Source organism: Delphinapterus leucas, chromosome 13 (genome assembly GCF_059928025.1).
Source record: "Delphinapterus leucas isolate spDelLeu-1000000601 "Yukka" chromosome 13, BTC_Dleu_Yukka2, whole genome shotgun sequence".
NCBI lineage: Eukaryota > Metazoa > Chordata > Mammalia > Artiodactyla > Monodontidae > Delphinapterus > Delphinapterus leucas.
The window spans coordinates 30,020,977-30,093,065 of NC_143141.1; the positions used below are offsets into that span (position 1 = coordinate 30,020,977).

General features: G+C 40.8%; 1 long non-coding RNA gene across 3 annotated transcripts; it reads left to right on the forward strand.

Annotated features, from left to right (window-relative positions):
* Positions 1 to 2,012: 2,012 nt before the first annotated feature.
* LOC149747720 (uncharacterized) lies at positions 2,013 to 45,798 on the forward strand. Of its 3 annotated transcripts, XR_016395398.1 has the most exons (7): positions 2,013 to 2,461; positions 4,166 to 4,229; positions 8,319 to 8,404; positions 24,009 to 24,135; positions 25,841 to 25,904; positions 29,994 to 30,079; positions 45,675 to 45,798. It is a non-coding gene; the product is annotated as an uncharacterized LOC149747720 (long non-coding RNA). The 3 variants fall into 3 exon arrangements; XR_016395397.1 differs by lacking the exon at positions 45,675 to 45,798 and having other exon boundaries at positions 29,994 to 30,596; XR_016395399.1 differs by lacking the exons at positions 29,994 to 30,079; positions 45,675 to 45,798 and adding an exon at positions 29,892 to 29,980.
* Positions 45,799 to 72,089: the final 26,291 nt, after the last annotated feature.

A 72,089-nucleotide genomic window follows, 5' to 3' on the forward strand; every position in this document is an offset into this window, starting at 1 on the left:
GGGAACACAAAGACTAGACCATAGCACTTACTATACATACATGGACCATGCATGATCTGGCTTCTACGCCCCTCTCCATTGTCTTCTTTTCCTACACGCCAGTGAGCATTTCTCTTTTTTTTTTTTTTCTTTCTTTTTGCGGTACGCGGGCCTCTCACTGTTGTGGCCTCTCCCGTTGCGGAGCACAGGCTCCGGACGCGCAGGCTCAGTGTCCATGGCTCACGGGGCCTAGCCGCTCCGCGGCATGTGGGATCTTCCCGGACCGGGACACGAACCCGTGTCCCCTGCATCGGCAGGCGGCCTCTCAACCACTGCGCCACGAGGGAAGCCCTAGTGAGCATTTCTTATACTGATTATGAATGGAACTCCTTTCTGGACTGATCCTTAACCATTCATTTTCTGGCAACTGTGAATTTATCTTCTCTTTTCCTCAAAACTTCACCCTTCCTTCATGTTACATATCCATTTCAATTGCCTTCTACAGGAAGCCCTACTGATATCGCCCATATACTACTGTCCACAGCATGAATTAAGGTCTTACTGTGTCTTCCTATAGCACTCTGTAATATCTTTTACGGTAACTATGGATTTTCTTACTTGAGTGTCACAATACATTGAATTCTAGGTGGCACTATAATGATTTTAATAACAGTAACACTGGTGCCTAGTTTATCCCATGACATACTTTAGGTGTTCAATAAATGTGTGTTGAATGAGTGAATGAATGAATGGTCAATTTGAAATCTTAATCATGTTACTTTTCAAAAATCTGTTACAAGATACCACAGTTTTCCAGAAGATTAGGGAGTTAGGACCTTAAACTTGATTTAACAGAGGAAATTTTTACTCATACATCATGCTTAAATACCTCAAAGTAAAACCATAAACCCAGGAATTTAAGGTTATCCATTTGGACTTTCAAGCCAATAATTAATATCTCCTGCCCCGACTGTATTAGATGGTTTCGATGCTCCACTCATATCTCCCCAGCACTCATCATTCCAGTATATGCTGATAGAATCATGCTGCCGCCTGCAATTATCCACCTTAGGGCAGGCCAGAAGTGTACAGGAGTTAATGTATCTGGGTGTAGCTTTCAACCAAGGACAGAGGGGACTGGAAGATAAGTACTTCAAGTTTCTCACCGATTCTTGGGATAACTCTGAGACATGTTCTGTAGAGTTTCACAGAACTCGCCTGAAGTACTGGCAGCAGTTCCCTGCAGGAGTAATTTATTCGGTAATACACCTCTGTTGGCTTCCTTCCATGCCTCCATTCTCAATTCCCACTCCACTTCTGAGTTTTCTGGAAGCACCTCCCAGATGAGCAGTTTGCACTCAAATTATCGCCTCAAGTTCTGCTTCTAGGGGAACTCAGTTGATAGCCTCCTAACAACCCAGTGCTCCTTACAGAGCCGTCACTGGTACAAGTACCAAGGCACGGCACATTACGTATCACTCCTCCTAAATCCTAATATTTTTAAACAGATAGGAAAGAGCATGACCTTGAAGAGAAAAAGAGTTCATATGAGGATGGCCAATGGATAAAGGGAAGGAGAGACAGTGCCATTTGTTTTCCATTAATGATAGTGTGAAATGTATGGGCAGATGGTCTAACAGGTGTGACTATAATTTGAGGAGCCTGCTCCCTTGGTTACAGAAGACTGCTATTGTTATTATTTTGGAACCACAACCTCATGACTTTATAGTTTCACTTGATGTAACCTTCTCCTTTACCTTTAAATCTTCGTACATCACTGAATTGCAGCCAATAGATTTATTTTCTCCCTATGGCTCCATCACAGAAAAAGACACACACGTGCACACACACACACACACACGCGCACACACACACACACAGAGTTTTGTGTATGCCAGTGCTAGAAAAGACAAGCTCATGGTGCATGTATGCAATGGATATTGTACATTACAGGTCTCTGTGAAATAGTCTTCTGCAGGTTCCTATGTTTATTTTATGAATAATTAACTTTAGTAAAGTTAATTTCCTGAAGATCTTGTTGAAGACTGAAGAAAGGAAGTAAATTGTAAAGAAAAAGACTTCGAAACTTGCCCTTTTCGCCCTCTCTTTGTGTCTTAATGAACAAAGGATAACTGGGCCTTTTTTGAAGCCTTTGCTTGAGTTGAAGACACAAAATGCAACCTGTACTCTTATCATAATATGCTCAGTTTATGAGTAACCAAACTTATAAACCGTGAATTTCCCTAAAGTTATTATACCATCTAGAAGATGTTTGCTTGGACGTTTACTTAAAACCAAACAATTGAGGTCTGTGTGTCCAAATAATTTCCTTCTCTCTTGTTGTCTCCATTTCAGTTTCCTGAGTTTCTGGGAAGGCCTGGTTTCCCCAAAGGAACGATTTCTGGTAGAAGTCTGAAGGTCTGACCGAAGAAAAAAAATCCAGTACAGCCAATGAATTGAGGACAAGAAGGTTTCCGATCAGGTAGGAACATTTAATCTCATACATTACGATCACCTTAAGTAAGGTGTGCTGATAGCTGGATATGATTTAACTGCTTGGAAAAAGATGCATATATATTATATAACCTACCCCACAAGGAAGCTGTTCTCAATTCTCTTAGAGGTTGTGGTGTGTATCAGAGAGCGCCTTGGGGGAATATGAATACAATAACAGTATGATGCTTTTTTTTTTTTTAGCTCATTGTTGCCAAGTACACTTGGTGATCTTGGTGCCTGTGGTTTAATCCCAGGAGGTTAGACATGTGGAACAGCACATTAACCCTCTTTAGTATTTTCTCCCAAGACAAATCATTTTTATAGGTTGTCTCCATGGTCTTCTAGTTGCTTATCAAAATTAAGCATCAAGTCTTCTAAGTGAGCAATAGCCCCAGTCAGTGTGAGGAAATCAGCTTGGTTCTTATTGGGTCACAGCTTCTTGTCCTTGGCACAAAGTGAGTTCACATAGGGAGTTAGAAGGAGGAGAACGGGACATGAGAAAGGGGAGTTCTGTGTTCTCATTTACCTATGCATGTTGAAACTCCACTAACAGCTTTATTTTCATTAGCAATTTGTGATAAAAACTTAGGGTAAAGGGAATAATGAAGCTGTCCCATTATATGGCAGGACAAAAGATAGTAGTGACATCAAAATCAGGGCCTGTCCATCTCGTTTGCAGCTATATACTGAGTGTTTAGCATAGCATTTGACCCCTCATCAGTATTCAATAAGAAGATGCGTGTTGAATGACTTAGGGATGAATTAATGAATGAAAAAAGTTAATATGGTAGAAAATGTGTTTTATCCTTGTATTTTCGTGTGTTGACTTCTGTATTTCAAGACCCAGCACTGTAACTGACACATAGAATATAAGCAATAAAATGTGTTGAAAGAATGAATGAGTCCCCACTATTCTAAGAATAATTTTAAGACCAACACGGACCCCATATCTGCCAGAGGTATCCAGAGGTGAAAGCCTGGATCTCAGCTAGTGGTAGAGCTGACAGAATTTATCTAGTTTTAATAATTTACAGCCCATCCCATTACATTTAGGCATAGTACCCACATGAGCCATACAATTAAATGTTGACTGGAAAACAATGCACAACCTAGAAGTTGAGAATTATGTTTTATGTGGAGGACATACTGAGGACTGAAGTCAGGAGACAGCCTCTCAGATAGCTCTGAGGGACTGTTCTGAAGAGGTAAGGGAGGGCACAGGGTATTTAGGGGTTCTTGCAAAAAAACAAACAGGTAGTTGGAACATCAAAAGATTACTGTTAATTAAAGAAACTAGACATCTTAAGTTAATAAATGTAGCACTTTTCTATATATGGTGAGATGCAAGAATCTGGTCTCCTGGGAATCATTCCCTTGATTTGCACTTTATTTATCTAGGGCCAGTATCCTGTTTTCTCCATCCTGAATCCCCTCAGGGTGCGGCTTTGGGTGTGGCTTCAGTGGCTGATGGCTTGATGGTTATAACATCCTGTGTTACCGATAAGGCTGGCTACATTCTTTGTCTACATAAATGACTTGAATATGGATAGTAAATCTGTGGATTTGCAAAACGTAATTCTTGGAGCATTTTTATAAGGACAAAGTTCAGGGCAATTTCAGAATCACTAGCGGCTAAAATTGCTATTTATACTTTGGTTTGGGAAATAAATTATTTTTATTGTCATTTCAGCCTTTCTTTAATTTTCGAGATTGTTAAAAGAGGGCAAAGAAAGAGGAGAAGACCCCTGAGTCAGGTAATCCTCCTTTTCCTGGCGACTCCCCTAGTTAAAAGCTCAGTTTACAATGGTGGTCAGTTTTTCAGTCCATTTGTGCTAATTTCTGTTACTAACAACATAGCATCTTATTTTCTATTTGAGGTTTTTGGATTTTTCCTAATTATGCTTTTGCTTTTTATTCTATCAAATGTCCATGAATTTGATAAAGTCCTCGGTATTAAAAGAAAACCAGTAAGATTCATAAAAATAAAAATAAGTTCTTGGATAAATTTATAAATTTCTACCTGCATTCAAAGTGGAGTAAGTTGGCAAGAAATTTATAAGGGGCAGATACTCTAAGGAGCACTCGCATTCAGAAACTCAAAATGGTTGCACGTGTTTATCCTGTAAGAGGTCTGTGATGAAACAGCAGGATGAAGGCTATATGTCCAAACTTAAATGCAATCTTTTAAATCACCTTTCATGTCAGGCCAGGTAAGAACTGGGCAATTCAATAAGTAAATTAGAACAATTCTTATTTTCAATAATTTCTTAGGTCAACAGAATAATGAAAAACTTATCTTTAACTCCAAGAAATCTGGACAGTTATTAAAGCAAATGTGTTGTCCTCCTGGCCTACACCTGGTTATAAACAGCAGTACGACTTCAGAAAACCCTGGACACTGAGTGGACTTTCTAAATATAGCTTTTTCTTTCTATAAAGGTGTTTTCCAAGAATGCTATCTTTTGTGAAAATGTGGCCTTTGTAAATGGTACGCAGACACTAAGGTCTGTGACTTTTCGACCTAGAAAAGATTTGAAATATTTTCTTAGCCTGGGAATCCACATTTTAGAGGCACAGAAAGAGAAACCCAATGAAATTAATTATTTTACCCACCATCAAACGGCAAACAAGTAATAACGACAGCATTGTCCTCAACACTACATTTCTTCTGTGCCTTATCCCTCTTCTTTTAAGAGGAATGACAACATTATCTGCAAACTTTATCTATAACTAATTTTTTTAAAATTTTGCTGTTTTGTAACTCATTTTTGAAAAATTCTGTTTCTATGTTGAAAATGTGTAAGGACATTTACCTTCTTTCTTGAAACACCTTTGCCTGCATTTATCACATTTTATTGTTGAACTATTGTGTAGCAATAAGTACAAAAGTGCGTCTAGTAGAGGAGATAATGTCAGAGGCAACAAGTTGTGTGTATGGGGGGGGCGGGGTTAGAGTTGACATACCTTAAGGGAGATGAGGAGAGAGGGAGGAGAATAGAAATTTTATTTATTTGAAAAAAATATGATTGCAAGTTAGACAATGTTTGGCTAAACTTAATACAGTATAGCTTTCCTTAACTTAAATTCTGGGTAAACTTGCACTGTTTACATTGCCACAGACTAGGGAATAAACAAAGCAAAAAGATTTTTGGTACCACCATTTTGTGTTAATTTCATAAAGATTTCTACAAGACATTTTAAAAATAAATTGAAAAACGAAAGACTTGTCTTTAGCTTATTTTCCCTGCTTGCTTGCACTTTAATAAGTTGATAAATGACATTTAAACTCAATAATTATGATTAATTCTGTCCCGCAATTTTTAAAAGCACTGGTGATTGTGTGCGCCTGCATGTGCGCACCTTTACAACCAGTAAAATAAAGTTCTTGATCAAAAAATTATTATCATTTAGACTATTGAATAAAATCAGATATGATAGAGGGGCCAGCTGTTGGTAGGTTTAAAAGTCACCCTAGGTGATTAATTCATGCAGCAGTGTTGCAGGTCTCTCTTTAGATGAAGCACTTAGAAGTATAACCAAGCATGGCTCTAATTTCATATCTGAGTTCATATTTAGAGTTCTTTAGCAAGTGCTTGCTCTATGTGTTTTTATAGTCTTTGGTTGTGCTCTAAAAATATCAAAATTATGAATTAACAGATATGCAAAAGTGAAATCCTAGAAGATAGGATAAACATGAAGTCCTCTAATTATCACTCAAATAAGTTTGGTTGACACAGAACTGGGAATCACATAAAGACATTAATAAGTCATAATGCTGAAATTAAAACCTTCTAGTTACAGTACAAAAGAAATCCTAATTTGTACCACAAGGTAATGAATTCAGTACTTTTCATTTGTTAAATATTTGCTTATTACCCTGCACCGTGCATATAACACTGTTCCAAAATTTGGAGGGCAAACAGGAAAAACAGAAACTCTCTACCCTCAAGTTGTTTATACTGCAGTCAGTGAAATTTCTCTACTTTGAGATCTTTTAATTCCTCAGTTCATTGTAACATCTTCTTCAGATGAATTGTGTTCTATTTGTTAAAACCAAGGTTTAGCACTTTACATAGTTTCTTCAGTGTTCCTGATAGTGAAATAGAGTCATAATGCTAATTTCCAGTACTAATTATAGAGTTGATAGGAGAAATGCTCAAGATCGATAGTAACGTGATTTCGATAATCTACAAAATGTCTTGAGGTTTCCCAGATAACAACTCGTCTCCCAGACAAAAATGCACTTATTATTTATATTCCAAGCTTATAAATTTTTTTGTATTTTAATCATATAGAGGTTTTACAACATCTTTTATTTTTTTATTATTATTATTTTCTATTTACTATTATTTTCTTTTGCGGTCCACGGGCCTCTCACTGTTGTGGCCTCTCCCGTTGCAGAGCACAGGCTCCGGACGCGCAGGCTCAGCGGCCATGGCTCACGGGCCCAGCCGCTCTGTGGCATGTGGGATCTTCCCGGACCGGGGCACGAACCCGTGTCCCCTGCATCGGCAGGCGGACTCTCAACCACTGTGCCACCAGGGAAGCCCTACAACATCTTTTAATTCACATTTTAAGATATTTTGTTCAGTGGATTATCTCATTTTGAAACTATTGATTTATATGTACATACTATGTAAATATTAGTATATATTTCTCAATGGCTAGGTTAGTGCTTTCTTAACTACTTAAGTTTGTTTAATTCATATTGTTGTTCTTCAGCATTTCTTTTACTCACTGGAGCCTATCCTACTGACTTCGAAAAGCCTGAAAAAGTCTGAAAATCCCATTTAAAGTAATTGTGTGGAAAATCTTTAAAATAACATTATAATAATAGTAGAGAAGAAGAGTATTTAACATTGTGCTGAAGATCATTCCATTAATAAAGAGATTAATCAATAATTCTAACATTCAGACATATAATAAAAATGAAAAACATTAATCATAATACTGAGCAGTGACACTTTCAGTAAAGGGAGATATTAAATATCGTATAGGAAACTAGTATCTGCAGAGCAGATAAGTTGGCAATGATTATACATATATTTAAAATATGTTGAAACAGTCATAGACAGTTTTTCTTTTTGGCTGAAAAGAGGCATATTGAAGTATTTAAGCACTACTTCAACTGGAATAGATATTTAGACGCTCTACAGAAAACACATGATTGCAGAAGAGCAGATATTAGCAGGTGTGTGAATGTGTATGTCTTTAATTAATGCATTTTCACTCATTCAAAAAGGAGAAGACTGCCAAATTTACTTTAAAGGTGGCATTGACTTTTGCTGCTGTTGCTGTTCCTTTAGTGTTCACCAAAGAGTACCGTCCTGTCATTTATCCAAGTTAGAAATCTAGAAGCAATCCTAGGATTCTCATTATAGGGTCCCCTACCTTCATGCTCCCCACTCAATAAGTAACAAATTCTTGGCTCTCCTGTGTAGGAAAGCTCTCTCCAATGTACGCCTGCTCTGTCACTCTCCGGGTCCAGCATCTCTGCCTCACCCTCCCATTGAAGTCACTTCTAGTTCATTCTGTGCAGGGCCATTTTTAAACCTTCCTCAGTCCTAGGCAGTTGCCCTTTTAGAAGCTTTACCCTCAATGTTATCAAATGCATTAAAATGTGCCCAAGTCACATATCCAATATAATTTATAGATAACTATATGAAAGCTGAGTAACATTGCTGTTGTAGTAATATTAGTTGAAAATATTAATTACACAAGTTTTTATCTCAATTTTGCAGATTTTTTTTCCTATTCTGGAGCCATGTTTTCCAGGTGTCAAACAATTTTCTAAGTCCTTCTCAAACTCCTAGTCCCTAGTGAGTGTGCTTTTACTGTCACAGGGTTGAACAGCCCAGACAGCAAGATGTCTGAAGATGAAGACCATCACATGGTTGAGTAGATCAGATACGTGAAGGAAATAAGTAAGGTAAGAAGGAAAAAGAATTGAAAGAGCTGAAAGATGTGTTACTTGGCTGTCAGGTGTTAGGAGAGTTTATTTGTGCTTTTTCTTAGTCTTCATAATGCTCTTGTCAGAATGGTGGTAACATACCCATTTTTTTAGATGAGCGACCTTTAACTATAGGTTGCACTTGATTGTCTGCCAGGTCTTCAAGTCTGTGATGGGGACAGTAACGTCAGAAATTTCAATCCCAGTCAGATCAAGACCCGGTAGAGACGCCATTACGGAAGTGCATGGTTTTGACCCAAATTTGACCACATTAAAATGTTGTTCTTTCTTCTCCAGGATGATAGTCTATATTTCAAGAAGAATTATAATTCTTGCCCCATAACAATTTCTCTGAGCTCTTTGTTCCAACTAAAGCCTTTGATTGATTTTCATATTAGCAAAGCCCTGGAATTATATGCAAAATGCTATGAATAGTTATCTACCTATCTAATTATTTTTAGCAAAAGGATGCAGAGCCGTTATCAGATTCTCAAAACTCAATCAGATTATCTAACAGTTTACATTAAATGAGGTAATGAGTGCCCTATCTGGATCCGAACATTATAATACTTTTAATCCTTACCGTGGTCCCTGAAATGTCTATTATCTCTAATTATCAGTAAGGGAACTGAGGCGTAGTAAAGTCTAAGTAAGTGAGAGGTCTGGAATTCAAATCCAGGTCAGTTTCAGGCTTGAACACCACTAATTCTAGAGCCTACACTGCATTCTATGCTCTCACTGTAGATAATCAATAAGTGTTCATTTATTTCCTTTACCCCAGTTGGGGACAAAGAACATGGGTGTGTGAAAGAAAGTACAGATTCGTTTTAATGTAAATGATATAATAATAATGCTAGTCAGCAGTTACGGAATATTCATATTGTGCTAGGAGTTGAGCATTAAGTACTTTACAGGCATTCTTTTATTTAAAATCTCATATATATACTACCTACCTTAGGAAGTAGGGAATATAAATGTGCCAAGGTGATTGAAATAACGTGGTCATGTACAAGGCAATGAAACCAGGACAGGGTTTTCTGGGCTGATGGTTGAATTTTGGCCAAGACGCTAAGGGGAGAAGGGATGAGCACTGGTGGGGAGACTGAAAACTTATTCATCGTGGGGAGAAAGCACTGGTGTAAGCATCGTACTGGTTGCTTCAGAACCGTTACCCTCGTAACCCGAAAACTGAGGTTTTGCTGAAAGCTGAAGGCAGATTGCTTGCAGTGTGAAAAAGAATTTACTGATATCTATTCATCTCTTCATGTTTGAACCTGACTGTTTTGCAGATTTGTTGAAATGACTCAAGTTGTCTTTCAGATCTGGACTAAATGTCTGTATCACAGCATTAGGGCCCATGGAGCAGCATTTGCAAGCCCATACTCACCTCCCCCCTTTTTAGTGTTTTGCACTCTGGAAAAGCAAACAACAGCAACAACAATATCTTATTTCCTTTTATCTATAGTTATTATTCATCTTGTCAAGAAACCCAATTTGATATATTTATGCTAAAATATAAATGAAATTTTTGCAGTTTTATTGAGATTTAATTGATATATAATATTGTATCTGTCCAAGGTGTACAATGTGATGATTGATATATATATATATAGTGTGCGAAATGATTACCACAATAAGTTTAGTTAACCCACATAATTACATATGTTATCTTTGTGATGAGAACGTTCAAGATCTACTCTCTTAGCAACTTTCAAACATAAAATACGGTATTGTTAACTGTAGTGACCGAGCTGTACATTACATCACCATTACTCACTTGTCTTATAACTAGAAGTTTTTACCTTTTGATCATCTTCCCTCATTTTCGTCACCTCCAACCCCCAGCTCTGGCAACCGTCATTCCATTCTTTCTATCATGAGTTCAGTATTTTAGATTTCACATATGAGATCATAAAGTATTTATCTTTCTCTGTCTGACATTTCATTTAGCATAATGCCCCCCAAACCCACCCATGTGGTCACAAATAGCCAGATTTCCTTCTTTATCATGGCTGAATAATAGTAGGTTGTATGCACCCCGTTTTCTTCATCCATTCATCCACAAGAAAACACTGAGGTTGTTTCCATGTCTTGGCTACTGTATTGGGTTGGCCAGAAAGTTCATACAGTTAATGAATACACTGTTCAATCAAACTTGGTGAAAATGAGTCTTTTATTTTTACTTAAAATAAATCTTTGACAAAGCCAGCTAGGCATCCCTTTGAGTAACGACTTATATCACATTGAAATATTTTAAACATATGAACAGTAATAGCTGAAATGACAAATGTTACTAATATTGACACAATTTATCAAGGAGAATATGTTAGAATATGTGAAAATGCAGATGGACAGTGAAAGAACAGCTATAACTTTTAACTAAATATTGTCTTGATATTTAGACCATTGGTTAAAATCATGATAACAGGTTTCATCCGTTTCAAGAAAGCAGAATATTTGCAGATCACTTAACATTTACTAGGTATGTTCTCAGCCTGGAAGGATATATTTCACTTACATGTGTCATTTAATTTAAGCACATCCCTCTGTAATAGATAGTGGTATCCCTATTTGCAGATAGGAGACAGGCTCAGAAAGATTAAGAATGTTACCTAATTCTAGTAAGTAGCCAAACCTAAACTGATCTAATTCCAGGGCAAAGCTCTTTCTGGCACATCAGTGTGGGTCTTTATCTCTTTGAGAATTGTTGAACATTAAAAGCCTTCTTCCAGGTAAATGCATAAAGAAACAACATGAGCAATGATATAACAATACAAGTCTCACTAAATAATTGGTGTGTTTGGCCTTGCTTTTGCTGATAGATCTTTTGCAAAATTGCTTTTCTCTGAGATATTTAAAGTGGACTTTAACTATTTTCTTGGAAGACTTTCCTAAATTATACCTATCAGAAAGCTGCTTTGCTTTAAGGCCGAAGAAAAATGAAAGCTTACTTAACTACACTTAGGTGCCAGGGTCATACTATGAGCTCTACACCTGCCAGGATTCACGCTAAGATAGATAGGGTGGCTCAGCAAACTGTCCATAGTCCTGTGATTTCTTTCTGATATTCTGAAGTAGAAATAATTTAATAACTGTTCACAAAAGAGAGAAACACTGTTTCTTGGTCCTCAATATCATACTGCTGTAGGCTAATTCTTTCTCTCTTCTGTTGCCCCTTAGTATAGAGAGTGTGTTTTGGGGACCCTCCTTCACGATCTTCTCCATTCCAAGAGCATCTTACATAAATCCAGGACTTCTCAAGCAGCCAGTTTTGCCAGATGGTCTTAGGGTTGGTTGTACCCATATATGTATAATCTGAACTTCTCAAGTAAGGTCCTTAGAGAGCATAATGGCTAAGAGAATTGGTGCTGATACCAGACCTGAGTCCAAATACTGCCTATGCCCCTAACTAGCTGTGTAACCTTGGAGAAGTAACTTAAGCCCCTTAAAGGGATTAGATTTCTCACCTGGAAAATGGTATAATAAATGCATCTACCTCCTATGGTTAGTGTGTAAATTAATGTAACTTGAGATGGTGCGTGTTAAGCATTAGCACAGTGCCTGTCTCTTGTTAGTAATACCTGCTTTTCTTATTAATTATTCTCTTTATATTCCCAGTTCCAGCTGGGTGCCTAACATATAATAGTTGTTCAGCAAATAGTTACTGGATTGAACCAGCTCTGAAATTGAAGCATTGGGTCAACAGCAAAGTAGTCACCCCACCATCATTTCTCCCAGAGAAAGGGAGAATAGATGGAAGCCAGCCATCATACTTTCTTTTCTTATTCTAAACTTCCCATCCAGCCCCAGCAATAAAATAATCTTCCTGGACCCTAACAATTTCAAGGATTCTTCAAATCACACTATTTGAAAATAGCTGGGTTGCCCTAATCTAATATGTCCCAGGACCCCAAGGTCACCAAGCTTCTATTAATGAAGTCTAGTTAAGATAAATGATAACAGTTAGTCAACCAACTGCTTATGAGCTCATTGGGCTTTTTAAAATTTACTATCTGCGCTTCATAGAGACACAGGTATTTTGCTTTTGTAGGACATTCAACAGTCAAAGTAGTCTTTTAAAAAGCACAAATCAGACGCTATTATTGCACTGCTTCTAACCTCTAAAGGCTATCTATTGTAAAGAGATGAAATTTTCAACTACTTAGCCAGGCTCACAGAGACCGTGTGCTCTGGTCACTTACTACATCTTTCCCTGACCTTCATGGGGCTCGAGGCACAGTTGTCCTTTTCAGTCCCTCAGATGCAACAAGCTCTACTTCTTGCTCTCCCAGCTTTAGATTGGCTAATCCATCTACCCAGACCAATTTCCCTCTTATCGTTAAGGTCTCGGTTCAAACGCCACCACTACTATCTTGACCAAAGAGACCTGCCTCCTCAGTGCCTCTCCATCCCTTTGTCCAGTCGTATTTCTGTCACTGTACAACATTTATTTACACGTTTACTCTGTCTTCCTCCACCACTGGACATTTGCTTAAGAGCAGGGACTTTGTAATTTTTTGCTTCCAAGGCTTGCAGCGGACACTGGCACGTAGGTGTGTAGGAAATGTGTGTCTAATAAAGAATAAATATGTGAATGAAAAAAAAAACTGTGAAACACTAACACAAGATTATTCTTCTTTCAAAAGAATAATGAAAAATGATTTCATTCAATAAGAGTCATTCTTAGTTACTGATCCATGACTTAGTAGATCCCATTCAATTTAAAATGTCCCCTTTTTTTCTGATACTTTCACAAGTCATTAATTAAATGTTGCTCACTTTTAAGGCCAATCTGTGAGACATTATTTAACTTGTCTCCTCTAAAGTTCCAGCATTAACTCAGGCGGGGCTTCACCAAGTACTGATCATGTGACCTTGGCCTCTCATTGCCTCCGTTTTCTCATTTGTAACATGGGTATAATAATCGGCTTATTTCATACGCCTATGAGGAGGAAAACTTCGTGTGTGTGTGTGTGTGTGTCTATATATATGTATTTAAACAGTGTCTTAGAATAGTGTCTGGCACATGATAAGCATTATAGAAGTATTGACTGCTGCTACTAGTACTGTTATTATGAGAACTAACTGTTGAGAATAATCCTTCATATAGTGGTTTATTCCACTGAAGATAAAGGAAACTCATAGAATATTAGAAATCAGATTAAACACGGAAAGCCAGTAAAATATACCAGGACAGAAGATGATGAGAGTGTGAAAGGATAGAGGAAAAAAAATGGTTTTTGTTTTTCTTTTTCTTTTTTAAAGAAGGAAAGAGCCTAGAAATAGGACAAAAACTATTCATTGGCTATACTGACATGGAGATCGCTGGTGACCTTCATAAGTAAAATTTCAGGACAGTGGGCAGAGAGATTACGGTGAGGGAAGTCAGATGGATGTAAATTATAGAGTAGATGGGACGTGAGGAAATGGAAACAATATATGATGATAACAATTTTGAAAAGTTCAGACATGAATTGGCTAAAGAAGATATGCAGGGATTAGAGGAGGAGGGAGGCTTTCGTGTTACACGTATAGTTTTTAACATTTTAAGTTGGAGTTACTAGTCTAGAATGAGGTTGAATTTTGGCAAGAATCATTCATAAGGAGTAGATGGGTTGTAGAAAATGCAGTGCTGTGAAGTACTTGAGAAGATGAGAGAAAATGAAATGCTATCTGTAGTGCACGTGGCCTTTGAACTTGAACTCCTGTAGTGCAAGGGAATACAAAGATCAATGCAAATGCTAATGAATTAACGGATTTGGCAGTGGACTATTTACTGACTTCTGTGTTGCTAATGAGTTAGGAAGCGCCTCACCAGCTCAGAGTGAAGGAAGTAGAGAGGATGGAGGAAAATTTGAGGAGGGTAGGGAAAGCTTCTAAGAAAATAGTCCTTAAGGAGAATTAGAAAGAACTTACTGTAAGTCAGAGCAATATTTCCAGTCTTGAAAATCCATTTGAAGTTGGTGTTTATTAATTTATTGGAATACCAATTTTCCCTGCCACATGATGTTTCTCCAGCTACCTGGATATAAGTTACACAGAGGCAGAAAAGAATGAGAGATAACAATCGAGGGAAAATACAATTCGTATTTTTTTTTTACCTTTTTCCACTTCCCCGCGCCAGCTCTGGGGAGCCTTCATGGACATGGCTGCCCTCGCAGCCTGCAGCAGCACGCTGTTATCAAAGAATTCAAAGAAATGGAACATAGGTTTCCAACTTAATAATTCAGCAAAATCAAAAATTGTATATAATGTTTTCTGTTGGCAAAGATTTTTGCAATATAATTTGGTTCCATCTTTTGACAAGTAATTTGGCAATGTCTAGCAAGATAAAAATGTTAATAGCTTTTTACACATTAATTCTAATTCTGGAAGCTTATGCCGATAAATAATTTATAATCCAGAAAATTATTATATAAAGATGCTCATTGTCATGTCATTTGTAATAACAAAACATTGGAAACACCTTTAATTGTTAAGAATAGGAAAACAGTTTAGGAAATTATATCCACTTAGTAGAAAGTGACACAGTTACTATATTATAATTACAAGATGATGGAGCAAAATAAAATAATGCTTAATAAAGAAACAATGAAGAAAGCTGACCTAAAATTGTGTCTTCCTTATGACAGTAATTATGTAAACATATCAATGTTTATTAAAGCTTAAAACCAAGATAAAGTTTTAAAAGCTCTGTACCAGTAATGGGGATTTTATGTTCGTTTCAAAATATTTTTTGACACAACTCTTAGAATTTTGTTTTGTCTACTCCTTTTCTTAAGAATTTCTGATTATTACCTCACTTTTCATTTCATAGTTTCAAATAAAGCCAGCAATTTTATCATCAGAGAAGATTAGACTTATTGGACAGTTCATAATTCCAAGTTATTTGGTATAAAAAGACCATATACACTTGTAGGTGCTTTCAAAATAAAATTTCGAGAAGTTTTTTTTTTTGCTTAGTCTTTCCTAGTATGGAGATGAAGCAAACTACCTAAAATTGCTAGCCATTCTTTTTTCATTTTTCTCATTTTATTGATTTATCTTGCCCTTCACAGAAATGATAAGAAATGAGTCTGCAGTTGCATCTGCCAATTTCTTAAATCCTCTATTATCCACATTATGAAATCATACTAGTATGAATGCTTCCAGTATTTTCAGAACTCTTTAGTTAGTATACTTTAGCATTCTGTATGAAGTATCTTATGTAAGTGTAAAATTTAGACTCAACTTCTGGAAGCTTTTGATTTCTTAGTTCAAAAGTGAGAGATCCTTAGTTCAGCCATATGATTAACAATTACTTGTATAGTAAGAAGCTCCTAAATTATTGTTTTATGGGTACCTGGCAGTTTTCTTGCCATTTCTCAGAAGTTCTCTATTAAACACATTCTCTCTCTTTCTCTCTCTCTCTCTCTCTGTCTCTCTCTGTCTCTCTCTCTCTCTCTCTCTCTCTCTCTCTGTCTCTCTCTCTCTCTCACACACACACACACACACACACACATTGTGATTAAAAGCACAGATTTTGGCATTATGAAATCTAAGGTTCAATTTCCAGTTGTGTAGTTTCTGGGCCACTTCACTTTAGGCAAGTAACCTAATGTCTCTGAACCTTGTTATTTTCATCTGTAAAATAGAAATTACAATTATATCAGACAATCCTCAAAACATCCGTAATGATTTTAGAGTTTCAGAGTCAGGTAAAAGCAGGCACTCAGTAAATGGCTAGTGCTTTTATTACTTTATTATTATTTAGGTCTTGGTTTTCCTTGAGTGTGTGAGTCCCCATAATGAAATGTAATTTCCAGTAGATTGAGTAACACCTGTTTTCACCAAAAATTTTAACTGAGTTCATTACTTTCTGTGCAACCCAGATTAGTTTTCTGCCTCCTTTTCTGTGCCGTATGTAGGTGTTCAGTAGATTTATTTAATAAATGTATGAATGCATGAACGCGTAGATGAATTTTTAAATGCTTCTTTTTGAGAAGGTAGAAGAAATGTGACACAGTAGAACAGATAAGAAAATAATCCATGGAAAAAATGGCAAAGTCATGTATGTGTCCAGGGCCAGCCTAAGAGGAATTACTTTTTTTTTTTTTTTAGGAAAAATGTGTTGAATAGCTTATTTTAATTATTTTTAAAAGTTAAGTACAGGGACTTCCCTGGCGGTCCAGTGGTTAAGACTTCGCCTTCCAATGCAGGGGGGTGTGGGTTCAATCCCTAGTCGGGGAGCTATGGTCCCACATGCCTCGCAGCCAAAAAACCAGAACATAAAACAGAAGCAGTATTGTAACAAATTCAATGAAGACTTTAAAAAATGGTCCACATCCAAAAAAAAAGTTAAGTACAAAACTTTGCTGATGATTTACATATTTAGGACCAATAAAATAATGTGAGATTAGCTGTACTAAAACAGAATGTTGAGCTACATTCACATTAAGTGACATTATATAGTCTGAGTTTATGGAAAACTTCTGAGATGGTGAGTGACCTTTGAGCAGAAAAAGACAGAAGGAGAAATGGCCTTTTCTACATTCTATTGTGCCTCTAAGTAAAATGCTTGGTAATCTAGCTACAAAGCTCTATGTCATTGGCCTTAGGCACGTACTGTGATCTACCTTGTGAAGATCAGATTTTGCCATGGAGAGGATTTGTAAAAGTATCACACATTCCAGTACCGTTGGCAACCACAGCTACCAAAAACTCCAATTTAAATTGATGAGCCTAATATCAGATGATAGTATCATTTCCTTGTGGGTGTTCTGGGAAAAGGTGGGTAGGAAATGTATAAAAGTGAATACTTTATTGACTGAAATAACACTTCATCATTTTGAAAACATAAAATACATTAAAGTTGTTATAGCATCATACATGAATCTTTCACTGTATTTTAGACCTTGCCTACAAGCAATGTTTTCTGCCCTTTGAAAGAGAACCATGCTTGTGGTATGCATTAATCATAGAAAAGATTAAACACTGAAAAGAAATTCAGCCTTTAAAGACAGTTTGCTTTGATTGATTCAGTGGGTTCTCCTAAAAAGTTAATACCCAGAATTATTGCTTGTTAAATTGGAGTTACAAATTCTTTCAGAGTTACTTAGTATTTTCTTTAATATCAGTATCAAGGAAGGCAAAGCAAATTTACATATTTATTAGGAAATACAGGCACATAATCATAAAACAAGAAAACACAACGTTTTTATAGACTTTATTTTTTAGAAGTGTTTTAATTTTACAGAAAAATTGAGAAGATAGTATAAAGTGTTTCCATATACACTATACCCATTTCCCTCTGTGACGATCAACTTATATTAGTATGTTACATTGTTACAATCAGTGAACAAATATTGATACATTATTGTTTACTATAGTCCATACATTAGTCCAGTTCCTTAGTTTTTACCTAATGTCCTTTTTTCTATTCCAGGATTTCATCCAAAACATCACATTACATTTAGTTGCCATGTTTCCTTAGGCTCCTCTTGGGTTTGATAGCTTCTCAGATTTTCCTTGCATGACCTTGGCAATTTTGAGTAGTTAGGCTTGTGTAGGATGCCCGCTACTAGAATTTGTTTGATGCATGTTTCATTGATAATATTGGGATTATGTGTTTGGGGGAGGAAGACCACAAGAGTAGAAGGGTTATTTTGTCAGATCACATCAAGTGTACAAAGTATCAATATGCATTATGAATGCTGAGGTCGACCTTGATCACCAGGCTGAGGTAGTGTTTTTCAGGTTTCTCCATTGTAAAATTACTGTTTTCCCTTCTCCATATTGTACTTTTTGGAAGGAAGTCAATATGCTCAGCCCACAACTAAGGAATAGAGAGTTATGCTTAAGATGGAGTACTACATAAACTATTTGGAATTCTTTTGCACTGGAGATTTATCTATTCTCCCGCATTTATTTATGTATCCAATTATTTATTTATATCAGAAGAACTCACGGATTTTTATTTTATACTTTGGGTCATAATCTAATTCTACGTTAGTTACTTTGTTCCTCAAATTGCTCTAGTCCTGACCCTTGTGAACTCTTTTCAGTTCAGTGGCTCGTGTGCCACTCTGAGGTATCCCCATCCTATATATTTTTTTGGAACTTCCTTACTTTCTGACACTATAAGATGGCCTTGTATATAAATCTTGTATATTTACTGCCCCAGTCCTAGAATCAGCTATTTCTTCAAGGATAACTAGGTCTTTTTAGTGGAGAGCAGCATTAGACAGCAGGATCTGGGTGTGGGGTGTGCTAATTGCTGCCCGGATGTCATTGCTTCTAGATCTTCTCAGCTGACAGAGCAAAGAGATAACATGTGTGTACATTCCCCACGTATATGGACATATCTATAAGTATCTCTCTACATAACCATGTGTGTTAAGGTAATATGAAGCAATATTAAGCTAAGCATGAATGTATATTGATGTTTCCAACTTTAATCTGTTACCACATAGATCATCTTAGCCTCATCTCTTGCTTATCTTTAAATTTCAACTGCGGCAAAACACTTGACTTTTAGAAGCATGAAAATCAAATTGTAGCTACTTTGGGAAGCCACATCATCTAGCAGAAGAATTCTTAAAGGGCAAGGTGTATATCATCAAATTTTAATTTACAGTCAGCAGTACTTTGTAACATCCATAGGCCTCCAGACCTCTGCTTCCAAGAAGATGAAGTAGCCCATTTCTCCCAGGTTCTTCCACTTAAAACTAAAACCCTGAACATAACAACAGACAAACATAGGAAGACACTGAAAGGTGGAAATAAGGCAGACTTAACTAGGGACTTTGGGACTTGAGGAATAACATGGTGATGAGTCCCCTGTGTTTCCTGTTGCTTCCCATACATCCTGGAGAGGGTATTACAGGAACCCCCAATCAATAACCACCAACAGAACAACAGACAAAAAAGCTTCAAAAAAGAAAACACAAAACCCCCGTTCCCCCTAGCCAAGGTATGAGGAAAGGGGTTGTCAAAGACAGAAAACCATTTGGGCAATAATATACACACTACTCGAGCCAAGTGCCAGTGGAATATTGCACCCATCCCCTATGTCCTGTGGTTTCAGTTGGGCCAAGCTAGGATTTGATCTTCCACACCACCCCACTCCTGCCCTCCAGAAGAGGCAGCGCTCTGATTCGCCACCAGGGCTGTTTCAGTGTGGTGCAGTGGTGAGCTGAGCCTCCACCCCTTTGCATTAGCAAAGAGACTTTCAAAGGTGGTGCCTGACAGGCTAGTTAACACTGGGCTGCCCTCACACAGTCGTGGGGTCCAATGGTGGGACCTAGCCTCCGTCTCTCCCTGACATCGATAAGAATAGGATGTTACAGGTTGGAGGGAGTAGGCACCCCACTAACCCCCAACACATGGTGTCAGTGAGACCGAATGGGGTGCTGAATCCCCATAACCGTCCTGAGGCAGTAAGACAGAATGAGATGGCACAAGCAGGGCTAGTTGGCAGTTCTCTTCCTCTTACCCTGGTGTCAGTGGGGCCAGCAGGTAGCTGACCCTCTACCCACACCCGGCATCAACAAGAAGGAATGAAGTGGGAGGAAGGACAGCAAACACAGCAAACACTTCACCTCTCCCCTCCCCTGGTGTCAAGAAATCTACTGGGGAGATGAACTTCCACTCCTACTAAAAGGCAACAGAATGATATTAATGTTCCCACTTTTGGGGGGAAGGTGTCAGAAGGGCCAATAGGGTAGCTGAACTTCTACTTGGTCTGTCTGCAGTGAGAGAATGTAAGTGCCCACTTTTGCTGGGGTATTGACAGTAGGGCCCAATGGAAATCTGTACGTAGCCCCCCACTCCTCATACTACACCTCCAATAGGATGACTTCCTTCTAAAAAGTAATAATAAAATTAAATGGGATACAGAGTCATATAATAACTCACAATGTTTAGAATCCAATTGAAAAATACTCATGGCACCAAGAACCAGGAAATCACAGAATAAATGAGAAAAGACAATAAACCTACACCAGCACTGAGATAAAACATCTATTGAAATTATCAGACAGGGGTTTTAAATAAGCTGTCACATAAATGCTTCAATTAGCAATTATGTGTTCCTTGACGGAAATGGGAAAAATAGAAAATGTGAACAAAGAACTAGAAGTTATAAGAATAAAAACAAATGAGAACAGTAGAACTGAAAAATGCAACAATCAAACAACTTTGCTCAAGAGTAGAGTGGAGATTACAAAGCACAGAATCATGAACTTAGAAGAGATCAATACGATGTACCACATGTACAGAGAAAAATAGGCTGAGGGGTAGAGATGGGAGAAAGAACAGGATCTCAAGAACCTGTAAACAGTAACAAAAGCACTAACATTCATATCATCAAGGTTCCAGAATGAAAACAGAGAGCACGTAGGACTGACAAAGTATTCAGAGAAATAATGACTGAAACGTTCCCAATTTTTTAGAAGACATAAGCACACATCCAAGGATCTGAGCAAATCCAAAGAGGAAAAACACAAAGGTATCCTTGTCAAGACGCGTCATAATTAAACTTCTGAAAAGTAGAGACAAAACAAATCTCGAAAGTGGACAGGCAGAAACGATGCATCACTTATTGAGAAACCAATTCCAATGACAGCATATTTCTTGTCTAAAATTATGGAGTCAGAAGCATTGACATAACATTTTTCAAGTAGTAAAAGAAAAGAACTCTCAGCCACAAATTCACACTTTTTATATCCACTTTCTTGTTTGACTTATATTAATGGACTACCAACTCATCTTTCTATATCCGGGCCTGCCATCAGACTTCTCCAAAAATCTAGTCACAGTATTTCCAGAGTGATCTTTCTGAAAAAGAAACAAATTTTTCTTATAAAAGTACCTGATTGTGTTATGAAACTTTTCTCTCTTCTAAGTTACCAGGTAAAATCCTTCAATGGATTCCCATCTTTCTTGGAGGAAAATCTCACATCCAAACTCTCTTTGTCCTTTTGGGCTGCTGTAAGATTATACTGCAGGTTGGGTGGCTCATAAACACCAGGAATTTTGTTTCTCACGGCTCCGGAGGCTGCGAGTTCAAGAATAGGGTGCCAATATGGTCAGATGAGGGCCCTCTTCTGAATCACAGACTTCTCATTGTATCCTCACGTGGCAGAAGAGCTTAGGGAGCTCTGTGGGGTCTCTTTTATAAGAGCACTAGTAACATAATCATTTCCCAAAGGCCCCACCTACTAATACTATCAGCTACGGAAATTAAGATTTCAACGTATGAATTTGGAGGGGAACACAAAGACTAGACCATAGCACTTACTATACATACATGGACCATGCATGATCTGGCTTCTACCCCCCTCTCCATTGTCTTCTTTTCCTACACGCCAGTGAGCATTTGTCTTTTTTTTTTTTTTTCTTTTTTTTTGCGGTACGCGGGCCTCTCACTGTTGTGACCTCTCCCGTTGCGGAGCACAGGCTCCGGACGCGCAGGCTCAGTGTCCATGGCTCACGGGGCCTAGCCGCTCCGCGGCATGTGGGATCTTCCCGGACCGGGACACGAACCCGTGTCCCCTGCATCGGCAGGCGGCCTCTCAACCACTGCGCCACGAGGGAAGCCCCAGTGAGCATTTCTTATACTGATTATGAATGGAACTCCTTTCTGGACTGATCCTTAACCATTCATTTTCTGGCAACTGTGAATTTATCTTCTCTTTTCCTCAAAACTTCACCCTTCCTTCATGTTACATATCCATTTCAATTGCCTTCTACAGGAAGCCCTACTGATATCGCCCATATACTACTGTCCACAGCATGAATTAAGGTCTTACTGTGTCTTCCTGTAGCACTCTGTAATATCTTTTACGGTAACTATGGATTTTCTTACTTGAGTGTCACAATACATTGAATTGTAGGTGGCACTATAATGATTTTAGTAACAGTAACACTGGTGCCTAGTTTAACCCATGACATACTTTAGGTGTTCAATAAATGTGTGTTGAATGAGTGAATGAATGAATGGTCAATTTGAAATCTTAATCATGTTACTTTTCAAAAATCTGTTACAAGATACCACAGTTTTCCAGAAGATTAGGGAGTTAGGACCTTAAACTTGATTTAACAGAGGAAATTTTTACTCATACATCATGCTTAAATACCTCAAAGTAAAACCATAAACCCAGGAATTTAAGGTTATCCATTTGGACTTTCAAGCCAATAATTAATATCTCCTGCCCCGACTGTATTAGATGGTTTCGATGCTCCACTCATATCTCCCCAGCACTCATCATTCCAGTATATGCTGATAGAATCATGCTGCCGCCTGCAATTATCCACCTTAGGGCAGGCCAGAAGTGTACAGGAGTTAATGTATCTGGGTGTAGCTTTCAACCAAGGACAGAGGGGACTGGAAGATAAGTACTTCAAGTTTCTCACCGATTCTTGGGATAACTCTGAGACATGTTCTGTAGAGTTTCACAGAACTCGCCTGAAGTACTGGCAGCAGTTCCCTGCAGGAGTAATTTATTCGGTAATACACCTCTGTTGGCTTCCTTCCATGCCTCCATTCTCAATTCCCACTCCACTTCTGAGTTTTCTGGAAGCACCTCCCAGATGAGCAGTTTGCACTCAAATTATCGCCTCAAGTTCTGCTTCTAGGGGAACTCAGTTGATAGCCTCCTAACAACCCAGTGCTCCTTACAGAGCCGTCACTGGTACAAGTACCAAGGCACGGCACATTACGTATCACTCCTCCTAAATCCTAATATTTTTAAACAGATAGGAAAGAGCATGACCTTGAAGAGAAAAAGAGTTCATATGAGGATGGCCAATGGATAAAGGGAAGGAGAGACAGTGCCATTTGTTTTCCATTAATGATAGTGTGAAATGTATGGGCAGATGGTCTAACAGGTGTGACTATAATTTGAGGAGCCTGCTCCCTTGGTTACAGAAGACTGCTATTGTTATTATTTTGGAACCACAACCTCATGACTTTATAGTTTCACTTGATGTAACCTTCTCCTTTACCTTTAAATCTTCGTACATCACTGAATTGCAGCCAATAGATTTATTTTCTCCCTATGGCTCCATCACAGAAAAAGACACACACGTGCACACACACACACACACACGCGCACACACACACACACAGAGTTTTGTGTATGCCAGTGCTAGAAAAGACAAGCTCATGGTGCATGTATGCAATGGATATTGTACATTACAGGTCTCTGTGAAATAGTCTTCTGCAGGTTCCTATGTTTATTTTATGAATAATTAACTTTAGTAAAGTTAATTTCCTGAAGATCTTGTTGAAGACTGAAGAAAGGAAGTAAATTGTAAAGAAAAAGACTTCGAAACTTGCCCTTTTCGCCCTCTCTTTGTGTCTTAATGAACAAAGGATAACTGGGCCTTTTTTGAAGCCTTTGCTTGAGTTGAAGACACAAAATGCAACCTGTACTCTTATCATAATATGCTCAGTTTATGAGTAACCAAACTTATAAACCGTGAATTTCCCTAAAGTTATTATACCATCTAGAAGATGTTTGCTTGGACGTTTACTTAAAACCAAACAATTGAGGTCTGTGTGTCCAAATAATTTCCTTCTCTCTTGTTGTCTCCATTTCAGTTTCCTGAGTTTCTGGGAAGGCCTGGTTTCCCCAAAGGAACGATTTCTGGTAGAAGTCTGAAGGTCTGACCGAAGAAAAAAAATCCAGTACAGCCAATGAATTGAGGACAAGAAGGTTTCCGATCAGGTAGGAACATTTAATCTCATACATTACGATCACCTTAAGTAAGGTGTGCTGATAGCTGGATATGATTTAACTGCTTGGAAAAAGATGCATATATATTATATAACCTACCCCACAAGGAAGCTGTTCTCAATTCTCTTAGAGGTTGTGGTGTTTATCAGAGAGCGCCTTGGGGGAATATGAATACAATAACAGTATGATGCTTTTTTTTTTTTTTAGCTCATTGTTGCCAAGTACACTTGGTGATCTTGGTGCCTGTGGTTTAATCCCAGGAGGTTAGACATGTGGAACAGCACATTAACCCTCTTTAGTATTTTCTCCCAAGACAAATCATTTTTATAGGTTGTCTCCATGGTCTTCTAGTTGCTTATCAAAATTAAGCATCAAGTCTTCTAAGTGAGCAATAGCCCCAGTCAGTGTGAGGAAATCAGCTTGGTTCTTATTGGGTCACAGCTTCTTGTCCTTGGCACAAAGTGAGTTCACATAGGGAGTTAGAAGGAGGAGAACGGGACATGAGAAAGGGGAGTTCTGTGTTCTCATTTACCTATGCATGTTGAAACTCCACTAACAGCTTTATTTTCATTAGCAATTTGTGATAAAAACTTAGGGTAAAGGGAATAATGAAGCTGTCCCATTATATGGCAGGACAAAAGATAGTAGTGACATCAAAATCAGGGCCTGTCCATCTCGTTTGCAGCTATATACTGAGTGTTTAGCATAGCATTTGACCCCTCATCAGTATTCAATAAGAAGATGCGTGTTGAATGACTTAGGGATGAATTAATGAATGAAAAAAGTTAATATGGTAGAAAATGTGTTTTATCCTTGTATTTTCGTGTGTTGACTTCTGTATTTCAAGACCCAGCACTGTAACTGACACATAGAATATAAGCAATAAAATGTGTTGAAAGAATGAATGAGTCCCCACTATTCTAAGAATAATTTTAAGACCAACACGGACCCCATATCTGCCAGAGGTATCCAGAGGTGAAAGCCTGGATCTCAGCTAGTGGTAGAGCTGACAGAATTTATCTAGTTTTAATAATTTACAGCCCATCCCATTACATTTAGGCATAGTACCCACATGAGCCATACAATTAAATGTTGACTGGAAAACAATGCACAACCTAGAAGTTGAGAATTATGTTTTATGTGGAGGACATACTGAGGACTGAAGTCAGGAGACAGCCTCTCAGATAGCTCTGAGGGACTGTTCTGAAGAGGTAAGGGAGGGCACAGGGTATTTAGGGGTTCTTGCAAAAAAACAAACAGGTAGTTGGAACATCAAAAGATTACTGTTAATTAAAGAAACTAGACATCTTAAGTTAATAAATGTAGCACTTTTCTATATATGGTGAGATGCAAGAATCTGGTCTCCTGGGAATCATTCCCTTGATTTGCACTTTATTTATCTAGGGCCAGTATCCTGTTTTCTCCATCCTGAATCCCCTCAGGGTGCGGCTTTGGGTGTGGCTTCAGTGGCTGATGGCTTGATGGTTATAACATCCTGTGTTACCGATAAGGCTGGCTACATTCTTTGTCTACATAAATGACTTGAATATGGATAGTAAATCTGTGGATTTGCAAAACGTAATTCTTGGAGCATTTTTATAAGGACAAAGTTCAGGGCAATTTCAGAATCACTAGCGGCTAAAATTGCTATTTATACTTTGGTTTGGGAAATAAATTATTTTTATTGTCATTTCAGCCTTTCTTTAATTTTCGAGATTGTTAAAAGAGGGCAAAGAAAGAGGAGAAGACCCCTGAGTCAGGTAATCCTCCTTTTCCTGGCGACTCCCCTAGTTAAAAGCTCAGTTTACAATGGTGGTCAGTTTTTCAGTCCATTTGTGCTAATTTCTGTTACTAACAACATAGCATCTTATTTTCTATTTGAGGTTTTTGGATTTTTCCTAATTATGCTTTTGCTTTTTATTCTATCAAATGTCCATGAATTTGATAAAGTCCTCGGTATTAAAAGAAAACCAGTAAGATTCATAAAAATAAAAATAAGTTCTTGGATAAATTTATAAATTTCTACCTGCATTCAAAGTGGAGTAAGTTGGCAAGAAATTTATAAGGGGCAGATACTCTAAGGAGCACTCGCATTCAGAAACTCAAAATGGTTGCACGTGTTTATCCTGTAAGAGGTCTGTGATGAAACAGCAGGATGAAGGCTATATGTCCAAACTTAAATGCAATCTTTTAAATCACCTTTCATGTCAGGCCAGGTAAGAACTGGGCAATTCAATAAGTAAATTAGAACAATTCTTATTTTCAATAATTTCTTAGGTCAACAGAATAATGAAAAACTTATCTTTAACTCCAAGAAATCTGGACAGTTATTAAAGCAAATGTGTTGTCCTCCTGGCCTACACCTGGTTATAAACAGCAGTACGACTTCAGAAAACCCTGGACACTGAGTGGACTTTCTAAATATAGCTTTTTCTTTCTATAAAGGTGTTTTCCAAGAATGCTATCTTTTGTGAAAATGTGGCCTTTGTAAATGGTACGCAGACACTAAGGTCTGTGACTTTTCGACCTAGAAAAGATTTGAAATATTTTCTTAGCCTGGGAATCCACATTTTAGAGGCACAGAAAGAGAAACCCAATGAAATTAATTATTTTACCCACCATCAAACGGCAAACAAGTAATAACGACAGCATTGTCCTCAACACTACATTTCTTCTGTGCCTTATCCCTCTTCTTTTAAGAGGAATGACAACATTATCTGCAAACTTTATCTATAACTAATTTTTTTAAAATTTTGCTGTTTTGTAACTCATTTTTGAAAAATTCTGTTTCTATGTTGAAAATGTGTAAGGACATTTACCTTCTTTCTTGAAACACCTTTGCCTGCATTTATCACATTTTATTGTTGAACTATTGTGTAGCAATAAGTACAAAAGTGCGTCTAGTAGAGGAGATAATGTCAGAGGCAACAAGTTGTGTGTATGGGGGGGGCGGGGTTAGAGTTGACATACCTTAAGGGAGATGAGGAGAGAGGGAGGAGAATAGAAATTTTATTTATTTGAAAAAAATATGATTGCAAGTTAGACAATGTTTGGCTAAACTTAATACAGTATAGCTTTCCTTAACTTAAATTCTGGGTAAACTTGCACTGTTTACATTGCCACAGACTAGGGAATAAACAAAGCAAAAAGATTTTTGGTACCACCATTTTGTGTTAATTTCATAAAGATTTCTACAAGACATTTTAAAAATAAATTGAAAAACGAAAGACTTGTCTTTAGCTTATTTTCCCTGCTTGCTTGCACTTTAATAAGTTGATAAATGACATTTAAACTCAATAATTATGATTAATTCTGTCCCGCAATTTTTAAAAGCACTGGTGATTGTGTGCGCCTGCATGTGCGCACCTTTACAACCAGTAAAATAAAGTTCTTGATCAAAAAATTATTATCATTTAGACTATTGAATAAAATCAGATATGATAGAGGGGCCAGCTGTTGGTAGGTTTAAAAGTCACCCTAGGTGATTAATTCATGCAGCAGTGTTGCAGGTCTCTCTTTAGATGAAGCACTTAGAAGTATAACCAAGCATGGCTCTAATTTCATATCTGAGTTCATATTTAGAGTTCTTTAGCAAGTGCTTGCTCTATGTGTTTTTATAGTCTTTGGTTGTGCTCTAAAAATATCAAAATTATGAATTAACAGATATGCAAAAGTGAAATCCTAGAAGATAGGATAAACATGAAGTCCTCTAATTATCACTCAAATAAGTTTGGTTGACACAGAACTGGGAATCACATAAAGACATTAATAAGTCATAATGCTGAAATTAAAACCTTCTAGTTACAGTACAAAAGAAATCCTAATTTGTACCACAAGGTAATGAATTCAGTACTTTTCATTTGTTAAATATTTGCTTATTACCCTGCACCGTGCATATAACACTGTTCCAAAATTTGGAGGGCAAACAGGAAAAACAGAAACTCTCTACCCTCAAGTTGTTTATACTGCAGTCAGTGAAATTTCTCTACTTTGAGATCTTTTAATTCCTCAGTTCATTGTAACATCTTCTTCAGATGAATTGTGTTCTATTTGTTAAAACCAAGGTTTAGCACTTTACATAGTTTCTTCAGTGTTCCTGATAGTGAAATAGAGTCATAATGCTAATTTCCAGTACTAATTATAGAGTTGATAGGAGAAATGCTCAAGATCGATAGTAACGTGATTTCGATAATCTACAAAATGTCTTGAGGTTTCCCAGATAACAACTCGTCTCCCAGACAAAAATGCACTTATTATTTATATTCCAAGCTTATAAATTTTTTTGTATTTTAATCATATAGAGGTTTTACAACATCTTTTATTTTTTTATTATTATTATTTTCTATTTACTATTATTTTCTTTTGCGGTCCACGGGCCTCTCACTGTTGTGGCCTCTCCCGTTGCAGAGCACAGGCTCCGGACGCGCAGGCTCAGCGGCCATGGCTCACGGGCCCAGCCGCTCTGTGGCATGTGGGATCTTCCCGGACCGGGGCACGAACCCGTGTCCCCTGCATCGGCAGGCGGACTCTCAACCACTGTGCCACCAGGGAAGCCCTACAACATCTTTTAATTCACATTTTAAGATATTTTGTTCAGTGGATTATCTCATTTTGAAACTATTGATTTATATGTACATACTATGTAAATATTAGTATATATTTCTCAATGGCTAGGTTAGTGCTTTCTTAACTACTTAAGTTTGTTTAATTCATATTGTTGTTCTTCAGCATTTCTTTTACTCACTGGAGCCTATCCTACTGACTTCGAAAAGCCTGAAAAAGTCTGAAAATCCCATTTAAAGTAATTGTGTGGAAAATCTTTAAAATAACATTATAATAATAGTAGAGAAGAAGAGTATTTAACATTGTGCTGAAGATCATTCCATTAATAAAGAGATTAATCAATAATTCTAACATTCAGACATATAATAAAAATGAAAAACATTAATCATAATACTGAGCAGTGACACTTTCAGTAAAGGGAGATATTAAATATCGTATAGGAAACTAGTATCTGCAGAGCAGATAAGTTGGCAATGATTATACATATATTTAAAATATGTTGAAACAGTCATAGACAGTTTTTCTTTTTGGCTGAAAAGAGGCATATTGAAGTATTTAAGCACTACTTCAACTGGAATAGATATTTAGACGCTCTACAGAAAACACATGATTGCAGAAGAGCAGATATTAGCAGGTGTGTGAATGTGTATGTCTTTAATTAATGCATTTTCACTCATTCAAAAAGGAGAAGACTGCCAAATTTACTTTAAAGGTGGCATTGACTTTTGCTGCTGTTGCTGTTCCTTTAGTGTTCACCAAAGAGTACCATCCTGTCATTTATCCAAGTTAGAAATCTAGAAGCAATCCTAGGATTCTCATTATAGGGTCCCCTACCTTCATGCTCCCCACTCAATAAGTAACAAATTCTTGGCTCTCCTGTGTAGGAAAGCTCTCTCCAATGTACGCCTGCTCTGTCACTCTCCGGGTCCAGCATCTCTGCCTCACCCTCCCATTGAAGTCACTTCTAGTTCATTCTGTGCAGGGCCATTTTTAAACCTTCCTCAGTCCTAGGCAGTTGCCCTTTTAGAAGCTTTACCCTCAATGTTATCAAATGCATTAAAATGTGCCCAAGTCACATATCCAATATAATTTATAGATAACTATATGAAAGCTGAGTAACATTGCTGTTGTAGTAATATTAGTTGAAAATATTAATTACACAAGTTTTTATCTCAATTTTGCAGATTTTTTTTCCTATTCTGGAGCCATGTTTTCCAGGTGTCAAACAATTTTCTAAGTCCTTCTCAAACTCCTAGTCCCTAGTGAGTGTGCTTTTACTGTCACAGGGTTGAACAGCCCAGACAGCAAGATGTCTGAAGATGAAGACCATCACATGGTTGAGTAGATCAGATACGTGAAGGAAATAAGTAAGGTAAGAAGGAAAAAGAATTGAAAGAGCTGAAAGATGTGTTACTTGGCTGTCAGGTGTTAGGAGAGTTTATTTGTGCTTTTTCTTAGTCTTCATAATGCTCTTGTCAGAATGGTGGTAACATACCCATTTTTTTAGATGAGCGACCTTTAACTATAGGTTGCACTTGATTGTCTGCCAGGTCTTCAAGTCTGTGATGGGGACAGTAACGTCAGAAATTTCAATCCCAGTCAGATCAAGACCCGGTAGAGACGCCATTACGGAAGTGCATGGTTTTGACCCAAATTTGACCACATTAAAATGTTGTTCTTTCTTCTCCAGGATGATAGTCTATATTTCAAGAAGAATTATAATTCTTGCCCCATAACAATTTCTCTGAGCTCTTTGTTCCAACTAAAGCCTTTGATTGATTTTCATATTAGCAAAGCCCTGGAATTATATGCAAAATGCTATGAATAGTTATCTACCTATCTAATTATTTTTAGCAAAAGGATGCAGAGCCGTTATCAGATTCTCAAAACTCAATCAGATTATCTAACAGTTTACATTAAATGAGGTAATGAGTGCCCTATCTGGATCCGAACATTATAATACTTTTAATCCTTACCGTGGTCCCTGAAATGTCTATTATCTCTAATTATCAGTAAGGGAACTGAGGCGTAGTAAAGTCTAAGTAAGTGAGAGGTCTGGAATTCAAATCCAGGTCAGTTTCAGGCTTGAACACCACTAATTCTAGAGCCTACACTGCATTCTATGCTCTCACTGTAGATAATCAATAAGTGTTCATTTATTTCCTTTACCCCAGTTGGGGACAAAGAACATGGGTGTGTGAAAGAAAGTACAGATTCGTTTTAATGTAAATGATATAATAATAATGCTAGTCAGCAGTTACGGAATATTCATATTGTGCTAGGAGTTGAGCATTAAGTACTTTACAGGCATTCTTTTATTTAAAATCTCATATATATACTACCTACCTTAGGAAGTAGGGAATATAAATGTGCCAAGGTGATTGAAATAACGTGGTCATGTACAAGGCAATGAAACCAGGACAGGGTTTTCTGGGCTGATGGTTGAATTTTGGCCAAGACGCTAAGGGGAGAAGGGATGAGCACTGGTGGGGAGACTGAAAACTTATTCATCGTGGGGAGAAAGCACTGGTGTAAGCATCGTACTGGTTGCTTCAGAACCGTTACCCTCGTAACCCGAAAACTGAGGTTTTGCTGAAAGCTGAAGGCAGATTGCTTGCAGTGTGAAAAAGAATTTACTGATATCTATTCATCTCTTCATGTTTGAACCTGACTGTTTTGCAGATTTGTTGAAATGACTCAAGTTGTCTTTCAGATCTGGACTAAATGTCTGTATCACAGCATTAGGGCCCATGGAGCAGCATTTGCAAGCCCATACTCACCTCCCCCCTTTTTAGTGTTTTGCACTCTGGAAAAGCAAACAACAGCAACAACAATATCTTATTTCCTTTTATCTATAGTTATTATTCATCTTGTCAAGAAACCCAATTTGATATATTTATGCTAAAATATAAATGAAATTTTTGCAGTTTTATTGAGATTTAATTGATATATAATATTGTATCTGTCCAAGGTGTACAATGTGATGATTGATATATATATATATAGTGTGCGAAATGATTACCACAATAAGTTTAGTTAACCCACATAATTACATATGTTATCTTTGTGATGAGAACGTTCAAGATCTACTCTCTTAGCAACTTTCAAACATAAAATACGGTATTGTTAACTGTAGTGACCGAGCTGTACATTACATCACCATTACTCACTTGTCTTATAACTAGAAGTTTTTACCTTTTGATCATCTTCCCTCATTTTCGTCACCTCCAACCCCCAGCTCTGGCAACCGTCATTCCATTCTTTCTATCATGAGTTCCGTATTTTAGATTTCACATATGAGATCATAAAGTATTTATCTTTCTCTGTCTGACATTTCATTTAGCATAATGCCCCCCAAACCCACCCATGTGGTCACAAATAGCCAGATTTCCTTCTTTATCATGGCTGAATAATAGTAGGTTGTATGCACCCCGTTTTCTTCATCCATTCATCCACAAGAAAACACTGAGGTTGTTTCCATGTCTTGGCTACTGTATTGGGTTGGCCAGAAAGTTCATACAGTTAATGAATACACTGTTCAATCAAACTTGGTGAAAATGAGTCTTTTATTTTTACTTAAAATAAATCTTTGACAAAGCCAGCTAGGCATCCCTTTGAGTAACGACTTATATCACATTGAAATATTTTAAACATATGAACAGTAATAGCTGAAATGACAAATGTTACTAATATTGACACAATTTATCAAGGAGAATATGTTAGAATATGTGAAAATGCAGATGGACAGTGAAAGAACAGCTATAACTTTTAACTAAATATTGTCTTGATATTTAGACCATTGGTTAAAATCATGATAACAGGTTTCATCCGTTTCAAGAAAGCAGAATATTTGCAGATCACTTAACATTTACTAGGTATGTTCTCAGCCTGGAAGGATATATTTCACTTACATGTGTCATTTAATTTAAGCACATCCCTCTGTAATAGATAGTGGTATCCCTATTTGCAGATAGGAGACAGGCTCAGAAAGATTAAGAATGTTACCTAATTCTAGTAAGTAGCCAAACCTAAACTGATCTAATTCCAGGGCAAAGCTCTTTCTGGCACATCAGTGTGGGTCTTTATCTCTTTGAGAATTGTTGAACATTAAAAGCCTTCTTCCAGGTAAATGCATAAAGAAACAACATGAGCAATGATATAACAATACAAGTCTCAGTAAATAATTGGTGTGTTTGGCCTTGCTTTTGCTGATAGATCTTTTGCAAAATTGCTTTTCTCTGAGATATTTAAAGTGGACTTTAACTATTTTCTTGGAAGACTTTCCTAAATTATACCTATCAGAAAGCTGCTTTGCTTTAAGGCCGAAGAAAAATGAAAGCTTACTTAACTACACTTAGGTGCCAGGGTCATACTATGAGCTCTACACCTGCCAGGATTCACGCTAAGATAGATAGGGTGGCTCAGCAAACTGTCCATAGTCCTGTGATTTCTTTCTGATATTCTGAAGTAGAAATAATTTAATAACTGTTCACAAAAGAGAGAAACACTGTTTCTTGGTCCTCAATATCATACTGCTGTAGGCTAATTCTTTCTCTCTTCTGTTGCCCCTTAGTATAGAGAGTGTGTTTTGGGGACCCTCCTTCACGATCTTCTCCATTCCAAGAGCATCTTACATAAATCCAGGACTTCTCAAGCAGCCAGTTTTGCCAGATGGTCTTAGGGTTGGTTGTACCCATATATGTATAATCTGAACTTCTCAAGTAAGGTCCTTAGAGAGCATAATGGCTAAGAGAATTGGTGCTGATACCAGACCTGAGTCCAAATACTGCCTATGCCCCTAACTAGCTGTGTAACCTTGGAGAAGTAACTTAAGCCCCTTAAAGGGATTAGATTTCTCACCTGGAAAATGGTATAATAAATGCATCTACCTCCTATGGTTAGTGTGTAAATTAATGTAACTTGAGATGGTGCGTGTTAAGCATTAGCACAGTGCCTGTCTCTTGTTAGTAATACCTGCTTTTCTTATTAATTATTCTCTTTATATTCCCAGTTGCAGCTGGGTGCCTAACATATAATAGTTGTTCAGCAAATAGTTACTGGATTGAACCAGCTCTGAAATTGAAGCATTGGGTCAACAGCAAAGTAGTCACCCCACCATCATTTCTCCCAGAGAAAGGGAGAATAGATGGAAGCCAGCCATCATACTTTCTTTTCTTATTCTAAACTTCCCATCCAGCCCCAGCAATAAAATAATCTTCCTGGACCCTAACAATTTCAAGGATTCTTCAAATCACACTATTTGAAAATAGCTGGGTTGCCCTAATCTAATATGTCCCAGGACCCCAAGGTCACCAAGCTTCTATTAATGAAGTCTAGTTAAGATAAATGATAACAGTTAGTCAACCAACTGCTTATGAGCTCATTGGGCTTTTTAAAATTTACTATCTGCGCTTCATAGAGACACAGGTATTTTGCTTTTGTAGGACATTCAACAGTCAAAGTAGTCTTTTAAAAAGCACAAATCAGACGCTATTATTGCACTGCTTCTAACCTCTAAAGGCTATCTATTGTAAAGAGATGAAATTTTCAACTACTTAGCCAGGCTCACAGAGACCGTGTGCTCTGGTCACTTACTACATCTTTCCCTGACCTTCATGGGGCTCGAGGCACAGTTGTCCTTTTCAGTCCCTCAGATGCAACAAGCTCTACTTCTTGCTCTCCCAGCTTTAGATTGGCTAATCCATCTACCCAGACCAATTTCCCTCTTATCGTTAAGGTCTCGGTTCAAACGCCACCACTACTATCTTGACCAAAGAGACCTGCCTCCTCAGTGCCTCTCCATCCCTTTGTCCAGTCGTATTTCTGTCACTGTACAACATTTATTTACACGTTTACTCTGTCTTCCTCCACCACTGGACATTTGCTTAAGAGCAGGGACTTTGTAATTTTTTGCTTCCAAGGCTTGCAGCGGACACTGGCACGTAGGTGTGTAGGAAATGTGTGTCTAATAAAGAATAAATATGTGAATGAAAAAAAAAACTGTGAAACACTAACACAAGATTATTCTTCTTTCAAAAGAATAATGAAAAATGATTTCATTCAATAAGAGTCATTCTTAGTTACTGATCCATGACTTAGTAGATCCCATTCAATTTAAAATGTCCCCTTTTTTTCTGATACTTTCACAAGTCATTAATTAAATGTTGCTCACTTTTAAGGCCAATCTGTGAGACATTATTTAACTTGTCTCCTCTAAAGTTCCAGCATTAACTCAGGCGGGGCTTCACCAAGTACTGATCATGTGACCTTGGCCTCTCATTGCCTCCGTTTTCTCATTTGTAACATGGGTATAATAATCGGCTTATTTCATACGCCTATGAGGAGGAAAACTTCGTGTGTGTGTGTGTGTGTGTCTATATATATGTATTTAAACAGTGTCTTAGAATAGTGTCTGGCACATGATAAGCATTATAGAAGTATTGACTGCTGCTACTAGTACTGTTATTATGAGAACTAACTGTTGAGAATAATCCTTCATATAGTGGTTTATTCCACTGAAGATAAAGGAAACTCATAGAATATTAGAAATCAGATTAAACACGGAAAGCCAGTAAAATATACCAGGACAGAAGATGATGAGAGTGTGAAAGGATAGAGGAAAAAAAATGGTTTTTGTTTTTCTTTTTCTTTTTTAAAGAAGGAAAGAGCCTAGAAATAGGAGAAAAACTATTCATTGGCTATACTGACATGGAGATCGCTGGTGACCTTCATAAGTAAAATTTCAGGACAGTGGGCAGAGAGATTACGGTGAGGGAAGTCAGATGGATGTAAATTATAGAGTAGATGGGACGTGAGGAAATGGAAACAATATATGATGATAACAATTTTGAAAAGTTCAGACATGAATTGGCTAAAGAAGATATGCAGGGATTAGAGGAGGAGGGAGGCTTTCGTGTTACACGTATAGTTTTAACATTTTAAGTTGGAGTTACTAGTCTAGAATGAGGTTGAATTTTGGCAAGAATCATTCATAAGGAGTAGATGGGTTGTAGAAAATGCAGTGCTGTGAAGTACTTGAGAAGATGAGAGAAAATGAAATGCTATCTGTAGTGCACGTGGCCTTTGAACTTGAACTCCTGTAGTGCAAGGGAATAGAAAGATCAATGCAAATGCTAATGAATTAACGGATTTGGCAGTGGACTCTTTACTGACTTCTGTGTTCCTAATGAGTTAGGAAGCGCCTCACCAGCTCAGAGTGAAGGAAGTAGAGAGGATGGAGGAAAATTTGAGGAGGGTAGGGAAAGCTTCTAAGAAAATAGTCCTTAAGGAGAATTAGAAAGAACTTACTGTAAGTCAGAGCAATATTTCCAGTCTTGAAAATCCATTTGAAGTTGGTGTTTATTAATTTATTGGAATACCAATTTTCCCTGCCACATGATGTTTCTCCAGCTACCTGGATATAAGTTACACAGAGGCAGAAAAGAATGAGAGATAACAATCGAGGGAAAATACAATTAGTATTTTTTTTTTACCTTTTTCCACTTCCCCGCTCCAACTCTGGGGAGCCTTCATGGACATGGCTGCCCTCGCAGCCTGCAGCAGCACGCTGTTATCAAAGAATTCAAAGAAATGGAACATAGGTTTCCAACTTAATAATTCAGCAAAATCAAAAATTGTATATAATGTTTTCTGTTGGCAAAGATTTTTGCAATATAATTTGGTTCCATCTTTTGACAAGTAATTTGGCAATGTCTAGCAAGATAAAAATGTTAATAGCTTTTTACACATTAATTCTAATTCTGGAAGCTTATGCCGATAAATAATTTATAATCCAGAAAATTATTATATAAAGATGCTCATTGTCATGTCATTTGTAATAACAAAACATTGGAAACACCTTTAATTGTTAAGAATAGGAAAACAGTTTAGGAAATTATATCCACTTAGTAGAAAGTGACACAGTTACTATATTATAATTACAAGATGATGGAGCAAAATAAAATAATGCTTAATAAAGAAACAATGAAGAAAGCTGACCTAAAATTGTGTCTTCCTTATGACAGTAATTATGTAAACATATCAATGTTTATTAAAGCTTAAAACCAAGATAAAGTTTTAAAAGCTCTGTACCAGTAATGGGGATTTTATGTTCGTTTCAAAATATTTTTTGACACAACTCTTAGAATTTTGTTTTGTCTACTCCTTTTCTTAAGAATTTCTGATTATTACCTCACTTTTCATTTCATAGTTTCAAATAAAGCCAGCAATTTTATCATCAGAGAAGATTAGACTTATTGGACAGTTCATAATTCCAAGTTATTTGGTATAAAAAGACCATATACACTTGTAGGTGCTTTCAAAATAAAATTTCGAGAAGTTTTTTTTTTTGCTTAGTCTTTCCTAGTATGGAGATGAAGCAAACTACCTAAAATTGCTAGCCATTCTTTTTTCATTTTTCTCATTTTATTGATTTATCTTGCCCTTCACAGAAATGATAAGAAATGAGTCTGCAGTTGCATCTGCCAATTTCTTAAATCCTCTATTATCCACATTATGAAATCATACTAGTATGAATGCTTCCAGTATTTTCAGAACTCTTTAGTTAGTATACTTTAGCATTCTGTATGAAGTATCTTATGTAAGTGTAAAATTTAGACTCAACTTCTGGAAGCTTTTGATTTCTTAGTTCAAAAGTGAGAGATCCTTAGTTCAGCCATATGATTAACAATTACTTGTATAGTAAGAAGCTCCTAAATTATTGTTTTATGGGTACCTGGCAGTTTTCTTGCCATTTCTCAGAAGTTCTCTATTAAACACATTCTCTCTCTTTCTCTCTCTCTATCTCTCTGTCTCTCTCTCTCTCTCTCTGTCTCTCTCTCTCTCTCTCTCTGTCTCTCTCTCTCTCACACACACACACACACACACACACACACACATTGTGATTAAAAGCACAGATTTTGGCATTATGAAATCTAAGGTTCAATTTCCAGTTGTGTAGTTTCTGGGCCACTTCACTTTAGGCAAGTAACCTAATGTCTCTGAACCTTGTTATTTTCATCTGTAAAATAGAAATTACAATTATATCAGACAATCCTCAAAACATCCGTAATGATTTTAGAGTTTCAGAGTCAGGTAAAAGCAGGCACTCAGTAAATGGCTAGTGCTTTTATTACTTTATTATTATTTAGGTCTTGGTTTTCCTTGAGTGTGTGAGTCCCCATAATGAAATGTAATTTCCAGTAGATTGAGTAACACCTGTTTTCACCAAAAATTTTAACTGAGTTCATTACTTTCTGTGCAACCCAGATTAGTTTTCTGCCTCCTTTTCTGTGCCGTATGTAGGTGTTCAGTAGATTTATTTAATAAATGTATGAATGCATGAACGCGTAGATGAATTTTTAAATGCTTCTTTTTGAGAAGGTAGAACAAATGTGACACAGTAGAACAGATAAGAAAATAATCCATGGAAAAAATGGCAAAGTCATGTATGTGCCCAGGGCCAGCCTAAGAGGAATTACTTTTTTTTTTTTTTTTAGGAAAAATGTGTTGAATAGCTTATTTTAATTATTTTTAAAAGTTAAGTACAGGGACTTCCCTGGCGGTCCAGTGGTTAAGACTTCGCCTTCCAATGCAGGGGGGTGTGGGTTCAATCCCTAGTCGGGGAGCTATGGTCCCACATGCCTCGCAGCCAAAAAACCAGAACATAAAACAGAAGCAGTATTGTAACAAATTCAATGAAGACTTTAAAAAATGGTCCACATCCAAAAAAAAAGTTAAGTACAAAACTTTGCTGATGATTTACATATTTAGGACCAATAAAATAATGTGAGATTAGCTGTACTAAAACAGAATGTTGAGCTACATTCACATTAAGTGACATTATATAGTCTGAGTTTATGGAAAACTTCTGAGATGGTGAGTGACCTTTGAGCAGAAAAAGACAGAAGGAGAAATGGCCTTTTCTACATTCTATTGTGCCTCTAAGTAAAATGCTTGGTAATCTAGCTACAAAGCTCTATGTCATTGGCCTTAGGCACGTACTGTGATCTACCTTGTGAAGATCAGATTTTGCCATGGAGAGGATTTGTAAAAGTATCACACATTCCAGTACCGTTGGCAACCACAGCTACCAAAAACTCCAATTTAAATTGATGAGCCTAATATCAGATGATAGTATCATTTCCTTGTGGGTGTTCTGGGAAAAGGTGGGTAGGAAATGTATAAAAGTGAATCCTTTATTGACTGAAATAACACTTCATCATTTTGAAAACATAAAATACATTAAAGTTGTTATAGCATCATACATGAATCTTTCACTGTATTTTAGACCTTGCCTACAAGCAATGTTTTCTGCCCTTTGAAAGAGAACCATGCTTGTGGTATGCATTAATCATAGAAAAGATTAAACACTGAAAAGAAATTCAGCCTTTAAAGACAGTTTGCTTTGATTGATTCAGTGGGTTCTCCTAAAAAGTTAATACCCAGAATTATTGCTTGTTAAATTGGAGTTACAAATTCTTTCAGAGTTACTTAGTATTTTCTTTAATATCAGTATCAAGGAAGGCAAAGCAAATTTACATATTTATTAGGAAATACAGGCACATAATCATAAAACAAGAAAACACAACGTTTTTATAGACTTTATTTTTTAGAAGTGTTTTAATTTTCCAGAAAAATTGAGAAGATAGTATAAAGTGTTTCCATATACACTATACCCATTTCCCTCTGTGACGATCAACTTATATTAGTATGTTACATTGTTACAATCAGTGAACAAATATTGATACATTATTGTTTACTATAGTCCATACATTAGTCCAGTTCCTTAGTTTTTACCTAATGTCCTTTTTCTATTCCAGGATTTCATCCAAAACATCACATTACATTTAGTTGCCATGTTTCCTTAGGCTCCTCTTGGGTTTGATAGCTTCTCAGATTTTCCTTGCATGACCTTGGCAATTTTGAGTAGTTAGGCTTGTGTAGGATGCCCGCTACTAGAATTTGTTTGATGCATGTTTCATTGATAATATTGGGATTATGTGTTTGGGGGAGGAAGACCACAAGAGTAGAAGGGTTATTTTGTCAGATCACATCAAGTGTACAAAGTATCAATATGCATTATGAATGCTGAGGTCGACCTTGATCACCAGGCTGAGGTGGTGTTTTTCAGGTTTCTCCATTGTAAAATTACTGTTTTCCCTTCTCCATATTGTACTTTTTGGAAGGAAGTCAATATGCTCAGCCCACAACTAAGGAATAGAGAGTTATGCTTAAGATGGAGTACTACATAAACTATTTGGAATTCTTTTGCACTGGAGATTTATCTATTCTCCCGCATTTATTTATGTATCCAATTATTTATTTATATCAGAAGAACTCACGGATTTTTATTTTATACTTTGGGTCATAATCTAATTCTACGTTAGTTACTTTGTTCCTCAAATTGCTCTAGTCCTGACCCTTGTGAACTCTTTTCAGTTCAGTGGCTCGTGTGCCACTCTGAGGTATCCCCATCCTATATATTTTTTTGGAACTTCCTTACTTTCTGACACTATAAGATGGCCTTGTATATAAATCTTGTATATTTACTGCCCCAGTCCTAGAATCAGCTATTTCTTCAAGGATAACTAGGTCTTTTTAGTGGAGAACAGCATTAGACAGCAGGATCTGGGTGTGGGGTGTGCTAATTGCTGCCCGGATGTCATTGCTTCTAGATCTTCTCAGCTGACAGAGCAAAGAGATAACATGTGTGTACATTCCCCACGTATATGGACATATCTATAAGTATCTCTCTACATAACCATGTGTGTTAAGGTAATATGAAGCAATATTAAGCTAAGCATGAATGTATATTGATGTTTCCAACTTTAATCTGTTACCACATAGATCATCTTAGCCTCATCTCTTGCTTATCTTTAAATTTCAACTGTGGCAAAACACTTGACTTTTAGAAGTATGAAAATCAAATTGTAGCTACTTTGGGAAGCCACATCATCTAGCAGAAGAATTCTTAAAGGGCAAGGTATATATCATCAAATTTTAATTTACAGTCAGCAGTACTTTGTAACATCCATAGGCCTCCAGACCTCTGCTTCCAAGAAGGTGAAGTAGCCCATTTCTCCCAGGTTCTTCCACTTAAAACTAAAACCCTGAACATAACAACAGACAAACATAGGAAGACACTGAAAGGTGGAAATGAGAAGGCAGACTTAACTAGGGACTTTGGGACTTGAGGAATAACATGGTGATGAGTCCCCTGTGTTTCCTGTTGCTTCCCATACATCCTGGAGAGGGTATTACAGGAACCCCCAATCAATAACCACCAACAGAACAACAGACAAAAAAGCTTCAAAAAAGAAAACACAAAACCCCCGTTCCCCCTAGCCAAGGTATGAGGAAAGGGGTTGTCAAAGACAGAAAACCATTTGGGCAATAATATACACACTACTCGAGCCAAGTGCCAGTGGAATATTGCACCCATCCCCTATGTCCTGTGGTTTCAGTTGGGCCAAGCTAGGATTTGATCTTCCACACCACCCCACTCCTGCCCTCCAGAAGAGGCAGCGCTCTGATTCGCCACCAGGGCTGTTTCAGTGTGGTGCAGTGGTGAGCTGAGCCTCCACCCCTTTGCATTAGCAAAGAGACTTTCAAAGGTGGTGCCTGACAGGCTAGTTAACACTGGGCTGCCCTCACACAGTCGTGGGGTCCAATGGTGGGACCTAGCCTCCGTCTCTCCCTGACATCGATAAGAATAGGATGTTACAGGTTGGAGGGAGTAGGCACCCCACTAACCCCCAACACATGGTGTCCGTGAGACCCAATGGGGTGCTGAATCCCCATAACCGTCCTGAGGCAGTAAGACAGAACGAGATGGCACAAGCAGGGCTAGTTGGCAGTTCTCTTCCTCTTACCCTGGTGTCAGTGGGGCCAGCAGGTAGCTGACCCTCTACCCACACCCGGCATCAACAAGAAGGAATGAAGTGGGAGGAAGGACAGCAAACACAGCAAACACTTCACCTCTCCCCTCCCCTGGTGTCAAGAAATCTACTGGGGAGATGAACTTCCACTCCTACTAAAAGGCAACAGAATGATATTAATGTTCCCACTTTTGGGGGGAAGGTGTCAGAAGGGCCAATAGGGTAGCTGAACTTCTACTTGGTCTGTCTGCAGTGAGAGAATGTAAGTGCCCACTTTTGCTGGGGTATTGACAGTAGGGCCCAATGGAAATCTGTACGTAGCCCCCCACTCCTCATACTACACCTCCAATAGGATGACTTCCTTCTAAAAAGTAATAATAAAATTAAATGGGATACAGAGTCATATAATAACTCACAATGTTTAGAATCCAATTGAAAAATACTCATGGCACCAAGAACCAGGAAATCACAGAATAAATGAGAAAAGACAATAAACCTACACCAGCACTGAGATAAAACATCTATTGAAATTATCAGACAGGGGTTTTAAATAAGCTGTCACATAAATGCTTCAATTAGCAATTATGTGTTCCTTGACGGAAATGGGAAAAATAGAAAATGTGAACAAAGAACTAGAAGTTATAAGAATAAAAACAAATGAGAATAGTAGAACTGAAAAATGCAACAATCAAAAAACTTTGCTCAAGAGTAGAGTGGAGATTACAAAGCACAGAATCATGAACTTAGAAGAGATCAATACGATGTACCACATGTACAGAGAAAAATAGGCTGAGGGGTAGAGATGGGAGAAAGAACAGGATCTCAAGAACCTGTAAACAGTAACAAAAGCACTAACATTCATATTATCAAGGTTCCAGAATGAAAACAGAGAGCACGTAGGACTGACAAAGTATTCAGAGAAATAATGACTGAAACGTTCCCAATTTTTTAGAAGACATAAGCACACATCCAAGGATCTGAGCAAATCCAAAGAGGAAAAACACAAAGGTATCCTTGTCAAGACGCGTCATAATTAAACTTCTGAAAAGTAGAGACAAAACAAATCTCGAAAGTGGACAGGCAGAAACGATGCATCACTTATTGAGAAACCAATTCCAATGACAGCATATTTCTTGTCTAAAATTATGGAGTCAGAAGCATTGACATAACATTTTTCAAGTAGTAAAAGAAAAGAACTCTCAGCCACAAATTCACACTTTTTATATCCACTTTCTTGTTTGACTTATATTAATGGACTACCAACTCATCTTTCTATATCCGGGCCTGCCATCAGACTTCTCCAAAAATCTAGTCACAGTATTTCCAGAGTGATCTTTCTGAAAAAGAAACAAATTTTTCTTATAAAAGTACCTGATTGTGTTATGAAACTTTTCTCTCTTCTAAGTTACCAGGTAAAATCCTTCAATGGATTCCCATCTTTCTTGGAGGAAAATCTCACATCCAAACTCTCTTTGTCCTTTTGGGCTGCTGTAAGATTATACTGCAGGTTGGGTGGCTCATAAACACCAGGAATTTTTTTTCTCACGGCTCCGGAGGCTGTGAGTTCAAGAATAGGTTGCCAGTATGGTCAGATGAGGGCCTTCTTCTGAATCACAGACTTCTCATTGTATCCTCACATGGCAGAAGAGCTTAGGGAGCTCTGTGGGGTCTCTTTTATAAGAGCACTAATACCATAATCATTTCCCAAAGGCCCCACCTACTAATACTATCAGCTACGGAAAGTAAGATTTCAACGTATGAATTTGGAGGGGAACACAAAGACTAGACCATAGCACTTACTATACATACATGGACCATGCATGATCTGGCTTCTACGCCCCTCTCCATTGTCTTCTTTTCCTACACGCCAGTGAGCATTTCTCTTTTTTTTTTTTTTTTCTTTTTTTTTGCGGTACGCGGGCCTCTCACTGTTGTGGCCTCTCCCGTTGCGGAGCACAGGCTCCGGACGCGCAGGCTCAGTGTCCATGGCTCACGGGGCCTAGCCGCTCCGCGGCATGTGGGATCTTCCCGGACCGGGACACGAACCCGTGTCCCCTGCATCGGCAGGCGGACTGTCAACCACTGCGCCACCAGGGAAGCCCCAGTGAGCATTTCTTATACTGATTATGAATGGAACTCCTTTATGGACTGATCCTTAACCATTCATTTTCTGGTAAGTGTGAATTTATCTTCTCTTTTCTTCAAAACTTCACCCTTCCTTCATGTTACATATCCATTTCAATTGCCTTCTACAGGAAGCCCTACTGATATCGCCCATATACTACTGTCCACAGCATGAATTAAGGTCTTACTGTGTCTTCCTATAGCACTCTGTAATATCTTTTACGGTAACTGTGGATTTTCTTACTTGAGTGTCACAATACATTGAATTCTAGGTGGCACTATAATGATTTTAGTAACAGTAACACTGGTGCCTAGTTTATCCCATGACATACTTTAGGTGTTCAATAAATGTGTGTTGAATGAGTGAATGAATGAATGGTCAATTTGAAATCTTAATCATGTTACTTTTCAAAAATCTGTTAAAAGATACCACAGTTTTCCAGAAGATTAGGGAGTTAGGACCTTAAACTTGATTTAACAGAGGAAATTTTTACTCATACATCCTGCTTAAATACCTCAAAGTAAAACCATAAACCCAGGAATTTAAGGTTATCCATTTGGACTTTCAAGCCAATAATTAATATCTCCTGCCCCGACTGTATTAGATGGTTTCGATGCTCCACTCATATCTCCCCAGCACTCATCATTCCAGTATATGCTGATAGAATCATGCTGCCGCCTGCAATTATCCACCTTAGGGCAGGCCAGAAGTGTACAGGAGTTAATGTATCTGGGTGTAGCTTTCAACCAAGGACAGAGGGGACTGGAAGATAAGTACTTCAAGTTTCTCACCGATTCTTGGGATAACTCTGAGACATGTTCTGTAGAGTTTCACAGAACTCGCCTGAAGTACTGGCAGCAGTTCCCTGCAGGAGTAATTTATTCGGTAATGCACCTCTGTTGGCTTCCTTCCATGCCTCCATTCTCAATTCCCACTCCACTTCTGAGTTTTCTGGAAGCACCTCCCAGATGAGCAGTTTGCACTCAAATTATTGCCTCAAGGTCTGCTTCTAGGGGAACTGAGTTGATAGCCTCCTAACAACCCAGTGCTCCTTACAGAGCCGTCACTGGTACAAATACCAAGGCACGGCACATTACGTATCACTCCTCCTAAATCCTTATATTTTCCAATAGATAGGAAAGAGCATTACCTTGAAGAGAAAAAGAGTTCATATGAGGATGGCCAATGGATAAAGGGAAGGAGAGACAGTGCCATTTGTTTTCCATTAATGATAGTGTGAAATGTATGGGCAGATGGTCTAACAGGTGTGACTATAATTTGAGGAGCCTGCTCCCTTGGTTACAGAAGACTGCTATTGTTATTATTATGGAACCACAACCTCATGACTTTATTGTTTCACTTGATGTTACCTTCTCCTTTACCCTTAAATCTTTGTACATCACTGAATTGCAGCCAATAGATTTATTTTCTCCCTATGGCTCCACCACAAAAAGAGACACACATGTGCACACACATACACACACACACAGAGTTTTGTGTATGCCAGTGCTAGAAAAGACAAGCTCATGGTGCATGTATGCAATGGATATTGTACATTACAGGTCTCTGTGAAATAGTCTTCTGCAGGTTCCTATGTTTATTTTATGAATAATTAACTTTAGTAAAGTTAATTTCCTGAAGATCTTGTTGAAGACTGAAGAAAGGAAGTAAATTGTAAAGAAAAAGACTTCGAAACTTGCCCTTTTCGCCCTCTCTTTGTGTCTTAATGAACAAAGGATAACTGGGCCTTTTTTGAAGCCTTTGCTTGAGTTGAAGACACAAAATGCAACCTGTACTCTTATCATAATATGTTCAGTTTATGAGTACCCAAACTTATAAACCGTGAATTTCCCTAAAGTTATTATACCATGTAGAAGATGTTTGCTTGGACGTTTACTTAAAACCAAACAATTGAGGTCTATGTGTCCAAATAATTTCCTTCTCTCTTGCTGTCTCCATTTCAGTTTCCTGAGTTTCTGGGAAGGCCTGGTTTCCCCAAAGGAAGGATTTCTGGTAGAAGTCTGAAGGTCTGACCCAAGAAGAAAAAAATCCAGTACAGCCAATGAATTGAGGACAAGAAGTTTTCCGATCAGGTAGGAACATTTAATCTCATACATTACGATCGCCTTAAGTAAGGTGTGCTGATAGCTGGATATGATTTAACTGCTTGGAAAAAGATGCATATATATTATATGACCTACCCCACAAGGAAGCTGTTCTCAATTCTCTTAGAGGTTGTGGTGTTTATCAGAGAGCGCCTTGGGGGAAAATGAATACAATAACAGTATGATGCTTTTTTTTATTATTAGCTCATTGTTGCCAAGTACACTTGGTGACCTTGGTGCCTGTGGTTTAATCCAGGGGGTTAGACATGTGGAACAGCACATTAACCCTCTTTAGTATTTTCTCCCAAGACAAATCATTTTTATAGGTTGTCTCCATGGTCTTCTAGTTGCTTATCAAAATTAAGCATCAAGCCTTCTAAGTGTGCAATAGCCCCAGTCAGTGTGAGGAAATCAGCTTGGTTCTTATTGGGGCACAGCTTCTTGGCCTTGGCACAAAGTGACTTCACATAGGGAGTTAGAAGGAGGAGAACGGGACATGAGAAAGGGGAGTTCTGTGTTCTCACTTACCTATGCATGTTGAAACTCCACTAACAGCTTTATTTTCATTAGCAATTTGTGATAAAAACTTAGGGTAAAGGGAATAATGAAGCTGTCCCATTATATGGCAGGACAAAAGATAGTAGTGACATCAAAATCAGGGCCTGTCCATCTCGTTTGCAGCTATATACTGAGTGTTTAGCATAGCATTTGACCCCTCATCAGTATTCAATAAGAAGATGCGTGTTGAATGATTTAGGGATGAATTGATGAATGAAAAAAGTTAATATGGTAGAAAATGTGTTTTATCCTTGTATTTTCGTGTGTTGACTTCTGTATTTCAAGACCCAGCACTGTAACTGACACATAGAATATAAGCAATAAAATGTGTTGAAAGAATGAATGAGTCCCCACTCTTCTAAGAATAATTTTAAGACCAACACAGACCCCATATCTGCCAGAGGTATCCAGAGGTGAAAGCCTGGATCTCAGCTAGTGGTAGAGCTGACAGGATTTATCTAGTTTTAATAATTTACAGCTCATCCCATTACATTTAGGCATAGTACCTACATGAGCCATACAATTAAATGTTGACTGAAAAACAATGCACAACCTAGAAGTTGAGAATTATGTTTTATGTGGAAGACATACTGAGGACTGAAGTCAGGAGACAGCCTCTCAGATAGCTCTGAGGGACTGTTCTGAAGAGCTAAGGGAGGGCACAGGGTATTTAGAGGTTCTTGCAAAAAAAAAAAAAAGACAGGTAGTTGGAACATCAAAAGATTACTGTTAATTAAAGAAACTAGACATCTTAAGTTAATAAATGTAGCACTTTTCTATATATGGTGAGATGCAAGAATCTGGTCTCCTGGAAATCATTCCCTTGATTTGCACTTTAATTATCTAGGGCCAGTATCCTGTTTTCTCCATCCTGAATCCCCTCAGGGTGCGGCTTTGGGTGTGGCTTCAGCGGCTGATGGCTTGATGGCTATAACATCCTGTGTTACTGATAAGGCTGGCTACATTCTTTCTCCACATAAATGACTTGAATATGGATAGTAAATCTGTGGATTTGCAAAACGTAATTCTTGGAGCATTTTTATAAGGACAAAGTTAAGGGCAATTTCAGAATCACTAGTGGCTAAAATTGCTATTTATACTTTTCCACTGGTAGGTAGTAATCTGCTGTTGCTGTCTTCAGTATTCCCAAGGGATAACAAAAGCCATTTAATTCAAGAAAGAAAGGTAAAATTTAGCACAATGCAGCTTCCACAAAACCAAACACACACCCAACTCTCTCAGATATGAAGTAGTAATCTAAAATAGAATCCTGGAACTAATTGCAAAACAAGAGCAAATGTACTCATATTGGATAATTTTATTCTTTTATTAATGTTTGATACATATATGTATTTATTATTAAAATTCAAAGTTGCTGTATGGAGAAATAGTTTTGTACCAATAGTGTCTTTGTATGTGTTTATCAATAATGTATGAGATTGCCTCCTATGCTCCTTTTCTTTTATTGGGGGGGGGAGGGGGTGTGTCACGCTACGTCAAGGTCGGGAGTCAAACCCGCCACGACTGTCCATGAGGGGTTTTCCCGGGTCCCCACTTCAGGCCGGTGAGGGTGGCCAGGGGCAGCCGAAGACGTGCGTACGTGCGTGCGTGCGTGCGTGCGAGCCTGCGAGTCCACGGGGCGGGCCGCGCGCGCCGGGAGTGTTTCAGCCCGGCCCCCGGCTCATTGTGGTCGCCTCACGCCGGCCCGAGTTCGCAGCAGCGCTGGAGGCCCCGGGCCTGTGACCACAAAGAGGGAGCCGGGGGTCGGACGGGAGCGCTGCGGCGGCAGCTGAGGCCCAGACCAGGCCCCCCTCAGCCTCCCGCCTGCCCGTCTGCCCCGCCCCCGCCGGCGGCGCCGCGCCCCTCCCCCAACCGCCAGACTAGCGCGGTGCGGGGCCCGCGCGCGAAGACATGGGGGAGAAGCTGGAGCTGAGGCTGGAGTCGCTCTTGGGGACCGAGCCCGCCGTCTACCCGTGGCCGCTGCCGGTCTACGTAAGTGCCGTCCGTCCCCTTCTCCCGGACCCCCGCTCCTGTTCCCCCACGGCGCGCGCTGAGCCCACCGAGAAACGGAGCGACTCGAGTCGCCAGACCCTCTTTGGAGCCCCCCTTCCCGCCCCGCCGTGGTTCTCCGCGGCAGTTTCCAGCCCCCGCGCGCAGGGTGGGCAGAGGGGAGCCGGCGCCGGCCGGGGGTCACAGACTCGGCCGCGGGGATCCCGCGCTTCCGAGGGGCGCCCGAGCCGGTCTGCGGTTGGCTCTGCAGGGCTGGGGACCCCGGTCCCCCCGGTCCTGGAATGTCGGCGGGCTTGCCCTTCTGTACTTTAGGATCTGACATGTAGGGTTTCTTTTTCCTGGTAGTTTATTCTTAGCGCTGTCAACGTGCTTAGTTTTTTAAATTTTTTTTTATTTTTCAGGGCACCCTTTCCTCCCTCTCTCCAGTTTTTTTGTGTTTCTGTTTTGTTTTGTTTTAGTGAGGCATTTTGTCCCTCTGATCTTGAGTGGGTGGGCTGGCAGGACACTTGGAGAGGAGGCGTTCTGTCCCCTGATCTTGAGTGGCCTTTGGAAAATGACAGGCCAGACGGAAATTTACACAGGCGTCCGGTGATTCCAGAAATGCAGGGTGTCCGGCTAGGTGGGCGCCCGGCCTGTCGTCCCCCGTGGCGGCGTGGTGCGCGTGTTCCTTGTCTCAGGGTTTACGCTTGGGCCCCGCAGCCCAGCTTCCAAAGGGAAAGCGCAGCGGGCGCCTTGGGCCGGCGCCTTTGGGGCGCCCTTTCGTGCGCTCGGCTTGCGGGGGACCGGCCTCCAGGCGACCCGGCGGGGAAGCCCGCGCGACCCGGCCCTCGCGCGGGCTCCGTGTGTGTCAGTTTGTGGAAAGTGTGTCGCGCGCGGCCGGGGTCGGGGTCGGGACGCTGGGACCACCTGGGAGCCGGTGTAGAGGGATATGATTTCCATTTTCAAGGCGCATTCATCCTGTGCAGGGAGACAGCCTAACATAAAATTTGCCTAACAAAAACTATATTAACAGGTGGAAAGACTATCTCCCAGTTGAACAGCGGATGCCTGGGACTCGTTTCATTGCTTTCAAAGTTCCTTTAAAAAAGGTGAGCAAAAGTTAATACCGTATTCTTCCAGAAATCTGAATTCACCATATAGAGAGCCCTGGCTCTCAACCCCGTCGTACTCCATTTTCCCTTTTTATAGCAAATACTTTTTAATACCTCTTTTACTATCCAGAAATGGGATTCATAGACAAATACAACCAACTTTTGTACTTAATTAAAAAACAAAAAAAAACAATGCAATGCCCTAACTATAAATAAAGAATAAAGTAATTTATAAGAAAGTAATATGTATCTCAGTATGTAAATGTTTGGGGATGACTATACTAGAAATAAAGAAATAGTCGGTTACTTGTACCATGAATGCAATAAACTGTGGACTTTGATTGATAACGATGTGTCAGTGTTGGTTCATGAATTCTAACAAATGAAGCACACTGGTATGGCATGTTGATACTGGGGAAGGCTGTGTGGGATGAAGGAGAGAGGGTGTAAGTGGGAACTGTGTACATTTTGCTCAGTTTTGCTGTGAATCTCAAACTGCTCTAAAACTAGTCTACTAATGAAGAAAAAAAGTGTGTGTTGCTGACACTTGAATAACCAAAGAGATCAATGGAACAGGGTACATGTATAAGCCAAATACATGAAAGAATATTTAGCAGTGAAAGCCATCCTTCCTATATGTAGATATTCAAGAAGTATTTATTTCTGTGTCTATTTTCAGGCACTCCGCTTGGAGCTGGCAATACAGTGGTAGGCAAAATTGATGTGGTCCCTGCCTTCTGGGAGTTTAGAGTCAGGTTAGGAGACCAACATGAAATAAACAAACATAGAAATAACTATATAGAAGTGAGCTTATTTTCTTCCGTCTAATCTCTCTGGAAGAAAGGATTGTAATATCGCTTGTAAGCTGCAGAGGAGGAAACTTGACTTTGAATCTCATATGTTAGCATCCCAGGGTTTGAATAAATGGATAACATAGTAAAGGATTTTAAACATATGTTCTTCCTTATTTTATTCTTTCTGACAGAGTTTTGAAAAGAATCTTGCTCCAGAAGAACGTTTCTCCCCCTTGGATCTCTTAACAAAATCCAAGGACAGAATGAAGAACTTGGGCTGATTATTGACTTAGCAAATACTCGCCGCTCTTACAAGCCAGAGGTAAATGGAAGGCGTAATTGAAAATGACCTTCTTTCTGATACTGTAATAATTCATAGTAGTTCAGTAGTTATCATCTTATGCTAAGGTGAGTCCTGGCCTTCTCTCGTGGGTTCAAAAAGGGAAGCTAGTGGTTTCCTTAAATACACATTTGTAATTGCTGTTTCAAAATGAGATGAAAGATATGAATTGAACTATAGTATTTGGCAGTAGGCTCTAGATATGCTTAAGAAATTCTATAAGCTTCCATGTTCTACATTTTGAAAATGAAGTAAACTTTTAGTAGTTACAGTAGTATCCTAAAAAGAAAGAAAGGTATGTCCATTATGTCTTTAGCACTTATGTTAAGCAGTTGCCTGAGCATGTTTAAGCATCAGTGTAAAAGACAATTGTTCTCTAAGTTTTATGCTTCCTTTTCCTGATGCCTTCTGATATAGCACAGAAACCCATCTATTCTCTTGGCCCATGTAGGACATTCCAGTGCAAAAGAATTATCCTCCTTCTGACCTGTTCCATGGCCTTGGGAGACAGTAACACCTAATGTCTTTTAATATTTGTAGAGCAGTTTGCCATTTAGAAAGTTCTTTCATATCCATTGACTTAGTTAATCTTCACAGCAATCCTTTGCTCTTGAAGTGGAAGTAGTACTGATATCTCCTACTGAGTGCTTACCCTGCACTAAGCTCAGAGGATAGACAACTACAATTACTAATTTTACAGACGATGAAACTGACTCTCGGAAAAGGAAGAATTGAAATTTCAGCTCTGTTATTGCTTTTTTTTTATTGTGGTAAAATATAGAGAAATCATATTTCTTTTAACCGTTTATAAATATGCAGTTCAGTGGCACTAAGTACAGTCACAGTGCTGTGTAACCATCACCGCTGTCTAGAACCAAAACTTTTTCATCATCCTCAACAAAAACTCTGTAACCATCAAACAGTAACAACCCCATTTTCCCTCCCACCAACCCTTGGTAACCTCTATTCTATTTTCTGTCTCTGTGAATTGGCCTATTCTAGGTACCTCGTGTAAGTGGAATCTGCAGTATTTGTCCTTCTGTGTCTGGCTTATTGCACTAAACGTCGTGTTTTCAAGGTTCATCCATGTTATAGCACGTAACGAAATGCCATTTCTTTTTTGGCTTAGAAAATCCCATTGTGTGTACATAGACCACAGTTTGTTATTCAACGGTTGATTGACACTTGGTTGTTTTCCACCTTGTAGGTATTGTGAATCATGCTGCTGTGATCATTGGTGTACAGATATTTGTTCAAATCCCTGCTTTCAGTTCTGTTAGATGTGCAGCGTAGGTAGTAGCAGAGTTGTTGGATCATAGCCTACTGCCAAATACTAAGCTCTACGCTTAACCTGTGAGAAAGTGCCAAACTGTTTTCTACAGTGTCGTCTTGTTTTTAAACAATTATCACAAATTTTAAGCATATACAAAAGTATAAAACTACTGTGAGTGTTCCTTGTATACCCAGGAACTCATCCAGCTTTCTTATTTACCAACTGATGGCTGTCATGTTTTATCTATACCCCCACCTGTTTCACCCCATTCCGTATTATCTTGAAGCAGCTCCGAGACAACATGTAAATTACACCTGTACGTTTTTGGTACGTGCATTTAAAATATAGGACTTTTATTCCTTAATATCATTTTTTAATATTAAATACCCAGGGAGTGCTCAAATTTGCAGTTGTCTCCTAAACGTCATAAAAAATTGTCTATAAGAATTTTGAATTAGATCCAAATAAGGTCCACACTTTGCCGTGGATTGTTAGGTCTCTGAAGTCTTGTTTAATCTATAGGTTCTCCCTCCATGTCTCTCTCACTTTTTTTTTCCTCCTTGAATTTTGTTTTTAAAGAAACCAGGTAATTTGTCCCATCTAGATGCCGATGATTACATTCCATGTGTTGGTAACATATTCTTCAGTCCTTTTATTTCCTGTAAATCGGTAGTCGATCTGAATGAAGCTTGCATGTTTTGTTTTGGCAAGACAGTTTCATGGGTGATGATGTGTTCTTCCATGGAGACGTATATAGTTGTGTCTTTCTGTGGTATTAGCAGTCACTGATGATTCATACCTACATCCATTAATTCAGTTGAGGCTTCAAAGAATGGTGAATTCTGTTGTTCTTTTTTTCACTTATTAGCTGGGTATATTTGTACGAGGAGAAGATTCCCCTCATCAGCTGTTTGGTTGCTCAGTTGTAGAGGCATGATTCTCTTCTTTTATTTAACAGTTTTCAAAATAATGAGTTGATTCACAAATATCCTCCAGTGTTGACCAGTTTTGTAAAATTTTATTTATTCCTCTCACCGTGGACTCCGTTACAGTTATTATTCTAACTGAGGCCCTATCTTTGGCCAGTTGGAGCTTCTCGGTGACTCCTGAGTCCTTTGGACATGACATCAGTTGTTTCTAGACTTTTTCAGTGGTCAGAGCTAGGAAATATGTACGTTTGTTTTTAATATTTTTAAAATATGTCATAGGTTCCTACTGCTACTTTCCATTTAAATTCAGAACTAGAGAATTTTCACTTATCCTTTTCTGTCTTCTATTGATAGTCTACTTTCTCCCACCTCAAGAATACCAGTTCTCAACAATGCCTGAAATTGCCTCTGTTTCCTAATTCGAATCCAAGTTCTTCTGACTCTATTCTACTACTCTCCTTAAATCACAGCCGCTTTATGGCCCTTGAAATGTAAGATAGAACATAAATGTAGGCAGAACTGTTTATATCATTTTGAGTTACATGTGCATTCATTCACATAGATTTGCTTTTCCTTTTGCATGCCTGGTAACTGTCCGTTCTGCAGTTTGAATGAAAATCAAGTGATAATTACTGGTTAAAGCAGCTTTGGAAAAAATGGCTCTCATCAGAATGACTGACATACAAAGTTTAATGTACTCTCCTGGTTTATATTCTGCCTTCTCTAATTAATTTTTTATTCTTTCCCTACAAAGGAAATAATACATATTTTCATGGTTTTGCCTTATAGGACTTACCAGAAACTCTTCCTTATTTAAAAATGTGTACAATTGGGCATCAGGTGTCAGATGACGACACTAGTTTTAAATTCCAGTGTGCTGTTAATGGGTTTCTGAAAGAACATAAAGATAACGGTGAGTTGCTTTTGTGTTTGTTTTTGTTTTTCCTTTACCTGAACTTTGGTATGCATTTTGAGTGGGGTTGGGGATTTTTAACATTTTTAATAGTTCTGACATTCGTGTCAAGTTGTGTTTGGTAACATTACGGTGGAAATGTCAGATGGTGCTACTAGAGTACGGTGTTTTTCCTGTTTATGGTCACAAACAATTGAGTTTAGTTTGGAAAGTGATCTTTGTGAGAAATATGAACTGAGCTAGCTTACTTATCTCTTTTTTAAAAATTTGAATGGAAAATACATAAAAACATAAAAATGTTCTTTTGTCCTGTTTATTGGTTGAGAGGTGGAAGAAAAGGTTTAGACTCTCAGGTTCTTAGCGTACATAAAAGAGAAAACAAAAAGCAAAGGTTCAGAGTGAGACAGATCCCTAGAAGCAAAACAAAACAGAGTGGACCAGGTAGAGTGGCTTCCTCATCATATATGTGTTTAAGATATTTTTGCTGCTTTTACCCTTCGGGTGCAAGTGAGGAAGAACGCTACCACCTCTTACTCTTATCTTCAGACAGGAAGAACTTAAAAGGCTGGTGTTTTCTTGTTTCCGCTTTAAGATCTACTCTGTTGATAGTAGGTGTTAATAGCGTGTGAATTTTAAGGATCCACTTGCCTTTTTCTAGCATCTAACTATCAGAAGGAACATGGTGTTCGCCATGTTTTAAGACTGAGGAATCTTTTGTCTTTGGAACACCACTGACGCCCATGTGAAAGTGTTCATTTTGTCCTCTTTCTAAATTTAGCCTGAGGAGTGTGCACTTTATCAAATCAATGTAACAGACAGTAAATATTCCGTGTATATATAAAATGATGCACGTATATACATAAAACAGGGAGTAGGGGAGAGGGAATAGAGATGGAGGTGGGAAGATAGGGGATAGGAGGCGAGAGAGAGAGGGAGAGACTGGAATTTCAAGATAAATGTTCATTCTATAACCTGGTTGCTTAATGCAGGTACTAGCTCTTAAATATCTTCAGCCCTATTCACAGATCTTCCGTGTACTTTAGCTTTAAAACTTGAGAGGCTTGGCCTGTCCTGTGATAACCAGGGTGTCTAGAAAGGAGGCAAATTATCTGATGTGTTTAAACTGTAGTCACAGAAATGTTACCTCTTAAGACGTTAGGGCGCAGCTGCCGGCCTACTCACTTCCTCCAGGCTCCTTTGTGTGTGTTCTGTCTGTTCCGCGTGGGCTAGAAGATCCTTACAAGTGCATGAGAACACGTTTGTAAACCTTGATTGTTCACATGTTATACCAAGTGTAGTCCATTGCATATGCTGACTCCTCTGTGGGTCTTCTGCATGCAGTGGGCTAACTTCACCATGCTGTCTGCCATTGCAGTCTCAGGACCTTAGTTATGATCCATTGGTGACTTCCTCTGCTGTAAGGCCCTCCCACAGATGCCAGGCTCACTGATAATGAGGAGGAGACTATACTACGCACTCCCTAGAATGGGTAGAGACTCAGAAAATGAATTGTTTCAGTAAACACCGAGAGCCTTATAGGTTTGTTGTTAGGGCACGGGGATACAGAGGTGAGTAGAAGTCTTTGTTCAGTAGCAACTTCCAGTTGTCTAGGAAGAGAAACATGTAGTGAGTCTAAGTGGGTTAATTATGATAAAAGAATCAAGTGCAGCAGGAATATAGAGGAGAAATTGAGGAAGGCCTGACTGAGGAGACAGCGTTTGAGCTGGGCTTGGGGGAAGAGGATTTTGCCGGAATGAGGAAAGGACAGCCCAGGTATTGGGGACAGGTACAAAAGGCCCAGGGCTTGAACTTGTGCTCTGGAGGGGCAGCCTCTGGTGTGACTAGAGGGTAGTGTGAAAGGGCAAAGAAGTCATACATTCATTTTCAGCAAATATTTGTATAACACCTTCTAAGTTGAAGGCACTGTTCTAGGAAGTAGGAAGAGAACAAAGCTCTTGCCCTTACGTACTTTCCATTCTAGTGGGGGAGAGAGATGAATAAATAAGTCAATATGTGGAGTGTCAAGCGGTGGTAAATGCTTTGGAGAATAACAAAAGAAGATGAAGAGGTGAGGGAATGTGGTAGGTGATCAGGGAAGTCCCCTCTATTAAGATGTCGATTGAGCAGAGCCTTGCAGTGAGAAACAAGCCATTGGATATCTGGGAGAGTGGAGATGGGGTGGGAGGGTGTGTTCTGGGAGAGTGGAGATGGGGTGGGAGGGTGTGTTCTGAAGCAGAAGGAATAGTAGGTGCAAAGTCCCTGAGGCACGCCTGTGCTTGGCATGTTTGAGGAATAGTAAGGAAGCCAGTGTGGCTGGACAGGGGAAAGTGAGTGAGGGCAGGGCAGTAGAGAATGAGATCAGGGGAGGCTGGCAGGGCAAAGGAGGGAGGTGGATGATGTAGGTCCTTGTAAGTCATAGTTTGAACTTATAATTCAGTTGGAGAGACAGACTGATATTTGTTTATAAAGAGTTCTCAATGCTGTGCTAACAACCTGGGCTGTATTCTGTGCTAAGTGAAGATGTTCAAGCGACAGAGCAATCCAGCCAAGTTTATATTTTAGAAAGATAACAGCGTCACTATCCAAGACACATTGTAGACTAGGTATGTAGTACGTGTATAGTGTGCTGCTCTTCTATAAACTACAGGATACCTGTTACGTACAAATACTTACATACAAGATACAAGTGTGAATGTAAGCACTTGGGAAATATCTGAAAGAACCACACAAGAAACTGGGAGAGTCGGACAACTTTCCATGTCCCGTATGATTGGAATGCTGAAGGGTACACACACGAACTAATGGACGTGTGCTACCAGCCTCCGGCTAAGGAGGGAAATTGCAGGCATCAGAATCCTCTTTACCGATCAAGCGCGTTAATCCGCCTGCGTGATGACAGTCATCTCGACACGCCACGCGGTGGCGCATGCGCGGTAGAAGGAGGTCCGCGAGCTGCGTGGGCTTGTGCCTAGGCGCCTGTGGTTCGTGGCCTTGTGCTGGCACCGGGGATGCCGGGTTGGCGACTTTGGCACTCCTGGCGGGGGTGACATGAGCCAGTTCGTCGGCCACGAGGAAGGGCGGAAAGCACATCCCGGAAAGGTAATGCGCCTTGGCCCCTGGGCGTTGCCGGTGGAGCTCGGAGCCCCTGGGCCTGGGCTTCCGTCTCTTGTGCTGTCGCCTGTCACAGTGGCCCCCGGCGCTGTGCTAGGGGGTGCTGGTCGTCTCGCGGCTCAGTTCATAGTAGCTGAAAGGGACAGTGTGTGATGTTCTGATTTCTCCCCATCGTTTTAAAAGGGAGGCTCTGGCCATTGCTCCTTGGGTAAAATGCAGCGGGACTGCTTTTTAAGATGGGACTGTCAGTGTTGGGGACCCTCCTTAATTACCAGGATGGAATCCCCTTCAGTTCCTCAAGCTGTGTTGTTTAGGCACAGAAAATGTGAGTAATAGGCACTGGAACTAAGTTTGAGTGAAAAAACGCACCGGTACCGCCGAGTTTTCCATCGAGACAGTTGATCCGTGTTGTCTCTTGGAATTATAAAGGGCGTACTGTTGCTTCCTAACCAGTGTCCTTTGAGAGCTCTACCTCTGTACGTTCAAATGATGAATTTTGAGGCTTTGCTCATACGTGGAGTAAACCCTTAAATTCCCTAAGACCTTCCTTTCCTCCGTCTCATACCCCATTAAGCCCGCTTCAGTTTATCTCCTGAATTTCTTCTGAATCTGTCAACTCTTCCTCAACATCCTAATACTGAACTTGCCTGTCTGTTGCAGTGAGGTCCTAACTAGTGTCCATATATCTTGTTTCCTTCCAATCCATTCTTCACACAAGAAACCTTAGAAGCAAGTTGGGACATTGCTCATAAACATGGCTCAAAAACATTGTTTTGAGAATAGAAAACAAACTGTTGGCCTTTAACACTCTGCGTGGTCTAGAATCCTGTCTGCTTCTCTGCTACGTGGACTCCAGCTTGGTGCCTCTCCAACTTTAATATGGGTATGCCTCTCCTGTGGATCTTGTTAAATGCAGGCTGTAATTCAGTAGTTCTGGGTGGGGCCTGGATTCTGTGTTTCTAACGAGCTCCTAGGTGACGGTGACCCTGAGAGCAAGGGTCCAGCTCCTGCCTTTCTCCCTTCTTTCTGGAAGAGCAGGACGTCTGCCCCCCCGGGAGGAGAAAACATGTGCAACGTGACTACTAGCAACCAGCTTCCCTCACAGGCAAGGGACCTTTACCACTGCTCCCTACCATTTTGTCTGAGGCGCAGCAAGCCAAAACACTGACATGCTGAGGTTTGCAGCAAAGAGGAGGTTTATTCACAAGGCAGCCAAGCGAGGAAGTGACGTGACAATAGCTCTCAAATCCGCCTCCCCAAAGGCAAGGGGCTTGGGGTATCTATGGGATAAAGAATAAAGAAGCAGGGCAGTATGAGGCATGGGGAGCATGAGGAAAGGTGATTGGGAAAAGGTGTGCTCATCATTGTCCTGAGCTGGCGTAACTAGGCTGCGGGGCTCAGCACATCCTCAGGCTGTAGTTTTCGGCCCTCTGATGGCAGGAGGTCAAAAGGCACTGGGCCAGGTGGAAGATCGGTGGTCCTCTCCAGTCTTAACCAGCTCAGCCTAACTAGACACAGCTGATTCCAAGTTCCTGGACAATACCCGGGGCAAACATCTTATTGCTTATGCTACGTGCTATTTGGAGGACGTGCAAGTGTTCAAGCTACCTTGAGGAGTGAAGACAGGATTTGACTAATCCTTACACATGGTTTCACCTCCAGATGAGCAGAAGAGGCCTGTAGGCTGAATCTGGCTCCTGGCACCTGGAATTGGAGGCAGATGGTTTAAAAACAGGCTCTCCCGCCCTCTGTGTTATCTTAGGTAGATAGACTATTGAACCTTCCTGTGCCTGTTTCTCCACCAGCAGCATGGGGACACTCAGAGTCCCTCTCTTGGGGGCTGTTATGGGGGTTCAGTGAGCTATAGATGCATGCACAGGCACACGGGAGACACCCAGTGTGTGTTAGCTTCATGCTTACTTTTTATTAGGAGACCAGTATTGTTAGAAGATTTCTGGTTTGGACAACAGATTAGATAGGTGGTCGTTACTATAGTTTATGCAACAGCAATTCACATTACCATTTGCAAAAAAGCAGTTGGTTGTCCAACGGGGATTATAAACATCCATTTACCATGAGCTACTGAACAGATACTTTACAGAGTAACTACTTCAAGTACTATTTAAGATCAATTCTCTATGTTGTCTTAAGCAGTTGTTAACCCCCAATTTCGTGAATAGTACCAAGTAAGTCACTTGAACATCAGCTAGAGCAATCTGTTATCACTTAGCAAGCCTAAAGCTATAGTTCAACAATTTTATTTACTGTTCTATGACAAAAATGACTCTCAACAGCTATGCCCTGGATAAGTAATCAGCTAAAGCTAGTTTGACTGACCAAATCTGATTTACTGAGTGAATAAGCCAGTTGATTTAGAAAGGTCTAATGCATATTTCTCATCCATTCAGCATTCAACTGTTTCCCATGCCTAAAATGTCTTTTTTCCCATTCGTACATATCCAGATTCCTACTTCTGTGCCGTAGGGCTTGGCTGAACTACAACTGCCTTTAGTGACACTTTTCTCACCTGCACAATTGGAGATAATTTTAGTCTCCTCAAGACTCCCACGGGGTTACCTCTGTTGTGACACTTGACGATTTGGTGGCATATTTTACTTTATTTTATTTTAAATAGCCTTCCATTACTCCGTGCACATCAAACGGTAAATGCTTTCTCCTAGTAAACGTGTATAACGATTTTCTGAACTCTTCTGCTCTGGGCAAGATTCATAAATACACCAGGCAAACATAGTGAAAGAGGAGACAGTACTTGTGTTATATTCAGTTGGGTCTTGATACCTAAGTGTGACTCTTAACCAAGGATTATGCAGTAATTAAGGACACAGGTTAAAGTTGTTTAGAGTGTGTCCTAAAGTCTCCCTGGCAGAATTTAAATCTCTCCTCTGGAAATTGTAGACCTGAGACAAATTACTTCCCTAAACTTCATTTCCTACATCTGAGAAAGATAATAGTATCTACCTTGTAGTAGACTGAATAGTACCATTGCCCCCAAATGTCCACCTTCTAATCCCCAGAACCTATGAATGTCACCTTAAATGGCAGAAGGGACTTTGCCAATGGGATGAAAGTAAGGGTTTTGAGATGGGGAGATTCTTCTGGACTACCTGGATGGACCCAGATGTAACCACTGGTGTTCTCGTAAGAGAGAGGCAGAGGGAGTGTTTACTCCAGAGAGAATGTGATGATGAAGTTCGGGTTGGATTGATGTGGCCGGAAGTCAAGGAATGCTGTCAAGGAAACAGATTCTCCCTTAGAGCCTCTAGAAGGTGGATGGACGGCCTTGTCAACTCCTGGTTCCAGCCCAGGGAAACTGGTTTTGGACCTCTGTCTTCCAGAACCATAAGAGAATGAGTGTGTTTTGTTTTACGCAAGCTCATTGGTAGTCATTTGTTACAGCAGCCATAGGGAACTAATGCGTACCTCATAGGAACTATTTCTCCAATTAAAATGTGTGACTGGAAACACACTTGGTGGCATGTCTGACACACGGTAGGCATGCTACTGTGGGTAGTTCTTGGAAAGTAAAGCCTTGGTTTTTGAGGAATCATCAAAACCAGTACAATGGTTGCCATGTTTCTCCTTGTTCATCCTGGTGACAAACCTGTAGAGAGAGCTCCATCCTTTCCCACAGGACGCCCACCCCTAGTACTTACAGGGAAGAGGTTATGTCTCACTTCAGGCACCTTCCTCTTTCCCTTTCTACTTTTTGTTTCATTAATCTTCATCCAGCTGGCCTTTCTAAGTTAAAAAAACAAAACAAAACAAAACCATTTCTCAATGGATTCAGATACTACCCCAAGTTAATATTCCAGCCATGTTCTTGTTCTTCTGGGTCTCACCACCAGAAATTTCTGAGCTGAAATCCTCTCTAGTTTCTAGGATCAGTCACTTTCTAATTTCTCCCTTCTCAAGTTCAGAGTCTTGTCAGTTTAGTCCCTTCCCAAACCACAACATCTATTAAGGTGACACAGCAAAGTGATGAAAGTCTAGACGGTCTGGTTTTCATCCTGGGTTTCTGCCCGCTACTTACTGTGTGGCATTAGGCAAGCTATTCAACCCCCCTGGGCCTCAGTTTCCCCCCAAAAAGGTGAATATTATGAACATTACCTACCTATAGGGTTGCCATTATGAGGATTAAGTGAGTTAATATTTGCTAAGCACTTAGAATATTACTTGTTATAGTCTAAGCACTACAGTTGTGCTTGTTAATAATAATAAATGCAATTCCAAGCGTATAACTTACTCAACTTTCTGTCATAACTTTGAAGTGTTGGTCTATCTGTTGGCCAGCGTTGCAGGGAAATGAGTCGAGGCATGGGCTGAGGCATTGCTACCAGTGCGTGGTGTGTTCCCAGAACTAGGAACAGCCGTGTGAAATAGGTAGTGGTTCTACTTGGAGACGGGGCAGACTGGAAAATGACAGCCCTGGAGGTGTGTCCATAGGTTTGGTGTCAGAGCTGCTGCCTGCTGAAGCACTGATGCCGGCCTAAGCCGTAAATGGGGGGGGCGCTGGGGAAAACAGGGGCAGAATGGAAAGGGAAAATAGGGGAAGAACGGAAAAAGATAGCCTAGGGAGGAGGTGTGGTGTCCATAGCTTCGGGGTCAGAGGTGCTGCCTGCTGCAGCACCGATGACACCCGAAGCCGTAGATGGGGTGCTGGGGAAAAGAGGGGCAGAATGGAAAGGGACAACAGGGGCAGAACGGAAAACGAAAGCCCGGGAAGGTGGTGTGGTGTCCATAGCTTCGGGGTCAGAGGTGCTGCCGGGAGCAGCACCAATGACACCCGAAGCCGTAAATGGGGTGCTGGGGAAAAGAGGGGCAGAATGGAAAGGGAAAACAGGGGCAGAATGGAAAACGAAAGCCCGGGAAGGTGGTGTGGTGTCCATAGCTTCGGGGTCAGAGGTGCTGCCGGGAGCAGCACCAATGACACCCGAAGCCGTAAATGGGGTGCTGGGGAAAAGAGGGGCAGAATGGAAAGGGACAACAGGGGCAGAACGGAAAACGAAAGCCCGGGAAGGTGGTGTGGTGTCCATAGCTTCGGGGTCAGAGGTGCTGCCGGGAGCAGCACCAGTGACACCCGAAGCCGTAGATGGGGTGCTGGGGAAAAGAGGGGCAGAATGGAAAGGGACAACAGGGGCAGAACGGAAAACGATAGCCCGGGAAGGAGGTGTGGTGTCCATAGCTTCGGGGTCAGAGGTGCTGCCTGCTGCAGCACCGATGACACCCGAAGCCGTAGATGGGGTGCTGGGGAAAAGAGGGGCAGAATGGAAAGGGACAACAGGGGCAGAACGGAAAACGATAGCCTGGGAAGGAGGTGTGGTGTCCATCGCTTTGGGGTGAGATGGGCTGCCTGGCTGATCTGAGAAAAGCGAGTGAAAGTGGGAGAGCTTCTCCCTAGCTGCTAACTCTTCTCAAGGTCTAGCACGCACTGAACACTGGCCTGCCGGCTCAGCCTGGGTGTTGCCATTGCATTGTACGTGTCACAGAGCAAGGTCGGGCGGGTCAGGGGGTGGGCTGGGGGCCCCACACAAGCCCAGCCCCTGGAGAAACCCGGCCCGAGGGCAAAGAGCCCGAGCCCTTCTGGACTTTGTAGCGGCTGGGACTTGTCGCTGTGGGTGGCAGGTGTTTGGCACCGGATGGGCCACCATGCGGAGACTGTTGGGGACTGTGGAAGCCTTGTCCTCCAGAGCTCACGCTGCCTGGGCACCGGCTCTGCAGACCCCTCAGCCCTGGGTATGTATCGGCCAGCCCTTCCCCGCAACGGGGCCCAGAGGCCAGAGCCTGCCCAGAGCTGAGTGCAGGAGGCACCCAGAGCTTGCCAGGCTGTGGCCCGCCTCCTCCGTGGACCTCCCCAGCTTGTCCGCGAGCCCTGGAGACAGGAGCAGGAGCGCCTTCTCCAGGGCTGCTGAGCTGCCAGCATCACCGTGAGCCAGGCGGTGAAGGTTTCTGAGCAGGGGATGCAGAGCCCTGACCCGACTGGATGCTGCACCCCACGATGTCCCTTCCTGGCAGGTAGGTTCTTTCTTCACTTGTTTTTCGAAATTTGGTAAAAGAACATTTCAACCTTCGACTGTTCTTCAGGGTATACAGATGGTAGTGGCTTAGCCGGGATTCGAAGCAAGCCTGTGTGATTCCAGAGCTCGTGCTCTGGACTCTGGCGCCTCCTTATCATATATGCTTCATGTGTTACTTTTTCTTTTGTTTCTTGAAGTCCTTATGATACTTAGCCCTAAGTGCCATACCTGTAATGAACACATCCACTGCCCTGTAGGAGGTGTTCTTTTGTTCAGCGCGTGAATTGGTCATCCACCACACTGGGTTCTAATCTCAGAAGATAGGTCAGGGACCACCAGTTGTCAGCATAGCACCATCCCACATTTCTAATTGAGGCTTGGAGCCTAGATTTTTCCCTTTGGTCTAGTTTGAAGGATCCAGGTATGTAAAGCTTATATTCTAGATAAATCATGGGCTATCCTGAAAGGAATTCATCAATGAATTATTCTGTATGGATTAGAAGCCAGTTTCTCTGGCCTTCCTGGAGTATATCCAGTAAGGCATCTCATTCATGTCTAGAAAGCAAATATATCATTTATTGCAACTTCAGCGTGGAACGATGTATTGGTTTAAAATAAAGTACGAGCAACACAATTTGGTCATTGTGAGTATGCCGGCTGGGTCCACTCTTTACTACACATATGTAACTCTAGAGCTTCTTATGCCCCATAGAGGAGACATACTCTTGTGTGTCTAGGACAAGGGAAACATGTGTTGTTATTCAGGAGCTGGAAGCTACAGCATGACAGGAAAGAATTGAAAAATCCTGGTCTTGGTCTACACGTCACTTTACCTTGTCCGAATCTTGTTTCTTTGGCTTGCTTCATTGGAGTGTTTTCTCTCTCCTGGGACTGACATTGTGTGTTCTGTATCAGGCATGTGACATGTAGAAGTTTCAGAACCCAGAATCATATAGATCAGTAAAAATCTATATATTTTTGTTTAAAATCTATTTAAAATCACACTGGGCATAATTCATATATTCCAAAAGTAGTTTGACCCTCTGCTCATGAGATTCTTTTTATGGTATGTCGAAGCAAATTTGGACTTGCATCCGCAATAAACTTTGAGGTTGGAGGACACAAAAGCTTTTGTTCAGACCTAAATTCTGTCTGAAAAAAAAGGGTAACTATTATAAGCCCTTTCTAACCTCTCCAGGAGCAGAAATGATTTACAGCTATGGCATTGAACCATAATTTCTTGATCTCGTTTGAGAAGAGTTCAGTAAGAAACAGTGTCTTGAGTTTTGTTCGTTGGTTCCCTGTTTTCTTGTCTTGCGTGCCAACAATCCACTGTAATACGTGAGTGAGTATGGCAGCAGGCCGAGTGTTCCCTGGAGCTCATTAAATGAACGTGTTTTCCTGAAATGACTTTTGTCTCCTTGTTTTCAGCCCCTCTTCTTTCCTCTGTCCTTTACTATAACCAGGGCTCAGCAAAAGCTGACTGGCTTTGTGCAGACCCTACTTAGGGTAGTCTTTTCTTCATTATTTTATTCATGGCCCCTCCATTTCATTGTTTGCCTTCTCGAAATGTGTTGAAATCTTTCTGTGGTTGATGACTTCCACAATGTCTTGGCTCTTATTGGTTGATTAATTTGGGTATTTCTACAGTTTTATTTAAACCTGGTTTCAGGAGGACCAGAAAGTAAATATATTTCCTAGTCTGCCATCTTGAGCTGAAAATCCCTGTGGATTTTAGCATCCAATGTTCCCATGGGTAAAAAACCCAACCTTGGCATTAATAGATGTACACTCAAGATTTCAGCTTTTCTTGAGCAATCACTAAGGATTTAATATGCGGTCACTTCTAATGGGAAAATAGTAACTATCTCATGGCGTTGATTTGAGGATTAACTTAGATAATGGACAAGAAAATGCTTGGTAAGGTTTTAAAAGCTATAAAAAATGTTTTTTGTTATTATTTGATTTGTTGCTATTTCAACTTTAGCTGACAGTTGTTTGTGACCTTGCTTATGTGAGAAAATGCCTTCTGGTTTATTGTTTTGAAAGCCAGATTATATTTTTCAATAGCTCAATGGAAATGGCATCATTTGTGAAGTTGAAGGGTGAAGGCATAAATGTTTCTTGACATTTGAATCAACTATTGGTCTTCTGGGGCTTGTCCTTATTCTCCTGCAGTCTCTAATCAACATGGCATCCAGAGAGATCCTGTTAAAACGTAAGTCAGATCATGTCACTCCAGGCTCTTCAGTGGCTTCTTCACAGGAAAAGCAAAGTCCTCAAAGTGCCTCCACAGCCCTAGAAATCTGGGCCTCTGTTTCCTCTCTGACTGTTTCCTTCTCCTCTCCACTTTGCTCCCTCTGTTTTCCACACACTGACATCCTTTCTGCTCCTTGGATACTCCAAGCCCACTCTTGCCTCATTGCCTTTCCATCTGACTGTTCCCTCTGCTTGTACTATTCACTTCCCAGATATGCACCTTGCTCCCTCTCACAACCTTAGGTTCCCTCTTAAATTTTATCTTCCCCAGAAAGCCCTCAGTGATCACTTAGTTTCAGATCGCAGCCTCCTCCTACCAGCTAACAATCTCCATCCCCCTTCCCTGCTTGCCGTTTTTCTCCAGCACTTACCTGATATACTAGTTATTCTACCCATTTATTCAATTTTTATTTACGTATTTACACTTACGATTTTATATTTGCTTCTTTACTTTTGTCTCTCCCCTCAGCTCGAGAGAGGCTATATTCATCTGTGTTAATCACTGCTGTGTTTCCTGAACATGCCTAGAAAACATACTGAAGAAGGGTGCCTGAAATTTGGTAAGGGAGCCATCAATTTTCTTGGCTGAATGAAGAAATGTGTTCATAAATTAATGAACAAATCTCTGGGGTTTCTGAATTAAGGACTAATGGGAAGAGGAAGGCAAATGGTTGGGACAGGGTACTGCAAGAAGGAGTATTTGGAGTACTCTGATAGCTCTCCTAATAGATAACATTTTGTTCATTTAAATAGTTTTAACGAGAGAGCTGGGAACTAGGGACACACAGCATCGAGGTTTTATAATGCATTCTGTAGAGTTCTTTTCGAGTGTGTTCAAACATCATTGAAAATATATGCATGCATATAAACCTCTGTTACTTTATTTAGTGCTTTACAAGAGCCCCTCAAGGAAGGGGTAGTAGCAACTATCAGTATCCTTCCTTTATGATGAGCTTAATTTATTCAAAATTACATCCTAATTTATTTGTAACTGTGAAACTAGACTTAGTTATTTAGTAGACCCTCCCTAGAAACCTATGACGTTAATAAAACCAGCAAAAATGTGTTCAGGTTCCAGTGATACACACACTACAGACTCAATTATGTGTCATCCATTTTAATGAAGGGAAGAAGTGATTTAACAAACACAGAGCAAACAAACAGAATATGAAGGTTTGTCCTCCATTAATATTAGTAATGGATAAAGTGGGCTCCAACGCCTTCAAGGTAGCTTGAGACCCATCATCTCTGTGTCAGGGGAAGGGGGATGCTCGGCCAGGATGTCTTTCTGTGTCACTGAGAAAAATTTCCGTAATATATAACGATACTTACTGAAACGGATATGGGGCATTTGGGTAATTAGGAATCCGTTAGCATATTTTTCCGGAAGCCTTGACTACGAAACGAGGATAGTAGATTTGGACACTTGCAGCTATGCAGAAGTTGTTTGGGTATTCATCTTTATGCCGAATGAAGTAAGCTTATTTCATCTCTGCAGCTTCCCATATACCATTTTCCCACCTCTGTTTTGTGTTTGGAAAGACTTTTAGAAATTAAAACTCAAGTTAAAAAGTGAGTGACGGGCTTCCCTGGTGGCTCAGTGGTTGAGAGTCCGCCTGCCGATGCAGGGGACACGGGTTCGTGCTCCGGTCCGCGAAGATCCCACATGCCGCGGAGCGGCTAGGCCCGTGAGCCATGGCCGCTGAGCCTGCGCTCCGCAACGGGAGAGGCCACAGCAGTGAGAGGCCCGTGTACCGCAAAAAAAGAAAAAAAGAAAAAGAAAAAGAAAAAGAAAGAAAAGAAAAGAGAGTGAGTGACAACTTAAATGATATATGGAATATTTTGCTGACTTAGAAGAGCATGCAGAATTAAATATGACCCAGTTGAAATGTTAATTTTATTTTAATGTGTATATTGGGGTGGAGTCTTAAAGGTGCCAGAAAACAAGCATTCACCCATCCTGTTTGGAAGTGCAGCACACAGGCACCTTCAGTTACCAGTTCTGTTCATTCCACAGAATCATCTTGGGAAAACATACTGTGTTTTATGTACCTGGTGTATATCTTAACCAGTTTGAAGAATTTCCCAAATACCTGTTAATATGTAGTTCTCCGATTCCAATCTTGCCACGTCCTGTACCAGTGACACAGCACATAGGAGTTTTATTTCTCTTTCTTTCTCTGGGTTCTTGAGAACCCAACGAAAGAACAATGGAATGGCATCAAAGAGATCAGGGTTCTTGACTCAGATTTACCATAAAATAATAGTGTCCTCTTGGGAAAATTATAGTTGTTCTAGGCCCCTTTCCTTTTCTTTACTTTGACAGAGCTGCACTAGATGACCCCAAGTAACACTGCGCTCTTTGCAGTAGCAGCTTAGACGTTATTGGTTTTCTGAAACAAATGAAGACAGTGACACAGGAAACTGTGCAACATCTCTGTAACGATGTTTTCTTAGAGTTGCCTCCATTTTTCAGATGATAAGATGGCTGAGCACAGAAGTAGGTGTTTTGACCAGAGGTTCCAGAGTAGAGGGAACTGAACCACAAGTTTCCTTCATTCCTGAAGCTCACTTAGCCGAAACATAGGCTTCTGAATATTAAGCTGTAAAGCATATTATCAGTGTGCTTTAAAAGAAGCGGTTCTTCTAGGATTTCTAATTAATAGCAGGCGGTTTTGAAATTCTTAGAAGATCATCGAATTTTGTGAGATTTACAGCTCTATTTTCCTGTCAAGCAAGTTGTATCAGTGCCAGACAATCATCTGAGCTTCTGGATGGTTCTCTGAACCTCTTGAATTTTTCTTCTTGCTATCTGAAATTCATGCCAGATAAGCCTTTTTGTAGAGAGCGTGTACAGACTTGTCTATTTTCATATAAGAAAGCGATGCAGTGAGCCAGGTCGGGGGTTAAGCCCTCATTCTCAGAGTGGTATTGAGCTCCTGGTGAAATGTAATCCTCATTTCCTCAGAATAGAAAAGCAGTTATCTCACGTTTTTAATGCCATTAACTCTTTATACATTTATGTATAATACATATATTTATTGTACCTACGAGGTGTGCTCTCTTTGGGAAGTACAAAGCTATTTGAGACGTAAGTTGTTCATTTTTTTGTTTTCCCACAAATACTGTGACCCTTTGAGCAGGAAGGTCTGTGTTTTACTAACATCTAGAACAAGCAGCTAACACGGTGTCTAAGATGTAGTCAATAAATATGAAATAGGTAAATGAACACATTTTTAAGGAAGGGCCAGGGCATGAACAAATAGAAAATTTTCATTTTCAGTCACAAAGCCACAACAGACATAAAAATGATACAGACAACAAGTGCTACGGTCATTCAAAGAAGGCATAGAATTGATACAACAAGGATCTCCCCTATGGCACAGGGAACTGTACTCAATATTTTGTAATAACTTATAAGGGAAAAGACTCTGAAAACGGAATCACTGCGCCGTACACCTGAAACGGACACGACATTGTAAATCAACTATATTTCAATTAAAAAACAAACAAACAGACAACAGCAACAACAAAAAACCAAAGAGGTCATAGAAGTTCTTATGAGATTCCCGAAGAGAAGAGAAGCCAAATGAGGACGGGAGAGGCGGCTTTTGAATCCGTTCAGAGGAGAAGTCACAGAGGAACTAGTCATTGATCTGAATTTGAGATTAAGATTAAGATGAATTAATCTGAATTAATTAAGATTGCAACACAGGGATATTACAGATGAAGGTAATCACATAAACTTACTATACTGAAACTTGCAGAGGTTATGAGTGTTGCTCAAGATCCCAAAGCAAGTGCATTGTGGAATCAGAATTTTAAGTGAGGCCTAATGAACTAAAAACAAACCAGCACAGAAACAAGCCCTTCCTGTGACACCACGTTGCCTTTGAAGTCGTTTTTTTTGGTGGGTTGGCAGAAACTGGTTCCAGTGTTTCTTGCAGGAATGACTGGCCATAGGACTGGGCGTCGTAGCTTCCTGCCAGGCGACCGAAGGTCGCAGGCAGGTGGGTCACTGGGACACACGCGGAGGGGCTCCTGGCCGGCCCCCTGGCCGCTCAGTGCCCCTGCCCCAGAGCGGGGGTGGGGGCCTCAAAGCAGCCTTGTCTGAGTCCCCTGCCACTAGAGAGAGTATTGGCCCAACACTTGTAGAAAACGGGGACCTTGCTGGCAGTTCAGTGGAGGGACACAAATAAATCTTTGCCGACTTTCTGCTGAAGCTCACGAGGGTTCACTCCTAAGCCTCTTACAAGGTCAGCTGCCGAGGCTGCGAGAGATGAGTCAGGGCTCTCCCTCCACCACGGGGAGATCGCTGGTTAAAGCGCTCACGAGGGAGTGAACCGCGTGTCCGCACCGACACGCATGGGCAGACCTCGTCGATGCCTTCTGTCCGGGGTACGAAGCCCTCTCCTGCCTCTTCCAGGCTCTCTAGAAAGCATGTGCAGAGGCTCCCACTCCACCCTCGGACTCCGTGGGCCACAGCTGGAGGGACCAGCCAAGGAGCCGTGGCAGGAGGAGGCCAGAGGGCAGCGGGCCTCGGCCGGAGCCCGTCAGTCGGTCCCCATTCACACACCACCAGACGATCCTCTTGACCTGGGCAGTAGCCGCCAACCGACCGCTAAGGTGAGCCCGGCGCGCGCTTGGCTACCTGGCATGGCTGGGAACCCCAGGATCTCCTGGCAGAGGCGGGCATTCTCCTGGGCCGGGTCCGCGGGCGTCTGCGTGTGCAGGGCCTGAACCACCTTGGCCAGGACGATCTGGCACAGGTTGAAGAGGCCTGGGGCGTGGGAGGAAGGAGACGGGGGGCTGGCACCGTGTCCAGGCCGCGCTTGCCAGCCGGGCAGACCGGAAGCCCCCTTCCCTTCCCTCGGTCCGGCCGCATCTGGGTTGGCCTCCCGGGACTTGATGAGCTTGTCCAGCAGCTCCTGAGGGACGGTGCTGCCCGTGGCCCACCAAGACTGGCAGCAGCGCCAGGGCCTCACAGGGCACGGCGCCCCCGGCCCCAGAGCCTTCCCTCTGGTTCTCATCACCGGCTGTCACCAGACTTGCATGCAACGTGCTTTTCTTTTCTCTTGTCTTCTTTACGTCCCTCAGCCATGCAATGCGGTGAAGCCCTGACGCTCGCTGCCGCGTCGGTACACCCTGAGAACACGATGCTCAGCGAGCAAAGTCATACACAGAAGGACACACAGGGCGTGACCCCACTGAGGAGAAACGTCCAGAGCAGGTAGATCCACAGAGTCAGCGAGTGGGTTCCTGGTTGTCAGGGGCTGGCGAGGGGACGGAGTGATAGCTAAGGGCGTGAGGGACATTTTCGGGATGATGGAAATGGTCCAAAGCAGTAGTGACGTCTGTACGGCTCAGTAAACTGTCCCCACACGCCCCGGTGCAGCCTGTGAGAGCATCGCTCTCAGGATGAAGGGCTGACCACAGGAAGACTGAACGAGCAGTGGGTCCTGGGCCCAGACTCTCAGCTGGCGCCCCCCCACGTGGGGAAGTCACTGGGACTTGCTGAGCCTCCACGGAGACTGGCAGCAGCCCCCGAGCTCACAGGGCACTGCGCCCCCGGCCCCAGAGCCTTCCCTCTGGTTCTCATCACCGGCTGTCAGCAGACTTGCAGGCAACGTTCCTTTCTTTTCTTTTGTCTTTTTTAAAGGCAACTCTTGAGTACATGTATTTAACATGCAGGGAACCAGCCCTGACTCCTTGATCTGGGTCTTCCAGCCTCTAGAGCCTCGAGGACATCCATTTCCGTTATTTACGCGCCCAGTGCCTGGGGTTTGATGATGGAAGCTGACACCGAGGGCGTCACCACGTGTGGGGTGATGTCAGTGAAAGAATCCCGTGGCGAGGGCCTGCCTGAGGACCACGCATGCCCGGGCCCTCCCCGCCCCCGCCTGCAGCCCTGCGCCTGGGAGCGGAGCTGGTGCATCGCATGCCCGACGTCGTGGAAGTTGGTCTCCCGCTCATCATGCCGCAGCAGGGAGGGCAGGTTGGGCGTAGGCTTGGCGAAGTTGGCCACCATGGCCGCGATGGCGACCTGGCAGCTCCCATCGTGCTGTAGGCAGGCCGAAGCAGGCCGCGTGCCCGGACTTCCCCACCCTGCGGAGGGACGTGGATGGGGCCCCGCTTCCACAGAGGAGCCCCGGCCCACGGCCGACAGGTTCCCCCACCACGCACGCACCGAGGATAGAGGTCAGGTAGAACTTGCCGATGGATGACCTTGCCCGAGGCCGCGTCCCAGACCGTTTAGAGCCTCACGTCTTCGTGACACGTGCTCGTGCCCTCCTCCAGGTCGAAGGTCAGCCCCAGCAGCTCCTGGGAGATGCCCAGCAGCCCGCGTGTGACTGCCTGCACGGGGAAAGACTCCTTGAGCAGGTACTGGTCCACGTGGTAGCGCGTCTCCTCCCCCTGGTTCATGTAGTAGCGCAGGTCCCAGGCGTTGATGGGGCCGTCAAAGTGCAGGCCCCGCCTCTGGCACTCGGCCTTCTTTAGCTCCAGGATCACGGCCGCTCCTGCTCCCCGAGGGGCTTCAGCTTCTGGGCCAGCTCACCTGCGGGCGGAGGGGAGAGGCTCGGCTACGTCCCTGGGGCGGCCCCCCAGCCACCCCCGACCCTGCGCCCCTCGAGGCAGAATGAAGGGTCTGGGATGGTGACCCCCAAGGGCTGACACAGTGGGGTCTCAGGCAGCACCACGTCCGGTCAAGGTCCGCCTGACCCCGTCCCCACTGGGACTCAGGGGGAGGCGGTGTTACCTAGGACAGTGGCCACCACCTGGCTGGTCTTGTCCGTGTTCATCTCCAGCACAGAGTCGGCATGGTGCGGAACCCCAGCAGGCGGGACTTCAGGGCCTGCAGCCTCACCAGCTCCCTGAGGATCACGCAGTTCTCCTGGAAGCCAGAGACGGAAGGCGCTGGGGACCGAGGGCCACGCCCTCCCCACGGGCCCCGGGCCAGGTC